The sequence below is a fragment of the Spinacia oleracea genome, chromosome 3, assembly GCF_020520425.1.
Source record: "Spinacia oleracea cultivar Varoflay chromosome 3, BTI_SOV_V1, whole genome shotgun sequence".
In the NCBI taxonomy this organism is placed as follows: Eukaryota; Viridiplantae; Streptophyta; class Magnoliopsida; order Caryophyllales; family Amaranthaceae; genus Spinacia; species Spinacia oleracea.
In genome coordinates this window covers 61,648,958-61,721,046 of record NC_079489.1, presented here as the reverse complement: position 1 = coordinate 61,721,046, position 72,089 = coordinate 61,648,958, and the positions used below count along the sequence as shown (strand labels likewise).

Below are 72,089 nucleotides of genomic sequence, written 5' to 3'. Positions count from 1 at the left end.
TTGGGAAATCGGATTATCATGCTAGGTCCCTTAATGCTATTTAAATCAGATAATCATGATCGAATTAGTATTATATGTTGCATATTGCTAAAATCGATTCAGATTAGTTTAATAGTTAACGCATGTCCCTTCAATTATTTATGCTGAGCTAGTAAGGATATCCTGCCTCTGGAGTTATCGACGAGCGAAGTACTCCTCTCGGTAGTTACAGTCCCCCGAACCCTCAATCTCTACCTTGCGGGTGTATGTTGAGAGATTCCCACACCAGGGATCACAAGGGAACCTACGGCCGTCGTGGTCAAACATAATTGCACTCCCTTTATGTCACGATAACCGGGTTTTGTCATTTTTTCTCATTGTCGTTAAAAACTGAATGGCGACTCCTATATTACTAGTCAATTGGGTGTAAACTCACAGGAAATCCAATTACACTTGATTGAATAAAAAGAATCGTCACACCCACGAGGGACGAGGTCACGCATTAGCCTCGCGCTTTTTCGACCCCCTCACACTTACAGTATTCCACGGTGGGTTTGCTGTTGAACTGCCTTCCATTGTCAGATATCAAGGCCCTAGGAACACCAAAGCGAGTGATTATGTTTCTCCAAATGAACTTCTGAATTTGCTTGTCTGTGATTGAGGCGAGGGGCTCGGCTTCGATCCATTTGGTGAAGTAGTTGATGGCAACCAACAAAAACCTTCTCTGTCCCGTTGCGGTGGGAAAAGGGCCTAGGAGGTCCATGCCCCACTGATCGAAGGGTAATGTGGCAATGATGGCTGTTAGTTTGTTGGAAGGTAGATGTTGGACTTGAGCGTATTTTTGGCACTTTTCACAACGACGTACTAACTTCTCCGCATCTGCTTGGAGAGTGGGCCAATAGAATCCGGCTCTGAGTGCCTTGCCAGCGGTGGTTCGAGACCCTTGATGACTTCCGCATGCCCCTTGGTGTATTTCTCTTAGCACATAATCACCATCCTCGGGGGTAATGCACTTGAGGAGTGGGTGTGTGTAGGACTTCTTATACAAGTTATCTTCATACCATACGAACCATTCATCACGTTTCTTTACTTGGGCTGCTTCTTTTTCATCCTCGGGCAGCTCTTGGCTTTTCTTGTAGGCTATTATATGATCCATCCAAGTGTTGGATCGGTCGAGGTAGTTGACCGCTGGCTTGTTGATGCTTGGCTCCTTTAGCACTTCCCACATGATGGTTCTAGGAGTAAGCCCTTCAGCTGCGCTGGCCATCCTTGCCAAGGCATCTGCCTGTGTGTTCTCTCCCCTTGGGACATGTTGAATTTTGAATTCGGCAAGTGTGGTGCTCATGTTCTTGGCTTTGTTTAGATACATCCGCATGCTATCCTCTTTGGCCTCATACTCCCCCGTCATCTGTTCTACAATGAGTTGTGAGTCTGAGAAAAAATGTATGGCGCTTGCTCCAGCCACTTGACATAGCTCTAGGCCAAGGATGAGGGCTTCATACTCAGCCTTATTGTTTGAGGTGTTGAAATCGAACTTCACAACATATTCGAACCTTTCTCCCGAGGGAGACACAATGAGGATACCTGCTCCACTACCAGACTTGGAGGAGGACCCGTCCACGTTCAGGATCCAAGGTGTGGAGTCGAGGTTTTGCTCAGGGCGGTTGGTACATTCAGCAATGAAGTCTGCCAGGGCTTAAGCTTTGATTGCCCTTATCTCGACTCATATTCTAATCCGAAGTCGGCGAGTTGATCAGCCCAGTCAGTCATTCTACTTGAGTGATTCCTCCCCTCAATGATCTTCCGAATCGGCTGACTTGTGAGAACCTTGATGGGGTGTGCTTGGAAGTAGGGTTTGAGCTTTCTGCTGGCCATTACGAGGGCGAACACAAGTTTCTCTATGTCAGAATACCTGGACTCGGCCCCTCTGTAGGCATGGCTGACAAAGTACACTGGGTGTTGGGCCTTTTCTCGCTCAGCCACCAAGACAGCACTTAGTGAATACTCGGACATGGCCAAGTATAAGTATAAGGGTTCTCCTGGTAGGGGAGATACAAGCTTTGGTAGGCTGGACAGATGATCCTTGAGTTTTTGGAAGGCTACCTCGGCTTCTGCATCCCAATGAAATAAACTCCCCTTGAGAGTTTTGAAAAATGACAAGCTCTTGTCTGCTGACCTTGAGAGAAAACGCCCCATGGCTGCTATGCATCCAGTTAGCCTTTGGACTTGTTTGACGGTTTGAGGGGATTTCATGTCCAGTATGGCTTGGATTTTATCAGGGTTGGCTTCGATGCCCCTCTCATCCACCAAGAAGCCTAGGCATTTCCCCCCTTTGACTCCAAAAACACACTTTTGCGGGTTGAGTTTCATGCCATATTTTCTAAGTGTTGAAAGGGTTTCTCTCAAATCTGTGACATGATCAGCCTTGGCTTTTGATTTCACGATCATATCATCTACATAGGCTTCGACGTTTCTACCTAACTGCCCCACGAAGATTTTGTTGATGAATCTTTGATATGTGGCTCCGGCGTTTTTCAAACCGAAGGGCATGACTTTGTAGCAATAGACGCCCTGGCTAGTGATGAAGGCCGTGTGGGGCTGATCCTCTTCAGCCATAGGGATCTGGTGGTATCCTGCATTGGCGTCCATGAAACTGAATAAGGCGTGGCCGGCTGTTGAATCGACCAACCTATCAATCTTGGGGAGGGGATGGCCATCCTTCGGGCAGGCTTTGTTAAGGTCGGTGAAGTCGACGCACATCCTCCAAGCGCCTGTCGGCTTCTTGATTAACACCACATTTTCCAGCCACTCTGAGTATTGGCATTCTTTGATGAACCCGGCTTCTAGGAGCTTCTTTATCTCAGCTGCGGCTGCGGCATTGCGTTCCACCCCTTGGTGCCTTAGTTTCTGTTTGATGGGTCTATATTCTGGTTTGATGTGAAGGTGATGGATCGTGATGGATGGGTCTATTCCCGGCATCTCCTCCACTATGTAAGCAAAAATATCTTGAAATTCTCGCAGGACCGACAAGATTTCATTGCGTAGTGCTTCCTCAATGCCTGTGCCTACTCGGACCATCCGATTTGTACCTTCTTGTAGCACCTCTTCCTTATCTGCCTCTGCTGGCTTAGGGCGATCAAATCCCGAGGGACAATCGGTGAATAGGACTAGTGGGGTCTCTTCCTGCTTGACTTTCTTGACCGGGGTTGGGGGGTATCTGGTACCCTTTTGAGGCTATTGACATAACATCTTCTACCCACTTGCTGATCTCCAAAGATCTTTCCCACAGTGCCATCTTCCAACTCGAACTTCATGAGAAGTTGGTACACAGAGATCGCGTCTTTTACTTTGTTTAGTAGAGGTCGGCCCAAGATGATGTTGTATGGTAGTGAGATGCCCACGACAAGAAAGTCCACTAGTAGTCGTCTTCCTTTGTTCTTAGGACCCAACCTGACAGGTAGCTTGATGGTACCTTGGGGATGGACGGCTTGTCCTCCAAACCCAATGAGCGGCTGGGAGATGGTTTTCAGATCATCCTTGGTATACTTGAGCCCTTCTAGGCATTTCAGAGCGATAATGTCAGCAGACGACCCACTGTCTACCAGCACTCGCCCAACTGTTGAGTTGGCAACTTTCATTTCGATGACTAGGGGATCGTCATGGGACTCTTGGAGTGGGCGGCCAGTGTTCCCGCCGAAGGTCATTGCCGGTGTTGTTTGAGAAGCCGATGATACTTTCAAGACTTGGTGTTCAAGTGTCCATAAGCTATCCTTTGCCTTGCTAACAGACCCACCTGTGGCTAGGCCTCCAGCTATCACCCCAATGTAATCCCCTGTGTCCTCACTAGCGGATTCCTTTTCCTTGGCTTTTCCTTTCGGGGTAGGATTCTTCCTTAAGTAATCATTCAGCTTGCCCTCGTCGGCCAAGTGGTCTAGCGCCCTTTTCAGCTCTCTACAGTTCTTCGTGGTGTGCCCGCATTCATGGTGGAACTCACACCACAGTGACTTGTCTCGCTTTGCCTCGGGCGTTCGGATTGCCGGGGGTTTGGGAAGGATGTCTTTTCCTTTCAGATCAAGGTAAATCTCTCGCCTGTTGCGGTTGTACCTCGGATCCTCACCATGGTCTTCGGCTATTACTGACCTTTTGAGGGAGGGTTGAGCTCGATCGGGGCTGCCGTTCTCTTTTTTCTTCTTATCCGGTTTTGAGGTCTCTCCCCAACTTGGCTTTTGTTTTTGCCTTGTGCTACGCTCACCTCCCCAACTGATTTTACAGACATCTGTGGCTTGGATGTGCTTTTGGGCTTTTTCCATGGCTTCTTCGAAGTTGGATACCCCAGACTTGATCAACTCAAACTTGAAATCATCGGACTGAAGACCTGCCAAGAGGGCTGCAAACTTGGTTTCGTCCTTAAGATTGTGTATCTTTAGGACTTCTTCATTGAATCTCTTAACATAATTGTGAAGGGTCTCCGTGTCTCCTTGTCTGACTGCCATTAAGTTGACACTTGTCTTTTGGTGCCTCCGACCTACCGCGAATTGGCTGATGAAAACTCTTTCAAGCTCATTGTAGCTCGTGATACTTCCTTTTGCCACGTGCTTGTTGAACCAGATAAGGGCTAGACCCTTCAAAGTGGTAGGAAAGTATCTGCACCAAGTGGCTCCACATCCGATCTGGACGCTCATTTGGGCTGCATAGGCAGCCATGTGCTCTTCTGGGTCAGTAGTTCCATCAAAAGCTTCGATGGTAGGGACCTTCACTTTATCCCGGCGAGGGGTGTTCATTATCTCTTGGGAGAATGGGGTGAGAGCCTCTTGCAATGATGATGTGTGTCTGTGCTTATCGGTTCTTGGTGGGGGGGGGGGGGAGTCCCACCTTCCTCTTGGAGAGCTGCGCCTACCTCTACCCTCTGGAAGAGGCGAGTATGTTCGCTCACGGCGTGGAGGGCTCCTCTCTATTCTCGAGGGTGAACGATGCCTAGGGCGATAAGAGGATGAATGGGCCCTTCCCTGTTTATCAGGGAGTGAAGTCCTTGTCCTGGGGGAATGACCTCTAGTCCGGTTAGGCGGTGAGTGACGCCTCCTTGTGAGAGAAGGTGATTGCCTCCTGGGAGATGTCCTTCGAGAGCTAACCTCGATCGACTCGGCTTGCTTTGAAGGAGTGGGGTGATCTCGTGCAGAGACCGTAGTCTTGGCACTAGAGGGGGTAGACCTCGGGTGACCCTATCATTCCTGATGGCTTCTCTGGCTTGTTCGAGGCGCCTCCTGTGCAAGAGGTCTCGAGCATCGAGGTCTCCTCTGTGTAACTGTCGCTCTTCAATTATCCGGCGTGCATCTTGATTGGCCTTTGATTGGCTTGGGCGAGGTTGTGCCCCACCCATGTTACCTAGTCTGTCCATCACACTTCGAGGCTGTGCCTTGTGGATGGTATGAGATGTTGTGCTCACCCTTGAGCTGGTGGGGTGGTTTGGGTGTTTCCTTGAAGGTCCTTCTCCTCTCCCTTGGAGGTTGTGGATAGCCTCATTGACTTGAGCAGCCAAGTGCTCCAGATCCCTTTGGGTGACCTTCGACATGGGGTTGTTGGTTCTCATGGTCCTGTTCACCATCGTGATCATCTCCGTTCCTGGGAGTAGGCATCAACACGTAATTGGGATGGGACTCTGATCGATGAGAGGATGAGTGTTGTCTGGTTCGTCGAGTGTTAACCATGGCTTGTAGTTGACTTCCCCACAGACGGCGCCAACTGTTTCTGCGAAGAAAATGCTTAAGTATGAAAATAGGGGAAGCCTCGTCAACCGGGCTGTTGTTTTCCTCTGATCGGTCGTGATTTGTCCTACAAAAACGGCAAACGTAAACTGGCTCGGGGGGGTTCCCGAGAAAACCCTCTCCGACGCTCAAGTCAGCCCTCGTAGAGAGAGAAAGTAGTGAGAGAGTCAGTCTGAGAATAATTGCATACCTGAGTAATGATTAGGTGAGACATATTTATAGTAATGCAGGATTGCATTATTATTAAATATAGGCAAGTGTAGGGGCATGGAATCTTGGGCCTATAGGGGGCTGAGATATGGGCCCCTAACTTCTGATCTGAGCCCATCAAGAGGTTTGTGTTTGATGGCATTTTCAGTAATTTCCCCTAAAAGGGTATTTTCGTAATTTGTGCAGAAAGTGGGTCCCACAGGGGGGCCCGAACAGAAACTAATAAATACCAGTATCCAACACATTAAATTCTCCAAATTTCCAAATAAAATATGGTCTTAATGATAAATTTATATGTAAAGAAATTGATTGTGAATTGACAAATTGAAGAAGCTAGTGCCTAAGAAAATAGAAAGAGAATTACTGAAATCCAAGTCATTATACATTGCTAAAGGAAAAATAAACAAGTAAAAGTGACATACAGGTGGACATTCATAGAAATTGCTGCAACATGGTCATACACACACAAAATACTCAAATCACAGCATCAACAATGGCTTAGAGCCTTAGATTGTTCCACTATCATCTTTTCCTAGCACACTACCAGTAGAACCACAATCAAAGCACTATGCCCCCGTGTAGAAGGGAACATAAAACAGATATCTAAAAGAACCTAAGCAACATAACACCAACTCCATAGTTGATCCCTCAAAACGTAAGCAACAATGCCAAACTCCCAAGTATACTACAGAAAACTCAAAAGTCGTGAATGGTTATCATGAATAATATTTGTAGCAACAACAGATATCTTTCAAGATTCCAAGAAAGAAGAAACCAAATATATTTTGAATAACTCATTAGGGGGCTGGTTTATCCAACACTTAAAAATGAATGTTAGCTGAAGAGTTAAACAACATAGAATATTGATTCTAAACTTCAATAGAGAATACGATTAACATAACCATATAAATAAAGATTGATTTATTAATATTTAATTAGTTGTTTCAGATGAAGTAGACTATAAGTTATAACTTATAAGATTTGGATCACACGCTTGCCCGAGATTGGAACATAAATAAAATATTATATGAATACTTATAAGAAAAATAGGCATTGTAAAAATATGCATCAAAACAGACTTAGCTTGTGATTTCTTTTAGCTTCAACAAATCCCTCTTGCGTCATTATAAAATAAGATGGAAAATGGGGGAAATATTGTCGGAATATTAAAGGAAAGTTTAAGGAAAATGGGGAAAAAAGTACATGCTTGGGGAAGGTGGATCTTCAACCACCTATTTTGGCCTTAAACAATGCTGCAAAATATAATTTGGGCAATGCTTAATGCAAAAAGAACACAAATTTTGCATTGGAAATTCAAACTTCATAATAAAATTTTCAAAAGAAGTAAGAAGAATCAAAAGGATTAAATACCTTACGACTGGGACAAATGAGTAAAATCTTGAACTCTTAGCCAGGCATAAATAATTTGGATCCAAGAAGAGAGGCACAGAGATCTAAGCACTATTCTTACTCAAAGTACCATGAAATTTTCTGCAGGAAGAAAGTTCAATGATCAACTAAGAGTATATAAAGCATCGAGACCTTACAACAAGATAAATTCTCAGAATAATAACAACAAGAGTCGTTACAAGAAAAAAAAGACTTGCATAAGCTCTATTCTACAATAACTACAACAGATTTGGACACTCAATTTATAACTGTTGGAAGTTACATGGTTATCCAACAGAGATTAAGAGCAATGTGTGGACGTACTAAAGGCAAAGGTCTAGCAACAATTACACAAATTGACTTAGAAAATCGTGGTGATGTTCAAGAAGAGATTGCGACGTACTACACCATTGATATGATATATGTGGATCAATACAACCATTTACTTGAGATTCTAGGAAAACACAAAGGAGAACCATCAAACTCTCAGCCTCAAAACCACGAGACCGACCCCCACAACTCCTAGTGGGAATCAACTCTGTCAACTATCAGTCAAAAGGCAAAGCTCTTACCACAAGACCAAGGAGTATTTTGTGATAACAAAACATAGATTGGCAAAATAAGATGCATGATATGTGTAATCCCCCGTAAATTTATAAATTTTATTAATATATTTTAACGTATATTATTTATATTTAAATAGAATTTATGAATTTTAGTAATGAATATATAATTAACGTATATTTATTTTATTTCAAGTACGTTCTAAATATTTAACGATTTTTGAACTTTATTTATATATTAATATATATTTAATTCTATTTAAATATATTCTAAATATTTTAACGGTTTGTGCAATCAAAAATAATTTTAGAATTTTATGTTGAAAAGAATTTGAATTAGGAAAACACGTTGAATTCGGAAAAACAATCCTATTCGGTTTGACTCAAACACTAAAACCCAAATCCTAATTCTAGGCCCAATTGGGTAAAGCCCAAATCAATAAACCCAAAATAATCCTCCTTCCTCTTTTCTTTTTCACGTGAAACCAAGAAACCCTCCTTCTTTCTTTAGACTTCACGTGAAAACACAACTCAAAACCTTGCAATCTCCTTGCTTCAGGCCGCCGTCAACCACCTTGCCTGACCGCCGCCTGTTCCTCCGTCGTAGTCCCTCTCCGTCGCCGCATGGTAACATCTCATTCTCTCACTCGTTCGTTCTCCTTCCCCTTCGTTTTCTTGCCCTTACTTGTTTCGGTTTCTCACAGCAACCATAGCAACCACCACAGCCCGCCACTGTACCCACCACCAGTCGCACAACCACCTTCGTCGTTCCCTCCACGTTGCGCCGCCACCTGCAGCGCCGCTGCTGCACTGCACCCACCAATTCTCTCCTTCCTCTTTCGTTGCTTGCAACCACCCGCAACCACCAACACCAGTCGCGCCGCCCAGTCACGTCGCCACCAGCCGCGCCTCCGTCGTCGTCGTGCCTGCACCAGCCGCTGGCAGTCCCTCTCTCTTTCTCCTTTTGGTTATTTCTTGAATCCTAAGTTATTTAAATGTTTTAATTAATTTAATTAATTTGAATTTATGTTTCTTGAATTAAATTTATGATTTTTATGATTAAGTTATGAAATTTCAGATTATATGTTGTTGAAATTAATTTAATTATTTTCAGATTTATTAACTACGTTTAAGTTAGGGTTTTAATGAAGTTTTATTAATTTAATTCATGTTTATTGAATGTAAATTATAAGTTATTATGATCAAGTTATATTTTCAGATTATATACTATGTTTAAATGATAAATTTAATTTTCAGATTATGTAATTGAATTGAAATAAGGAATTTAATTATTAAAGCATGGATTTTTAAGGTTTTAATATTCTAAAATCATAATAGAATGACTATATATTATTAAAGATATTATTTTTATGATTTTAAGAACGTTGATTATGTGTTGTGGACGTTTGAAATTATTTTATATTGCTGGAAATTTTAAAAGGATGTTTTATTGGAGTTTAGAACGATTTGGGATCATTAGTTTAATAGTTATTATGCTTGGAGGATACTTAGTTAAGTTTCGATATCGAGGATGGTTCAAAATATGTTTAGGATGTATTTAGAGTACTTTAGTATTGCTGTAAATTGTTGGATATTGATTGGGGAATTTTATTGGTTGTTTTTAGGCGGAGAATTCTTTGTAGGCGACTTTTGAATTCGTTAAAGTGGCCTATCATTTTTTTTACACAAGGTACGTACATACGTGTGTGCTTGAAATGTGTGTGATTTGTTGAAAACCATGTTGAAATTGTTGATGAACTTAGTTATGTTGAAAGTGCATGTTTAATATTGTTGGATGGACATGTTGATCATATATATTTCGTTATGAGAATTATAACATGTTAGTATGGATTATTGATGCAAGCATGTCAGTTGGGAACTTTATTTTATATACATTGATTCAGATCGATTGATCGTTGTTCCCTTTTAGTTTTTCACTACTTTATGAGGGCCGAGGACCTTGTTTAGTAAGTTGAAACCTTATGCCCATATAGAGGGTTGATCAGTATTGAAGGAAAGGTTGAATTAATTGGAATAAGTCTTGATTGACATCTCTGTGATCACTTACTTAATTCCAAGATAAAAACAGTCGTGAATAAATGTTGTTTGTATGCCTTATGTGATTGTTGAGTCACAACATAGTTTAGTTTATAAATCATGTAAAGTGAAACTGAGTAGCAATAGCTTTAGACTGTGCACGTCTAAAGTGACGGACAATCAGGAGTTGGGGTCATGGGTAGCCTATGGCTTTTTCTGGGGCCGGATTGATCACCGGTTCTATTTTATTCAAAAGTCCCTCGATATCGCAGGTCATTGGGGTTTACGGAGTCGCGCCCGTACCTCGTCTTCCTTAGTGAAGAAGAAGAAGTTTCTAGTAGCAACTCGGTCCATTGACTATTTCAATTAAAATAATGTTATTGTTATAAAAGTCTAGTCCAGTCTAGCCTAGTCTAGTCAAGTGTGGTATTCAAATTAATATGTGTTGTTTGCCCTTACTTATCGTTTATTAGTATCATGTTAAGATTGTTTTTGTTTTAGTATGTAGTACTCAGCTTTGCTGATTACGTGCTTTTGCTTGTGCATGTTGATCATGGCTATGCCTTATTGATCATGTGATGACCCAATCTTTGGTGAGCAGTCTCTAAGGATCAATAAGCGTTGTCCATCTACAGGTTTGAAGATGATGCATCATGGGGATCGGGATTAGAGAGCTTGTATTTAGTTTTGTTTTGCTAAGTGACTTGGTTTGTTAATTTGGACTTTAAACTTGTCGTACTATTTACATTTCCTTATTTTCGTTGATTGATTTTTGGGATTAAACCTGTAATCGATTTTTTATAAACCTAAAGTTAGTTTTATGTTTTCCGCTGCAAAATTCTGAATAAGCCGTTACGTTTTCACACGGGCGATAATGCCTTGATAATTCTCTTCGTTTTATATTAAAATATTATTTTAGAAAAGAGAGAATTGTCGGGGTGTTACAAAGTGGTATCTAGAAGCTAAGGTTTTACTTTAATAAATTTTTAGGCGCCTAACTATCTAGTTATTTAAAATAAATTTCTTAAAAATCGAGATTCTACGTATTATAGTGTTCAAAAATTGGTACTTTTTTTGGGGGGCCGATTTCCTTTTATCTTGTTTGAAAGTATATACTATTTCTTATTTAAGTTCGAAATCAAATTAATTTTTTTCAAGTTAAAGTGATACTTTCGACATTTTTATTTTTCTTATTATTTATTATTCCAAAATAATAATAATAATATGAATACACTTTTTTTAAAGGAGTTCAAATTTTTTCAAGTTGTTTCAAGAGTTAGAATTCGTTATTTAGGAAATATAAATCTTTTTCGAATTAATAACTTTATTTTCGAATTTATTCGCTACCCATTTCCTTAATTTATTTTACTTTATTTATTTTATATTTTTACTTATGTTATTATTCTATGTTATAATTTTATTATATTATCGTCCTTTTACTTTGTTATTTAAATGATTCCAATGCTTTAGTTTATGAGAGATGGGTAGTATAAGAAGGGCATATAAGATAGAATTATATGTGCATTAGTAGCTAGTCAATGCTAGCATAAGAAATTGATTATTATTTACGTGCATGTGCTAATTGTTTAAGTGTTGCATTTAAATGTGCATAAAGAATTGTTTGCTTCCACCAAACTTATTGCGTTATTGAACCTCGTTTGTAATATTGGTTGGAAAATCGTTAGTGAGACCCGGAATTGTTTATTTCAGGAATAAAATGTTTCTTTCCAAGTACACCAACATAGGATCTTTCGAGAAACTTGATATAGAAACCCCTAATATTTACGTGAAGAAAATTGTGTTTGGGTGTGAATATCATGCTAAAGTTCAAGGACAACCTATCTTAATGAGAAAGGATACCATAGCAGCCACTATCATTAATTGCTTACCTAACAAATTTCCATACCTAGAACTCAAGGAAAAGTTTAAAGACATGCATTCTGGTAATTGAACTTCAAACTTGGCTAAGTATGGGACTTGGTATGGTAGATGGAAATATGACTCAGAAATTCTGACCACCATTATTGAGGCGGCAGAAAGTGGGTTTAGAGACGGTAAAATCGTAGGGAGTCATGTTGGGGATTCAGTTACAAAAGAACCTATGGGAGTAAGTGTAAATAATGACCTAGAGGAAAATGATGTAGCTGTGGAGAATGAGAATGTAGGTGTTGAGGCAGAGAATCCTAACCCAGCGGCCCATGAGCCAACCATTGAGATTCCTAGTGATTCAGATGCAGAGCTCGAAAGTGAACAGGAGATGGCAAGTGAGCCTAATCAAGTTGAAGACATGGGAGAAAATGCAAACCATGAGGAAGACCCCAATGAAGACCCTGAAGAAGAGTTCAATGATCTTGAGATCTAAAGTTCACTCCGAAAGCTTTCAGGAGCAATGGATAGGCAAGAGGCCACAAATATTTTGAAGTCATAAATAGTTTATTAGCTCTTTTATGTTTTAAAGAATAAGTAGCAAAGCTACAACAGTTTAAGGTTAAAGTTTATTGAAGTTTGAAATGTTCTTTATTATTTTGAAGGATGAAATAAACCTTTATGGGGTTAGCAATAAAAGTTAAAGTTTTCAAGGAATTGTTCTTTATTCTATTTTGAGGATTCCATAATACCCTAACCTTTAGGTAACACGTCATGGATTAAATTTTCTATCGGTTGCATACTCAGTGTGAATTGTGGATCAATTTAATTGCCACAAAAATATTAAATGATTTGAGTACATAAAGGAAGTGAGGGCCAATCTAGACCCTCATGACCAATATGATTCAAAATGTTATGCCTTATGTGCAGTGTGTGAATGTCTTTCGTGAATTATTGAGGATGATTATTTTTCAATGATTATTGCATCTTGTAGACGATCGTTGCACCTTCGTAAACGATTGTCGTGCCTTCGTAAATGATGTGTATTAATGTGAACATTGTTGGTTGAGGCGATCTTTATGGTCAATAATTCAAATATTAAATTGTATGGGATAACGTATAAGTGGTGTTTCAAACCTAAAGTAGAGTATACTAATTGCAGGTCGCGTTCTAGAATGGCCAACAACAATGATCTAGCTGCTGCGATTCGCCTCTTGGCGGAAAAGCTAACCCAGGAAAGAACCGAGCGCCCCGATTCTGCAGGGGAAATGTTTGAAAGACTTTCTAAGGTTAAGCCGTCGTATTTCAAGGGGGAAGCAGATCCAACCTTCCTGGAAAACTGGATTAGGGAATTTGAGAAACTATTTGAGGCTGTGAGTTGCCCTGGGAGTATGATAGTAAGTCAAGCTGTCCTTTACCTGAAAGATGAGGCCGACCTTTGGTGGAGGGAAAATGGAAATAGACTAAGTGCTGCTGAGGGATTCAATTGGGATTCATTTATTGATGCATTGAGGGGGAAGTTTTATCCTCCTTTTATGAGAAAGCAGAAAGCGCAGGAGTTCATCAACCTTAGGATGGGGAATATGACTATTGTTGAATACTATAGCAAGTTTATAGCTTTATCGAGGTTTGCACCTGAGGTGGTAGCTACTAAGGAGCTGAAAGCTCAAAGGTTCGAGCAAGGGCTAACTGATGAAATTCAACTGGGATTAGGTGGAGAAACCTTTACATCCTTGGACATAGTGTATGGGAGAGCTGCTCATATTTATGGCCTGCAGTCTAGAAGGGACAAGAAAACTGTGGTAATTGGGGAAAAGAGAAAAGATTCTGATGCTGGGGGTAACCAAGAAAACTTTAAAAGGAATAGAAACGGAAATGGGAATGGAAATGGGAATTTCTAAGGAGGAAACAATCAGGGGCACCACAACAACTCGAACCAATCTAAGAGAGTGCATCATTGCAAAATGTGCAGTAACAATCACCCTGGTAAGAACTGCAAAGGAGAATTAGTGACCTGCAACTATTGTCAGAAAAGGGGGCATAGGGAGTATGAGTGCTTCACTAAGCACAGAAAGGAACAAAATAGTAATGGAGGTGGAAACCAAGTGAAGTTTAACCATTCTGGAGGTCAAAATTCAAAGCTTGGAGGGGCACAAAACAATCAAGGGAACCATAATAAGCCTGCAAATGATAACAACAACCCGAATAAGGCTCCAGGAAAGTTGTACATGATGAATCAGAATGAGGATGAACGATCTGCCGATATAGATTCTGGTACTTTCCTATTAACTTCGCGCAAGTTAAGCATTATTTAATTCGTGGTGACTTGTTCTTTTGTTTCGTCATCTGTTGTGAAAAGTCTAAAGTGAGTAGTTTTAGTGAAATAGGAATTTTGAGGATACAATTCGTCGAAAGTGAATTTTGGTTAGCTATTCCCTGAGGTGAGTTACGAGGGCGTAACTCGTTTTCTTTAAGGGGGGTAGAATGCGATAGAAATTCGCGCTTTTTACCTATTTTATGGCATTTTTATGCATTTTATTGCTTATTTTAGCAAATTTTACAAGTTGATGCAAAGCAAATAGATTCTCCGCATAAGAAAAGGTGTTCATGAGTAACACAAACAACTTTGAGTTGGCAAAAGAATGCACATAGGTGGCACAAGTACTTCTCTAATAAGAATAAGTTAAAAGCTTTTGGGGAAAATGTGGGAAATTTCGTGTCAAGTTTCGGGACGAAACTTCTTTTAAGAGGGGTAGATTGTAATCCCCCGTAAATTTATAAATTTTATTAATATATTTTAACGTATATTATTTATATTTAAATAGAATTTATGAATTTTAGTAATGAATATATAATTAACGTATATTTATTTTATTTTAAGTACGTTCTAAATATTTAACGATTTTTGAACTTTATTTATATATTTATATATATTTAATTCTATTTAAATATATTCTAAATATTTTAACGGTTTGTGCAATCAAAAATAATTTTAGAATTTTATGTTGAAAAGAATTTGAATTAGGAAAACACGTTGAATTCGGAAAAACAATCCTATTCGGTTTGACTCAAACACTAAAACCCAAATCCTAATTCTAGGCCCAATTGGGTAAAGCCCAAATCAATAAACCCAAAATAATCCTCCTTCCTCTTTTCTTTTTCACGTGAAACCAAGAAACCCTCCTTCTTGCTTTAGACTTCACGTGAAAACACAACTCAAAACCTTGCAATCTCCTTGCTTCAGGTCGCCGTCAACCACCTTGCCTGACCGCCGCCTGTTCCTCCGTCGTAGTCCCTCTCCGTCGCCGCACGGTAACATCTCATTCTCTCACTCGTTCGTTCTCCTTCCCCTTTGTTTTCTTGCCCTTACTTGTTTCGGTTTCTCGCAGCAACCATAACAACCACCGCAGCCCGCCACTGTACCCACCACCAATCGCACAACCACCTTCGTCGTTCCCTCCACGTTGCGCCGCCACCTGCAGCGCCGCTGCTACACTGCACCCACCAATTCTCTCCTTCCTCTTTCGTTGCTTGCAACCACCCGCAACCACCAACATCAGTCGCGCCGCCCAGTCACGTCGCCACCAGCCGCGCCTCCGTCGTCGTCGTGCCTGCACCAGCCGCCGGCAGTCCCTCTCTCTTTCTCCTTTTGGTTATTTCTTGAATCCTAAGTTATTTAAATGTTTTAATTAATTTAATTAATTTGAATTTATGTTTCTTGAATTAAATTTATGATTTTTATGATTAAGTTATGAAATTTCAGATTATATGTTGTTGAAATTAATTTAATTATTTTCAGATTTATTAACTACGTTTAAGTTAGGGTTTTAATGAAGTTTTATTAATTTAATTCATGTTTATTGAATGTAAATTATAAGTTATTATGATCAAGTTATATTTTCAGATTATATACTATGTTTAAATGATAAATTTAATTTTCAGATTATGTAATTGAATTGAAATAAGGAATTTAATTATTAAAGCATGGATTTTTAAGGTTTTAATATTCTAAAATCATAATAGAATGACTATATATTATTAAAGCTATTATTTTTATGATTTTAAGAACGTTGATTATGTTTTGTGGACGTTTGAAATTATTTTATATTGCTGATTTTAAAAGGATGTTTTATTGGAGTTTAGAACGATTTGGGATCATTAGTTTAATAGTTATTATGCTTGGAGGATACTTAGTTAAGTTTCGATATCGAGGATGGTTCAAAATATGTTTAGGATGTATTTAGAGTACTTTAGTATTGCTGTAAATTGTTGGATATTGATTGGGGAATTTTATTGGTTGTTTTTGGGCGGAGAATTCTTTGTGGGCGACTTTTGAATTCGTTAAAGTGGCCTATCAGTTTGTTTACACAAGGTACGTACATACCTGTGTGCTTGAAATGTGTGTGATTTGTTGAAACCATGTTGAAATTGTTGATGAACTTAGTTATGTTGAAAGTGCATGTTTAATATTGTTGGATGGACATGTTGATCATATATATTTCGTTATGAGAATTATAACATGTTAGTATGGATTATTGATGCAAGCATGTCAGTTGGGAACTTTATTTTATATACATTGATTCAGATCGATTGATCGTTGTTCCCTTTTAGTTTTTCACTACTTTATGAGGGCCGAGGACCTTGTTTAGTAAGTTGAAACCTTATGCCCATATAGAGGGTTGATCAGTATTAAAGGAAAGGTTGAATTAATTGGAATAAGTCTTGATTGACATCTCTGTGATCACTTACTTAATTCCAAGATAAAAACAGTCGTGAATAAATGTTGTTTGTATGCCATATGTGATTGTTGAGTCACAACATAGTTTAGTTTATAAATCATGTAAAGTGAAACTGAGTAGCAATAGCTTTAGACTGTGCACGTCTAAAGTGACGGACAATCAGGAGTTGGGGTCATGGGTAGCCTATGGCTTTTTCTGGGGCCGGATTGATCACCGGTTCTATTTTATTCAAAAGTCCCTCGATATCGCAGGTCATTGGGGTTTACGGAGTCGCGCCCGTACCTCGTCTTCCTTAGTGAAGAAGAAGAAGTTTCTAGTAGCAACTCGGTCCATTGACTATTTCAATTAAAATAATGTTATTGTTATAAAAGTCTAGTCCAGTCTAGCCTAGTCTAGTCAAGTGTGGTATTCAAATTAATATGTGTTGTTTTCCCTTACTTATCGTTTATTAGTATCATGTTAAGATTGTTTTTGTTTTAGTATGTAGTACTCAGCTTTGCTGATTACGTGCTTTTGCTTGTGCATGTTGATCATGGCTATGCCTTATTGATCCTGTGATGACCCAATCTTTGGTGAGCAGTCTCTAAGATCAATAAGCGTTGTCCATCTACAGGTTTGAAGATGATGCATCATGGGGATCGGGATTAGAGAGCTTGTATTTAGTTTTGTTTTGCTAAGTGACTTGGTTTGTTAATTTGGACTTTAAACTTGTCGTACTATTTACATTTCCTTATTTTCGTTGATTGGTTTTTGGGATTAAACCTGTAATCGATTATTTATAAACCTAAAGTTAGTTTTATGTTTTCCGCTGCAAAATTCTGAATAAGCCGTTACGTTTTCACACGGGCGATAATACCTTGATAATTCTCTACGTTTTATATTAAAATATAATTTTAGAAAAGAGAGAATTGTCGGGGTGTTACATATGCATATTCAATTGCTACCACAAGGGGGGGGGGGTGCAGATTAGGTCTTTGATCAAATCTTCGGTTCTCGGGTTGAGTTTTAACATTCAGAAGTAGCAGCACCTGAAAGGTCCCAGATTTCTTTAAACAAGTAGAGATTGTTTCCCTGCGATATAAATCTCCCGAGGTTGGTCTCCACCAAATAAGAAGGAACTCCAATGCCACTGAGCATCCATTCAGTGCTCCATCACCAACAACTTTGTTGTGCTTTCCCATCCAGTCAGATTACCGGTAAGAAACTAAAATAAAAGGTAGCTCATTAGTCTAGATAATGAATATTGACGAGGGGATTCCCCGGCGATTCTTCGAGATCGAAGCTCACAACATTTACCACAGATATATTAATCAATCTAGCTACATTTCATGTTCTAACGTAAATTAGTCAGTCACTGTTTCTGAATTATTTCTAACAAAATATTCACGTGATTTACACAAAACATGACCATATTTTTAGTGTTTCAACCATATCATAGAAACAAATCAATTTCAGTTATAAGATAAACCATCAATTACTAAATATTTGCTAAGTACCCCTAATTCCACTGTTTTTTTAAAAAAAACGAAGAAGTGCCCCAAAATCCATGCACTACGCATTGGTGTACAACTCTCATAATAAAAGTTTGTAATCTATAAAGATATATCCCAGATGTGCCATAACTTACTGTGAATTATATGATTCAAATCATCAGACATTAGAGAAAAAGGCTTCAACTTGTGTCTCACATTGTACATTCTAATCGAACATTGCATATTATCGAGGGACAAATTTATCAATATTACTAAAAATATGCGATTTGACTCCATAAGAAATACCAATAAATCATGAAAAAATCACCAGAACCCTAAAATTCACTAAATAGAGCACAATTTTTTCCTAGAAAATGGAAATAACCTCTAAATTCGAAACATTTCATACCATCTCGCGTTCGTCAGACGTTCCAAGCTTTAGTGGTAAACAAAAAAAACACTGAAACCCTAGATTTCACGCACGCACACAAAATTGAGGAGAGTATAGTAAAATGGTTAGGAATTCAGAAATTTACCTCGGAACTTGAACATCGCCATAGCTAGAGCCTAAAGGGATTCAAAATTTGAAATCACCATAGCTATTAGCTAGCGCCTAAATTTGCTAGAGAATTACCACAACCAGCAATGCATCAACATTATGAGGAAGAAAGTCGTCGCTCGAATTTGTAGAATTGATATGTAAGGATTGTAATAGATCTCACCGTTCTTGTCCCGATGAAACCCTAAACAGGAGAGCAGTAGCATAGAAGAGATGGGAAGCATCCCAAAAGCAGTAGAGAAGGAGTGAGAAGGTGAGAGAAAGAAGACTTGTGAAGAGAGAGAAAATGGGGGCGGAAGAGATGGGAGGCGGATGAGCAGAGGTAGGTTTGTTGAAACACAGTCAGGGCCGGAGAAGGGCCTGTGCATTCTGGGCTATTGCACAGGGCCTCCAAAAATACAAGGGCCCAAATTTTAGGAGATCAGGTATTATGAAAAAATACACCGCATTAATTCTTCTTCTCCGAAAAACCTACGTTCTTCAACTCAAGTCCCAACCTTTAATTAATCACTCTAGATTCATCCCCTTAATTACTCATGTCTCTCGCTCAATTACCGTAATTTTTTTTGTTTTGACCAAAATTTCATTTATTACTTTCATCAACCGTCTCACTGATTCAGTTTTTAGAAGAAAAAAAATCAGATTACAGATTTATATTTCTCAATATTCAATTTTTCATAATATCAGATTGATATTGACCACATTGTCATTCAAGATTTTACTCTCCAAATCAATATTTCAAGTAAATTTTTTTTTTGGTTGCTGGTAATTGGGAATTTGGGAAAGAACAAAGGACTCACAAAACTGAAGAAGGAGAAGAAGATCAGATCACCGGGTAATTGTTTTTTTTTTTAGAATTTTTTTACTGAGTATCTATTTAAAGGATGAGATTATAGTCTCAATTTTGTAGATTGTGTTATTATTATTTTTAATTGATTCCTATAATAGTTGATGAGATTCTAAATAATAATAAAAAATTGTTTTGGGTAAGCTAATTACAGAGTATTGTTTTTTTTAGTTTAAAATCGGGGAGGGCTGCAATATTTGGGCCGGAGATTTAAAGCAATTTCAGTTTTTTTCTACACTTTGCACCAAACACAACATCCACACAACTTTGAAATAATTTAATTGGAGTACTCGGTATTAAAATTGCACATTAGTTTTTGGTAGGGGCCTTTTTTAAGGTTAGAACAGGGCCTCCGGAATGTATAAGACGGCCCTGAACACAGTCAGCTGGCCGATCATGCGTGCAAGGAAAAGGAAATGACAGGACAGGTAAATAATGAATGAATTTAAGGGTGTGGAGGTAATTTCACTATTCTTAAGGGAAGTTTAGAAGGCACTCCTTACTTTACATATATAAAAAAAAACCACCATCTTTCTTACTAACGAAACAATTATGCCGCGTGGAAAACGAATTCAAGAACGTGTCATGCATCCCCTCAAGAGACGTTCCTATTAATGTGTGGTCTCCACCTATCTTCCTCTCTCCTCCACTCTTGATCCCTTCCTTACACAACTCCACAACTCCAGATCTAGGGTTCATCGTCCTACAACAAAATCCCCAACTCCGCCCCATTTCCAGAAATTAAACTCAACAATGGCGTTAGAATGGGTAGTACTCGGCTACGCAGCAGCTGCAGAAGCTATCATGGTGATCCTCCTAACACTACCAGGCCTCGACGGTCTTCGCAAGGGTTTGATCGCCGTTACTCGCAACCTTCTCAAGCCATTTCTCTCAATCGTCCCTTTCTGCTTCTTTCTTCTTATGGATATCTACTGGAAATACGAGACTCGTCCGAGTTGCGAAGCCGATTCGTGTACTCCTTCCGAGTTTCTCCGTCACCAGAAATCGATCATGAAATCCCAGCGTAATGCTCTTCTTATTGCTGCTGCTCTCATATTTTACTGGATCTTGTACTCTGTTACTGCCTTGGTTGTTAAGGTTGAGCACTTGAATCAGCGCGTTGAGAGGATGAAGACACGAACTGATTGATGGGTTTGTCAATTTGTTACCTTTTAGGAAAAAACACCACAACATTTTCTTTTGCGAGATAAGTGGAATTATGTTCCTTAGTGTTTGTGTAATGTGCACAATTTCAATCATACATTCACGGCTTTTATTATTTACAACGTTAGGTTTCTGTTTGTTTGATGCACTATCTTATGGGATTAATATACATTTTAATGGGAAATGCTTATATTTTCCTCTTTAGTACTCCAATATAATCCAATTAAGTTCATGTGTATCGTGTTGATGAAAATGCTTAAATTTTACTGTTTAGTATTCCAATTTTAAGTCAGTTAAGTTCATATTAATCGTGTTGATTATCTATGTATTGTAATGCAGGATATTTAACAGTATAAGTAAGTGTTTTCAGAAATTTATGTTTGTATACTTTTGGAATGTCGAATGTAATCTTATTATAACTAATATGTGATGCATTTTAAGTGTTTGCTGTGATTGTATAAGCTTACGTTGTTGATTTCCTGTTTGTGATAATTTATTGCACAGATTGTTCCCTTATTGATGTTGATTTTATACGTAGTATATTTGAATCCTCTAGAATAATAAAATTGTTTGGAGTTAATTGTCACATTGTCCGAACCCTTTATGATTTAGGATTTGCTTCAATTTCACTAGAATACCTTTTTGACATCCCAAATAGTACTCCGTATATGTGAGCACTAAGTATTATTTATGGACGGGGGGAATATTTTTTTTAGTAGTTAGATATTCTTGTTGAGTATGTGCTTAAAAGATTAGGCTCCATTCTCTTATTTTGATTGAATTTATATTATCTGGATTTTTTTTATTTTGTCTAAAATAAATTATTTGTTTGTGGAAATGTTTGAAAAGAAGTTATTTTTGCTTAACTGAACTTATCTGAACATAACTGAAATTATCTGAATTTATATGAACTTATATGAACCTAAGTACAGTACTACACTTATTTGAACTTATTTTGTCTGAAATAAGTCGAACAAAATACCGTGAAACGGAACAGCTAGGTGAAATAATATAAGTGTTGTCACCAACTATGATAGGACTTATATCCAACTGTTGAGAGGGTTTTCTATGTTTTCAATAGGTATCCTGTTCTGTTTGCTTAGTAGATGCTCATTTATACGCTTCTTCAGTTCCGCACTTGCTAGCTTGCTGAACTTATGGTTTCAGTTTCAAACTGCATACTCGATTTACACTCTAAAATAAGTCTCTATGTCCGATCTTTGGTTCATGCGTCAGCCTGCAGGACACTATTATTGAACAACATTATGCTGCAAAAAGGTGCCTTGTTATTCTTAAGACCTCTTTCATTCATTATGCTGCCTAAGTTGTGCATGTTTCTCCGTAATAATGTTCAATTTTTTTTGGTTTTAGTGGGTAGAGCTATAGTATAACACTATACCAATAACATGCTTACGGATTTTACAGCACCGTGAGTGCGGGAGTGGGAAAAAAAGACCACCACAAAATCTTTCTGTATTAAATGGCAATATTTGGAAGCAAGATTGATTATTTTGTGCCATCAGGGTGAGGTGGAGCTTTGATGGTTTTGATTCAACCTTGGCTTAGTTACATAGGCACAAATAGGCATTTGAATTTTGAGGTCTTTTTTCGGATGAGCATCATAGTAGGGGGTTTATTTGTGATTCGTAGGAGTATATTGCTATACTGATTAGTGATTACTGCATCCTTGTTGATGTTTTTCTGAATTTCTTATCCCTAGTTTTGCTAACAGTTCACTAATATTCCTTTTCAATACCTTGTTCTATATCATATATCAAGGTTAAATGTTGGATATGTCTGCATTCCACCATCTACTGTAGACTCGTTGTGTCTAGCTGTCATATCTTGCAGATTTTCATTTCTGCTGCTCCTCTGCTTCTGTGCTCTGTATGTTTATCCGATACCCCGTTAAATTTGTGAGGAACTAGCTTAGAATTGCAACATCATTTTCTCTTCATTGAGTTTTAAGGGAACAAGAGATCCTATGCTCTGTCCGCTTTCTTTGGTGCGTGTAATCTTGTTTATAAATAATTGTTTCTTACTTTGGAATCACTGAACGAGAGATCCTATGTGGTCAGATACTTTGAGTTTCGCCAGTTCCTAGTTTATTCGAAAAATCTTGTTTTAATCTGTTTGTAGAATGAGTTGTGCAAAGGGTTTTGTGTGCATTGTGTATACAATGAATTTATGGGGTTTTCATGAGTTAACTCCGAGTTTTGAAGAAAGGAAAATTTGGTAATATTAATCCAACTTTTGGCCGATTTTCTTTTATTAATCCCACCTACGACATATTTTTTAATAATCCCACCTTTACTACCCGACGACTTTTATTGGGCTTAAGTGGCCGGTAATCGGTGAAAAAGTCAACGAGATGGTGATGAATTGATGATGATGACTGAATATATCGAGAGAGAGTACTGCCATGTAGAGAAATAATGCCGCTTACAACAGTTTTATGACTTGTTGGGCCCAATAAAAGTTGTTGGATAATAAAGGTGGGATTATTAAAAAATATGTCGTAGGTGGGCTTAATAAAAGAAAATCGGTCAAAGGTTGGATTAATATTACCAAATTTTCCTTGAAGAAATAATCAAATACTCCCAACTTTCCATAATACATAAATTACCCCAATTTCAATGTTTGATAGCCAATTAGTCTTAATGACGTCATCAACTCAACTAACACCTAACAGTCCCACTAACCTCTTATTATTCCACCCATTTACCGTGATTTTCCTTTTTGTCCCTCTAAAAAAATATAAATATATCCCTCCTGTCTCCTCACGTGACCGATTCACCACCACCGTCGCCCAACCACGTATCACCAGGCCATCATCCAGACACCTCCAACCACCTCTAGGCCGTTGCCACAACCATCGCTCATCCAACTTCAACCCTAACCTCTCCCATCCTCGTATTACCCTTAGTTGTCTACCTCATCGCGGCGTATCGATGGTGGCGGTGGGGATTGAACCCAAAAATGGCGTGCTAAAGAAAATAGAGAAAATTGAGATGGATGTATGTCATTTAGCGGAGTAAGTTAGGGCTGCTAAATTCCGAGAAATTTTAAAATAATTCCCTTGATCGGCATATCAAGTGGCATTCTCGTAATTATAATAAACAAATATACAATCTAAAAATTGCAATGCACGATATATTTGATATTTTAAAAAAATATAAATAAAAAGATATTGTATATTTTGACAATTTATTTACGAAAATACCTTTTATGTTTTACACGCCAATCATGGAGATTGACTGAGCGGAGCTCCTAAATTCCAGTTAAACTTCTTTTGAATTTCATTGGGCCAAATCGTTTGGTCGGTTTCAACTTGCAATTTAGGGCTCTTCTATATTTGGAATCGCTTTATACTTTCTCCGTTCTTATATACATGACATAATTAGGTTTTTAACATTATTCACACAAGCCTCTTTAACTTCCTTTCGTAATTTATACATAAGAAAAAACATAGTCGTGCGAGGTCTTAATAGACTCGTCTCAATAAAAAAAAATTTTTTTTTTTTTTTTCTATCTACAAGTGCATCACTAAAGTTCTTTGTGGTAGATTGAGGCAAATTCTTCCTGATCTTATTCTGGGGAATCAAGGGGGTTTTGTTCATGGCAGATACATTGTTCATAACATTATGGTGGTGCATGAAGGAAATAATGCCCTTGGTCCAAGTATGCATTCAATGTTAAGTCTAATAAATGCGGTTCAGTATTAATTAACAAGTTAATAATTCAGTGAGATCAAGTGAGCTGAATGCCTAGCTAGAGGCCGCTTGATATTAATCCACAGCTTACTCTTGACTGAACCCGTAGGGTCACACAAATAGTACGTAAACGGATCAAGTATTTAATGGCATTAAATACTCTATCTATGGATATTCGGAATCGACGGATCTTGGTTTCAGTGGGAGCTGAGATCGTCACAAGCAAGAAATGAATACTCCGGAAACGATGATATTGCCGGAAACGGAAATATGGATCGTATCGGAAATATAAATATTATCCAAGTCGTAGATGTTGCCGGAAACGGAAACATGGTACGTATCGGAAAATATTATCGGAAATGGAAATATTGCCGGAATCGGAAATATTGTCGGAAACGGAAATATTGTCAGAATCGGAAATATTATCGGAATTGGAAAATAGTTCCGGAAACGGAAATATTAAATATTTGTTCGAAACGGAAATTAATTGCGGAATCGGAAATATTAAATATTGTTCTTATCGGAAATGAATTCCGGAACCGGGAATTTAATCGGAAGCGTATCGTACGAATAAACATCGGACGAGGCATGCCGGACGAAGGCCCAGCACGAAGCCAGGCCATCGCCCAGCAAGCAAGGACGCGCGCCAACGCCCAGCCCAAGGCACCGCCAGGCCCACCGCAAGGCAGGCCCAGCGCGCCAAGGCAAGGCTGCCCAGCGTGGGCTGCGTGGGCCGAGCGCACGCGTGCGGGCGCCCTCGTGGCTCCATGCGTGTGTGTTTGTGTCCATGCACAATTCCTAAATCTATTAGGATTTGGTGTATGATTAAACTCCTATTCCTATTAGGATTATTTAATTAATTAGAATCCTTGTAGGATTCTAAATTTAATTAAATCGTATCCTACTAGGATTCCAATTCCCTTTCCAAACCTCTATAAATAAGGGCCTAGGGTCATAATTTATAAGTACGATTGAAGTATTCAAAGGGTAAGTTTTTGAAAGAAAATTCAGCCACACTCTTGCACAACAATAGCCGAAAATTCCTAAGCACCTTAAGGGCGATTCTAGTTGGTCAATCTTGAGGCGGATCCGGACGTACTGTGGACTATCTACGGAGGGACGACACTTGGAGTCCTAAAGACTTGTTCTTGTTCGGTTCGGGCGCAGCTAGGGAAGGCACGCTACAAAGTGTATGCATCTATACTATGCTAAATGATTATGTGTAAATAATATGCTTTCCTGGCTTTATGGTTTTTCCGCATGATTTATGTATTGTCATATGTATCATAACCTAACAGTGCAGGACCTGGTGAGACACTATGGAAGAAAATGTGTGAAACCTAGTTGCTTAATGAAGATTGATTTGCAAAAAGCTTATGACACAGTGGATTGGTCTTTCCTAAAAGAAATGTTGGTTGCACTGGAATTCCCTGAGCATTTTGTGAATTTAGTAATGGAGTGTGTCACCACACCAATGTTTTCTCTCATGATCAATGGGTCCATGCATGGGTTTTTCAAATCTCAGAGGGGTTTGAGGCAAGGGGGTCCTTTTTCTCCCTTACTTTTTGTTATCTGCATGGAGTATCTATCAAGAATTTTGCATAAAATGAGTAGTTTGACTCAGTTCCAGTATCATCCAAGATGTAAAGATACAAAGCTCACTCATTTGTGTTTTGCTGATGACCTGATTTTGTGCTGTAAAGATGAATTCCCATCTATCTATCTTATCTTACAAGCCTTCAAATTGTTCTCTGACTCCTCTGGTTTGAAAGCTAATATTCAGAAATATTCCATCTTTTGTCATGGCATGGTGGAAAGTGAAGTACAAAGAGTAGTTGAGACTTCTGGTTTCACTAGAAGTAGCTTGCCTTTTAAATATCTTGGTGTTCCCATTTGTTCAAAAAGAATTTATACTGCAGTGTGGGGTGTTGGTTGACAAGATGACCAGCAGAATTAAGCTATGGAGTTCCAGAAATCTATCCTATACAGCTAGAATGCAGCTGGTCAATTCTGTGCTTCTTAGTCTTCACATGTATTGGGCTCAGATCTTTGTTCTTCCTAAGAGTGTGATGCAGAGTATTGTTAAAATTTGCAGAGCATTCCTTTGGAGTGGTCAAGCTTTTAGCCATAAGCCTTGCAATATCTCTTGGGATAGTATCTGTTGTGACAAGAAAGTAGGTGGATTAGGCTTCAGAGATGTGTTTCTGTGGAATGTTGCCAATTTAGGCAAGTATGTTTGGGCTTTGGTTACTAAGCAGGATAATGTGTGGATTAAATGGGTCACTTCAATGTATTTAATGAATGGGGAATGGTGGGATTACCAACCTAGCAGCTCTGCTAGTTCGTATTGGAAGCAGATTTGCAATACAAAGGAAAAATTGAAGTCAGTGTATTCTAAAGCTGATTTGGAAGCAATGCCTCATTATTCAGTGAAACAAGTGTATCAAAAGCTAGTTGGAGATAGACCTAAGGTGCATTGGGATAAACTTGTGTGGAATAGGCTCAGTACTCCCAAACACAGATTTATTGCTTGGTTGGCAATCCAATCCAGACTGCAAACTACAGCTAAGTTAGCTAGTATTGGCATCAGCAATTCCTCTAGCTGTCTCATTTGTGGCCAAGGTGATGAAACTCATCAACATCTGTTTTTTGAGTGTTCTTATAGCAGGCAATGCCTGACAGAGTTGAAAACACGGCTGGGTATTAGAATTGCAGCAACTGATCTCCACCTTCTATACAGATCCATCAGACATGGGAGAAGCTCTAAGTTTAGAAAGCAAGTATATCTTGCTGCTATTGTAGCAGTGGTTTATATCATCTGGAAATGCAGGAATTCAGTGTTTTGGGATTGTTGTATCCCTACTGTTAAGAGTACTATAGGTGCTTTGAAGCAAGCAGTGAGAAGTAGAATTCAGGTTGTTATGCCTAAGTATGTGAATAGGAAAGACTGTAATTGGTTTGTGAACTTGTAATCTGTGTAAGCCTAGTTGTTTTGGTTGCTTCTTGGTGAGATGGTCCAACCTAGTTGGTTTGTCTCTCTTGAAGTGATCTTAGGTTGTACTTGACTATTTTTGAGCTATAATATTATTCTCACTTGCTTAGCAAAAAAAATAAACATTTTTTAAACATCCACTTTTTATAAGTTGTTCTTATCCATAGTGAAAGATATTAATGTTTGAAATCTTGCATTGGCAAAGATGCCTAAGTAATTGAATATTTAAATTAGAACAGAGGAAGTATATGTTGAATTTATTGTACAGAGAGGTTTCTTGCACGAATTGCGATTTTCTTATTTCTACTAGCTATTTGTCCATTTGTCTATTATAAGCTTGTTGGATCCACTCTGGGTGGTTTGGTTGTATTTGGTTGATTTCAAAAGTAGGGAGATAATGGGAGAAGGAAGTGGCAGGGGGCTGATGTGTTGGTCATAGTCGGACTGTAGTTGGAAGTGGCTTCCATGGTACCAGGAGTGGTGGTAGAGGTTGCTGGTTGTGAGAGAGGAGAGAACAAAGGCAACAACAAGGTGGGCAACAATGGAGGGAAGGCTAGGGGAGAAGTAAGGGGGACACAGAAAAGAAAAAGGGAAAAAAATGGTTTGATGGGTGGGTTAATTAGGTATTAATCGAGTTGATTAGGGGTTGATGGCGTCATTAAGGTTGCTTGGTTGATTTAGTATTGAAATAGAGATATTTTATGTATTATGGAAAACTGAGGGGTATTTGTTGAATTTCTTTAAAATTTGGGGATTAACTATTCAAATTCAAAACAAGAAATAACACCCGAAATCAATGAAGAGAAATTTTTTTTTTTTTTTAAAAGAAGGTGGGTCTTACACGTCTGCCATCAATGGTGTGTTTCTTAAAGAACACGACTAATAACAAAAGAATTTGAAAATATAACAAACCAGAAACCTCTAAGTCTACCAGTAGCCTCACCTCTCATAATAGTTGCCTAAAAAATATCACCATATTGTTTGCATTTATGTTAATCTAATAAACAAAGCGGAATACAATCGCGAAACCAAGATCCATGTGAAAGCATGAATTAAACGATATATCATTATATGCGTGTGCTCCAAGTAGCCTCACGAATACGAACAAGAACTCCATCTGTAGTTCCTCTCAATAGTCCACCGACACTTTCAGATCCGCCTTGATTCCATTAACTTACAAATTCCTCAAAGCTTTATGGCTATGGAGATTTTAGATATTTTTGAAGTTTTTCTTACTTGGAGGCAATCTAAATATCTTATTTGTTTTATTAGAATAATAACACTATGTATTATAATAATGAAACCTTAATCCAAGTAGAGATATCGGCAAGGGGCTTGAAGCCCTTTTGCTTGGCCTGCACGCGCACAGCCGCACGGCCCAACAGGCCTTGGGCCTTGCTGCTCAGCGTTGTTGTTGATGCCTATACACAACGCGCGTGCCCAAGGCGTAGCCTTACTGGGCCGCTGCTATTGTATATGCACGCTAGCAGCACTATTGGCCAAGCCTTGCGCGCTTGGCTCGTGGGCTAGCAGCGTTGCTGCGTATCCGCGCCCATGGCCTTACGAACAATATTCGTCGTTACACGACGATTCAATGTCTTACAATAAGACAATTCATGTGGCCAAGGCCAGGACAAACACGATACGACACACGATTCCGATCCAACGAATTATCGTATATTATTTTTCTGATCTAAATTTTCGATTAGCAATTAAATAAATTTCCGATTTATTTAATCAGGAAATCTGTTATTTTCTATTGGTGTGACCTTGTAGGTTTAGTCAATAGTAAGCTGTGAGCCTAATAAGGATTAGAACCCAGTGATCGGAAGCATTGCTGCATCTAACTTTTCTGTTCACTTCATCTCACTGAATGAATTGTTCCTGTAATTTATCTAAACCTTAGTATTAGACCAATGCACCTTGGGTGATGGACACATTTCCTTCAGTGTCCCACTTGTCAAAAGGACAAGTGTGCATTCCAATTCCCTTTTCTATACTTATTAAAATAGCGTAAGATCCAAGAAATTCTTTTTAGGTCCAGAAGTTTTTCATGAATTTTTGAGTTCAACTGTTAAACTTTTGCCGATTATTAAGCCTTAATCAATTTGAGCACGACTATGCATTTTCACAGTATCTAACTCCCCGAGAGGCCTTGTACAATTCTCCGAGAGCCCTTGTACAACAACAATCCCTTCTTGTACTTCCTCTGTCTCTTATTGTTTGCTCTATGAAACAAGTGTGCTTTATTAAAAATTGGGTGAGTAGAATTGAGAAAAGACAAAAATGGTGGGCCAAATATATTTTATGTGAGAGTATATTTTTGGTCCCATGAGAGTATATGGTAAAGGGTCAATGTTTTTGGACAGGCTAAAATAGCAAATGGGGCAAACAAATAGGGATCGAGGGAGTATACTTTCCTGTTAAACTTCTTTTGAATTTCATTGGGCCAAATCGTTTGGTCGGTTTCAACTTGCAATTTAGGGCTCTTCTTGTAACTTATGAGGAAAATTCCTTCTTGTAACTTATTAAAGACTTACTTTGATTCATAGATAGCCTAAATACTACTTTTATAGTCTACTTTTACGGTGCGACGTTTAGCGGGAATCAAAGCGAACTAATTAAACAAGTAATTATAAGTACTTATATTTTGAGGAATAGGTTTCAATCACCATTAACGAGAACGACTTATGCCATGACTTTAAAATCTTAAAGTGTTCTCATGGTCAATACGATACGAATTCCATAAGTATCTATGCTAAAGATTTATGGCATCCAAGTCCCATCTATTTCAAGAAACTAAACTATAAATCAAGTTGCAATCTAATCTTCATTACTCATGCGTCCAACCGTTTAATGACCTAGATTAGGGATGCTTTTACGATTCAATATTCAAGTTCACTCATGGGTGTTTCTTTATCAAAGACTCTAGTCTTGATATCCTATTTGAATGATTTTGAATCGATTGGACTTATTATTTAATACAAAACCGTGATTAAATGAATTATGAGAATTAATTTCATAAATGATGAACATTTAAGACAAATGTTTTCCAATTTATGGGCCTCTATCCCAAAATTAAAACATTCAATGATTTACACATATGGGCTTTTCACCCAACACTTAAAATTTTTATGGAACTCAAAACTTGATTCTAGTTTTGCATGTGAGTGTTGTATCTCATTTGATGTAGAGGTTTAGTTATCATACTTTGCTACCCTTGACATCTTTAGGACATGTCTCTATCTTAGAGGTCTCTTTGATAAAGATACCCCCTCCAACGAGGGGGTCTATTATACTAGTGATTCAAAAAATAATTTAATAAAGGAAGAGACCCATCTTTGCAGAAATCATATACATTATCAGGCGAAGAAAGTTTGAAAATTTTAAACCAATTCATTGCCTCCTGTTGATACTGAACTCATCTGCATTGTTCTACCATTGCCACCATTACCAGGTGCAAGAAAAAAAGGCGCCAAGTAGAGAGAGAGAGAGAGAGAGAGAGAGAGAGAGAGAGAGAGAGAGAGCGAGAGAGAGAGAGAGAGAGAGAGAGAGAGAGAGAGAGAGAGAGAGAGCATTGTTAAGATAAGTAGAACACAAATCAAGATATTTAATTTGAATCTTCTGAAGTTTGAATGTTAAGAGAGTTATTTGTATATAAATCAATCATATTACTCAACCCATAAATGACCATTTCATTCCAATACACACTCAATGATTGTTTATGTTTACTTTGAATGTCAGTCTTTCTGTGTCCAAACAGAGAATTATGTTGATTAATGGAACAAAGTACCATTGAGTTCCAACCTTTTGAAGGACTTTTAATAAAAATAAGATGACCCTACATCTTTGTAGCACAACTTTGCTTCCTTTCCCACTTGTAGGTCAATAACCAGGCTTAGCTTCCAAAATTTGACTTCATAACAAAAGTCAGAATCTCAAGCAGTAATCCAATATCATAGGAGAAAATTTCCTAAGCCATTTCTCTATCACATGTTCACCTAGGTAAAAATAGAATTTCGAATTCACTTTTATTGTTCTTGTTTCCTATCCTTTGTAGCACATTTTCTTATAGTACAAAAGATTTTACTGTTTGCTTGATCTTCTTACTTTGTTATGCTTACAAAGTCCCTTTTTCTTTTATTCATTTCACATCCAATGAGTCTAGTTCATTATTGAATCAAAAGGAAATTGATAATACATAAGCCTTTAACTCAATACTTCATTGTTCCAAAGGGTACCCAATATTTTGAATGAAGTCATATTGGTCTACAATTTAATTTTTAGCTGAAAATAACCATGAAGGCCATTGTAAGAAAATGTGGCATCCAAGATATGCTATCATTCTCCTTTATTTTTAGAATTTCTCTTTAAATAAGTTACCAATCGACCGAGGAAATTTTGCAGTTTCATTATCCGAACGCAATAAAATTTAAGATGTACAATTATATTCACTATGATTTATATTCTATAAAATGAAATAGCAAAGAATAAATATTTATCATACTTTAATAACTTTGAAAATAAGCAATCCATGCAATTTCTAAGTTATTAAACGTTTTATCCGAGTCAATTTGAGTCCTATTAGAACATAATGAATCCAAGACCCTCAAAATCTCTAGGTCTTAAGCATGATTTGGCTTGTCTTAATTATTTAAGATGTCAAGTAAGAAAAAACCATTTCCCAACAGTTCCAAACTAATCTTGGCCAATAAGCTAATGCTATAACTTATTCCTTTGTGACAACATATACCAATATTGCTTGAGTTATAACCACAATCAATGTGTTCATTTAGGATGCCTTACTATATAGGAATGCTTTAGTGTAAAACTACTACTTAGGTTCGAAGATTTATGTAAATGCTTGATTTGGAAGGCAAATTTAACTCAATATTTCTTTAGGATTTAGGTGTTTCTATGTTGGTTTGATAATTAAGTGAACTAAAACTTAATTAAAAACACAAAACAACAATATCATGCAAAATTATATTTAAGCAATATATAAAAACATAAGAAATGTGATCTAGTATGGCCCCCTTGACTTGGTCTTGAAGTCTCCGATCTTCAAACTTCATCTTGTTAGCTTGACATCGTCTTGAATTACATTCAAAAAACTAACTGCAAACTACAATTTTTAAATACATACTTGAAGTAATTGAAATAACTAACCTAATTATTATTACAAAAATATTCCATAGTAAACAGACCATATTTGAAAATTACATTCAAAGATAGAACCAGTGGCGGAGGCAAGATATTCTTTTCGGGGTGTCGGCGGTGGCGTTCCCAGGATTCTTAGAGTGTTTTTGTAATACCTCGTATTTTTCTATAATTATAAATATATTTTATTATAATTACAAAGCATTTCGTTGTATTTATAAAGTATTTTTATAAATTAATTCCATTTAATGAGAATTAAATGCATTTTTATTTTTAATTAATTTAAATATTAATTATTTCAAAAACCGTATTTTTATTAAATAAATTCAATGAACTTATTTAATCGGGATTTTTTGGGTCGTATTTCGAAAACGAATTTAATTTAATTAAAGCCCGGTCGTTTTGTCTTAAGCAAACCCAACAAAGCTTGCAAAGAGTAAACTTAAATAAGCCCGGTAATAAGCCCAACTCAAAATTTCCCTAACCTAGCCCACATGGGAGAGAAATCCTATAAATAGACCTCATATCAAACCCTCACAAGAAAAATTCAGAATTCTCTCTCTCTCCTCTCTTTCCTATCCTTGCGGCACACTCCACGCCCCACATCCCCTTTCTCTTCGTCCGTCTTTGCTTGCGGCGCAAGGCAGCCGTGCGCGCCCAGCCGTGCTCTCCCATCTCGCCCGCCCCCCGCAGCCGCAGCGTAGCACATCGTGCCTGCGTGCTGTGTGGTCGTGCTAGCCCAGCTCGCTGCCCTCTCCGTGCATTGCCCCGCGTCGCGTCGCAGCACAACAGCATTGTTGTGTGCGTGTGTGCCTCGCCTGTTCCCAGCGCCCAGCCTCGTCGCCTTGTCCCTTCGTGCGCGCGCGCGCCCTTGCTTGTGGTGCGTTGCGTGCGTTGCTGTGTTGTTGCTCGTTGTGTTGCGTTGGTCGGCGCGCACACACACACGAGCAATTAATCGTTATGTGTGTGTGTGTTGATCAATTGTTCAGCCAAATTTTATTTTCAAAAACATTAATTTTCAGTTTTAAATTGTTTTAGTTGTTGTGGTTATTTTAAATATTGGGATTGTTTAAATTGATTAGAACGGTTATGAACACCGTATTGGGTTAGAGTTGTGTTTTAATTAAAGAGATTAGTTTTGATGATTGAAATTATTATTTTCAGATTTAATAAGTTTATAAAGTGTTGACTTTTGAAGTAAAAATATGCTTTTATGATAAACTATTATTAGGGTTTTGATTTCAATTAATTAAGCGATTGATTCACATAATTTAATGACAATTTAAATTATGGGAATCAACTTAAATTTTCCGATTGGTTATAAGCTTTAAAAAGTTGGATTTTAATGGTTTTAAAGCTAAAAAGTCAATGTTTTTATGTTAGGGCTTGAGTTGACTATTTGAGACTATTAAATTAATTATAATGAATGATTTCTAATTAAACTAAGAGTTTTAGAATCTTAAATAGTTGCTGGAAATTTAGTAAACATGTATAATAATTTAGTTCTCCTTTTGTGTTTATAGGAGTTGATTTCTAGTGAGTCGTGATTCGCACTGTGGCCCCCGTAATTAGGTATTCCAGGTACGTACAAGACTAGGGTGACCACCCATCCTTGAGGACTTTGTGAAGTGTATTGAATGCGAATCATGTGAACTTATATGTTGTTGTGAATTCATGTTTGATATTGAGAACAAGCATGCTATTATTATGGTTGAATCTATGTGAACGAGCATGTTATGAATTGAATTATGCTTTATAGATTCTATTGAACTATCATGTTATGGACTTTTATAATCGTTGAATTATGTCAAGCATGTTGTTCAAGTTAGTTTGCATGTATGAGTATTGTGCATGCAAGTTGTTGTTATTATTATGCTATAGTACAGGGATGTCTAGCATATAAATATTGAGCCAGTCGAATATTGCCAGTGAGCAATATATATTCTACCAAGGAGTAGAATATGTTAGAGATTCTATGTGAATTGAATTAAGGACAATTCGTGCTAAGGGCACACCCCGCTTGTTAATAGGAAATGTCGGGTTATCTCAAACAGTGTTTTTGAGAAGGAACAATGGGAGTAATTTCACTTGAGTCTATGTTGATTACAAGTCCTAACGTAGTAAAATAATGAAGTGTCATTGTTGAATTGTTTAGTTGTTTAAATTGTTTGTATGTTGTGTCTTGAGTAGAGTCTTGAGTCGCCTTGAACATAATATACTAATTAACTTAAAGTATAACCCAAAGAGCTTCAAAACTCTTGAACATATATACCTTGAGTATGAACAATGGGGGGAGTCTTGCCGGAAAACTTGTACTCCTAGAATGATACAAGACGTTGTTTCATTCTCTTTTATGCCGTTGTGCATTGGAATTCCTGTCGGTATGGCCCGACTGTCGGTAGTAGCCCGACTTATTTTGGTGTATGGTTGGCTCCCATCACCCTTTCTTTCCTTTTGAGGATACTTTACCCGTTCGAAGCTACTTTTTATTAAACTGTGAGTCAAGAGTCGTGTCAGGTGTCGAGTCTTGTCTCCATGTTTATCTGTTTATTATATGGCTCCCATCAACTTGTTTTAATAACCATTAACTATTTATTTAATGTGTTTGAAAGTTAGTTAATTCCGCTGCGTAATTCTGGTAAATAGCCTTAGCCGTTATCACGGTGGCATTAATATCTTGGTAATTCCTGTGATTTAAGTCGGAAAATGTTTTATAAAAAGCAAGGAATTATTAGGGTGTTACAAAGTGGTATTCTAAGAGCTTAGTTCAGTCCTTCTTTGTAGTAAGTAATACTACAAAGTGGTATTTGCAGAGCTCTAGTTTGAGAGCTGCTTTGCATTAATTAATAGTGCAAAGTGGTAAATCCTTAAACTACAATTGCGGAACTTTAGGATTTTTCGAAAATTATTTTCCTTAAGTCAAAATGTCGTTTCTGAGTACTCAAAAATTTGAAAAGCCAAATACCAATTATTTCAAGTATTTGAAAGTCATTTTAATCATTCGAGTTTTATTAAATTCGAATTTTTTTTTTTATTTCCGAAATATTTTCGGATTTTTCAAAAATAAATAAATAAATAAATTTTAATTTCGGATTTTTCCGATTTTTTTTTATTTTTTTAAAAAAAAAGTTCGGAATAATTAATTATTTATTTACTTATTTATTTATTTCTTTAATTATTTTGAAAATAATCGAATTAATTAATTAAATTATACGATTACTTATTTTAATTTTCGATTTTAATTTTAATAATTTCGTGTATATTTGAAGTTATTTATTCAAATTAATTTCAAAATTTTTTATTTACTCTAAGTGAGGAAAGGGTAGATTAAGAAGGGCATAGTTAGACTAAGTATGCATTTAAGTTAAGTATGCATTGTTAATCAAGTGTTTATGTGATTATGCCTTGACTATGTGATCTTTTATTTAAAGTTTGATCATGTCTTGTTTTGCTTTATGTGATTAATTGCATCACGATTCATGATTAAGCATGTACTTGTGCATTGAAATTGTATGGCTCAACGAACTTACTTTGTTTTTGGAACACTTTAGTAAGACTTTGTAGTTGTTAATTTTCAGGATTTAAGATGTTGATTTCAAAGTACGCAAACCTAGGAAACCTAGAGAAGCTAGACTGTGAAACCCCACACATTTATGTGAAGAAGATCGAATTTGCTTGCAATTATTTTGCTACGGTGAAGAACCTACCCAAACTAAGGAAGAAAGATGTTATGGCAGAGATGGTTATTCAGTGCTTACCTTCCACGAACCCATACATAGAGCTTAAGAATCGATTTCGTGATATGCATATGGAAAATGGTATTCCTAATTACTACAAGTATGGCACTCCAGATGGTAGATGGAGATATGATTTGGAGATTATGACCACAATTATAGAGCTTGCGGAGGAATGTTTTGATGATGGTAAAACAGTGGAAAACATCAACCTTACAGGATTAGATAATGAGACAGAAACTCAGATGGATGAGGATAGTGATGATGATGTTGTTGAGATTGAGAACCCTAATCCTATCATTCCTAAGCCTACTATTGAGATCTCCAGTGATCCAGAAATTGAGCCTGAGACTAACAATGACGAAGTGAACAGTGAGCTACAACAGAATAATGAGGATATGGAGTATGAGTCTGATCCAGAGTAAGATTTTGATGACTTTGAAGGCTATGAGAACTCTTCACCAATTTGTGAACGAGGTTGGATAGTAGAGTAGCAATTTAGAGACTTTACTAATGTCATAGCTAGTGCTTAAATTTTAGTGAAGTAATAAACTACTATTTATGGTTTTTGTAGTTCAGTTTTGTGGTTTTTTTCGAATAAAGTATGATCCAAATGATGTATTATTTTCCCACTGAAGTAATAAAGTTTAGAATTCTTTCTTTTGCCTCCAATCTTAAGTTTACGTTCTCCTTGAGCGATTACCGCAAAAGAATTTTATGTATTTCTTCAATGAAATTATACTTGCAAGGTGGTTCAATTTTTACCACTTGAACTTTGTGATGCGGACTAAGGGAGAAAGCGGCCACAATAGGCGCCTATCTTGCTTAGGGTCCAAAAATTTCATGTATGTGTACTAATTGTATGGCTAGCTTGTAATCCCCCGTAAATTTATGAATTTTATTAAATATATTTTAACGTATATTACTTATATTTAAATAGAATTTATGAATTTTAGTAATAAAAATATAATTAACGTATATTTATTTTATTTTATTTACGTTTTAAATATTTTAACGATTTATGAAATTAAAAGTAATTTTAGAATTTTACGTTGAAAAGAATTCGAATTACGAAAACGCGTTCGATTGAATTTGGATAAACAATCCTAACTATTTTTGGATTCGAACAACCTCAATTTTAGTCCTAGCCCAAGTTGGCAAAGCCCAAAGAAGTAAACCCATATCCCAACCCATGTTCCAATTTCACGTAAACAACCCTCCTCTCCTCTCATTCAACTTCACGTGAAAAACCCAAACAGCAAAACCTCCTTCTCTCCTGCCGCCCTGCCGCCGCCCAGCCGCCGGACCTCTACCGTGTTCTCGCCGCCGGTAACCTTGTTCTCTCCTCTCCTTGTTCCCTCCTTCTCCTTCGTCCTTTCGTTTCCCTTTTCTCCTTTGTTCTTCCTTAACCGTGTTCGGTTTTCACGCAGCAACCACAGAAGCTCCGTGAGCTTTCCTCGTCGTCGGCGCAACCACCTGCGCAGCCGCCGCGCAGATCCCGACCACCGGCCCGTGCACGGTAGTCTCCCTTTGTTTCTCTTCCGTTTTCTATTTTCTTTCTCATTCGTTTTTCTTTTTTTCTCATGTTATTCATTTCTTGCCCTCCTCCTCTTTCTTGTTTGCACAGCCGCACAACCTCGCTGCCACCACGCACCGCCGTGTGCCGACCACCCTCGTCGTTGCGGCGCTGCCATTGCCGCCGGCCAGCAGTACCTTCTTCTTCTTTTGGTTATTTCATCCCCCTTCATTTTATTTAAATTATAATAAATTAATCAATGTTAATTTTCATGATTTAAATTATTAAGTTTTGATGATGTATTTAGAATTCAGATTATATGTTGATATTATAAATTAGTTTATTTCAGATTTGTTAATCATGTTTAAATTTGGATTTTAATTATGTTTTGTCAATTTAAATAATGTTTTCTTGGATTAGATTTATAGTTTTATGGTCTAATTATAATTTTCAGATTATATGTTTTATATAATTAAGTTGTTAATTTTCAGATTATATAATTTGATTAAAATAGGAGTTTTAATTATTAAAGTATGAATTTTTAAGGTTTTTAATGATTTTAAATCATGGTAGGATGTTTATGAATTATTAAAGTTATTATTTTTATGATTTCAAAGTTTTGGGAGTAGTTTGAAATTAGTTATATTGCTGAAAATTTAAAGTACGATGTTTGCAAAGAGTTTTCAACGAATTTCAATCACTAATTCAGTAATTGTTATGCTAGGAAATCAAATATTCAAGTTTTGTTATTGGAGAAAAGTTCTAAAAATGTTTAGGATGTAGTTAGAATGTGTTATTATAGCTGTGAACGATTAGAAGTTGATTGGGAATCCTTGTTGGTTGTTTTTAGGCGGAGAATTCTCTATAGGTGACTTTTGAATTATTAAAGTGGTCTTGCAGTTTGTTTACACAAGGTACGTACATACATGTGTGCTTGGAATGTGTGTTATTTGTTGAAACCATGTTGAAATTGTTGATGAATTTGGGTATGTTGGAATTACATGTTTAATATTGTTGGATGGACATGTTGAACATATATATTTCGTTGTGAGTATTATAACATGTTAGTATGGATGATTGATGCAAACATGTTGGTTGGGAACACTAGATTATTTTATTCATATATTGATTCAGGTCGATTGATCGTTGTTTCCTTTTAGCTTTTCACTACTTTATGAGGGCCGAGGACCTTGTTCAGTAAGTTGAAACCTTATACCCATATAGAGGGGTTGATCAGTATTAAAGGAAATGTTGAATTTAATTGGAATGAGTCTTGATTGATACCCTTGTGATCACTTACTTAATTCCAAGATAAAAACAGTTGTGAATAAATGTGGATTGTATGCCTTATGTGATTGTTGAGTCATAACAGGGTTTCAATTTGTAAATCATGTAAAGTGAAACTGAGTAGCAATAGCTTTAGACTGTGCACGTCTAAAGTGACGGACAAACAGGAGTTGGGGTTCATGGTGGTAGCCCATGGCCTTTATCTCGGACCGGATTGATCACCGTGTCTTATTTTTATTCAAACGTTCCTCGATATCGCAGGTCACTGAGGTTACGGAGTCGCGCCCGTACCTCGTCTTCCTTAGTGAAGCCTCTAGCTAGAAAACTCGGTCCATTGCCTATTTCAATTAAAATAATATTATTGTTATAAAAGTCTAGTCCAGTCTACCCTAGTCTAGTTAAGTATGGTCGTCAAATTATCATGTTTTGTCTGCCCTTATTTATGTTTATTAGTATCATGATAGGATGGTTCGTTTAATAGTATCATGTTAGGATCGTTATTGCTTTTAGTATGTAGTACTCAGCTTTGCTGATTACGTGCTTTGTTTGTGTGTGTTGATCATGGCTATGCCTTATTGATCCTGTGATGACCCATCTTTGGTGAGCAGTCTCTAAGGATCAATAAGCGTTGCCCATCTACAGGTTTGAAGATATATGATGCATCATTGGGATCGGGATTAGAGAGTTTGTAGTTATATTTGTTTTGTTAAGTGATTTGGTTCGTTAACTTAGACTTGAAATTTGTCGTACTATTCGTATTTCCTTATTTTCGTTAATTGGTTTTTGGACTTAATATGTAATCGATTATTATGAACCTAAAAGTTAGTTTTATGTTTTCCGCTGCAAAATTCTGAATAAGCCGTTACGTTTTCACACGGGCGATAATACTTTGATAATTCTCTATAGGTATATTTATAAAAGGGTTATTTTAGAAAAAGGGAATTGTCGGGGTGTTACAAAGTGGTATCTAGAAGCTTATGGTTTTATTTCAATAATTTTTAGGCGCCTAAACTAACTAGTTTTCTAAAACGAATTTTCTAGAATCGAGCTCCTACGTATTATAGTGTTCAAAAATTGGTACTTTTTTTTTGGGGGGCGATTTCCTTTTATCTTGTTTGAAAGCATATTAATATTTCTTATGTAAGTTCGAACTTGACTTATGTATTTGAAACTTTTCGTTTATTCGAATTAAGTACTTTCTTTTTATTTTCGAATTTAACTAAATATATTCGAAAAAAAAAGAAAAAAAGAAAAAAATATATATATATTCTTTTATTTTATTTATTCGTTTAATAAAATTATTTCTTACTAATCGTTCTTTTTATTCTTTGAATTCTTCAATGTTTGACATATTATGATTTATTATGAGAGATGGGTAATATAGGAAAGGGCATATAGGATAGAATTATATGTGCATTAGTAGCTAGTTAATTCTAGCATAAGAAGTTAATTTTTATGTGCATGTGTTAAATGTTTGAGTGTTGCATTTCAATGTGCATAAAAGAAATTGTTTGATTCCACCAAACTTATTGTTTTTATTGAACTTTGATTATGGTTTGGTTATTATTAGTGAGACCTTAAGCTGTTTGTTCATGAATAAAATGTTTTTTCCAAGTGCACCAACATAGTATCCCTTGAGAAGATCGATGAATACTGAGGATCTAGATTTCACTCCACAAGTTTCCAAGGAAAGAACAGCTAGGAAAGATGCCTTAAACAGTTGAAGTTGTAATAGTTAGTTAGTTCTTAAATGTTTTGGAGAATAAGTAGCAAAGCTACAACAGTTTAAAGTTAAAGCAATAGGAGTTTGAGTTATTATTTATTCTTTTCAAGGATGTAATAAACCTTTATAGAATTAGCAATAAAAGTTAAAGTATTATTTTCATTTTGAGAATTCCATAATACACTAAGCTTTAAGTAGCACGCAAGGGATTAATTCTTTTTATTGTTTGCATACTCGATGTGAATTGTGGATCAATTTAATTGCCACAAAAATAGTAGATGATTTGAGTGCATAAGGGAAATGAGGGGTAATCTAGACCCTTATGACTAATATGATTCAAAATATTATGCCTTATGTGCGGAATGTGAATATTCTTTATGGATGAGTGACGATGGTTACTCTAATATTGTTGTACTTTCTTGAATAAGTGTTTGTTGATGTGATCCCTTGATCAAATCTTTTCCTTTAATGAATACATATGAGTTATATTTCGAACCTAAAGTAGAATATATATTAATTTCAGCGTGTTATAGAATGACCAACCATAATGACTTAGTTGTTGCTATTTGCCTCTTGGCGGAAAAGCTGGCCCAAGAGAGAACTGAGCGTTCCGATTCTGCTGGGGACATGTTTGAGAGACTAGCCAAAGTTAAGTCACCATACTTTAAGGGGCAAACTGATCTTACCTTTATAGAGAACTAGGTTAGAGAGTTTGAGAAATTGTTTGGGGCTGTGAACTGTCCTGAGAATATGAGAGTGGGTCAAGTTGTCATGTATTTGAAAGATGAAGCTGGTTTATGGTGGAGAGATAATAGAGTTAGGCTTAGCACTGCTGAGAGATTCAATTAGGATTCGTTTTTTACTGCCTTAAGGAAAAAGTTTTATCATCCTTTTTGAGAAAGCAAAAGGCACAAGAATTCATAAACCTTAGGATGGGAAGTATGACCATTTCCGATTACTATAGCAAATTTATAGCACTGTCGAGGTTTGCACCTGAGGTTGTAGCCACAGAGGAGCTAAAGGCTCGGAGGTTTGAGCAAGGTTTGATTAATGAGATCCAATTAGGATTAGGTGGGGAAACCTTTACATCTTTGGATATTGTGTATGGGAAAGCTGCTCATATTTATGGTTTGCAGTTTAGAAGGGACAAGAAAAATATTGTTGTTGGGGAGAAAAGAAAAAAGTTTAATGCTGGGGAAAACCAAGGGAATTTCAAGGGGAATATCAATGAAAATGGGAATGGATATGGAAACTTTCAAGGAAGGAACAAACAGGGGCACAACAATAGGAACCAATCTGAGAGAGTGTATCAATGTAAGATGTGAAATAACAACCATCCTGGTAGGAATTGTAAGGGAGAATTAGTGAACTGTAACTATTGTCAGAAAACGGGGCATAGGAAGTATGAGTGCTTTACTAAGCAGAAAAAGGAACAAAATGGTAATGAGAGTGGTAACCAGGTGAAGTCGGGATTTAACCAGTCAAGAAATTAGAGTTCGAAGCCTATAGGGTACAGCCAAGGAAACCTCCATAAGTCTGCTAATTAGAATAACAACCATAACAAGGCCCCGGGTAAACTGTCTGTGATAAGTCAAAATGAAGCTGAACGACCTGTTGACTTAGTTTCTGTTACTTTTCTATTAACTCTGTGCTAGTTAGAAAGTTATTTGATTCAGGGAAAGATTATTCTTTTATTTCGTCATCTCTTATTAAGAGTCCGAAGTTAGTAGATTTTGAGGTGATTGATTTACCCGTTAGTATTCCTACTATTGTAACCATAAGGTGTACCAAATTGTTTAAGAACTTGCCTTGTGAACTATTTTTCGGTTGTGTGAGCTAGATGTGAGTTAAGAAGTCGGAATGAAGATCGAGGATGTTCCAATTGTGAATGAATTCATGGATGTGTTTCCTAGTGAGATTGCAGGTATGCCACTTGCTAAGAGCCGTTGAGTCCCCTATAGACTTAGTTCCTAGAATGACGCATATATCTAGAGCACCATATAGAATGACACCTCCTGAAATGAGCTAATTAAGACAAAGTTGCAAGATTTGTTTGGTCAAGGAATATACTAGGCCTAGTACATCACCGTGGGGAGCTCCTGTTTTGTTTGTTAAGGAGAAAGATAAGTGTATGGAATTATGCATCGATTTTAGGAAGCTAAACACCATCAAGAACAATTATCCCTTACCTAGGAGAGATGACATATTGGATCAATTGAATTGGGCGAGTGTGTTCTCGAAGACTGAATCGTGTTTGAAGTACCACCAATTGAGGATAGCTGATAAGGGCCTAAGACCTCATTAGGACTCGTTATTGTCATTAAGGGTTTAGAGTAACGTCTTTTGGGTTAACCAATGCACCTGCCATAATTATGGATTTGATGAATAAGATTTTCCACGATTTCCGAATTAAGTTCGTTATTATGTTATTGATGATATCCTGATTTATTCAAGGAATGAGAAAGAGCATGACAAACACTTGAGGATTATTTTGGAGACGCTTACAAAGAATCTAGTTTTTTTTTTAAATGAAGTATGCAAATCGTGAAGTCATGTGTGTATAAGTGACACCAACGTAAAAGTGAAGGACTAAATTGATTGAGAACTATGTTACGTACGGGAATAAATTTAAGAGAAAATTTGAGTGGTCAAGGATCGTTAGAAATCATTTGTTGTCTGGAAAAGATGAAAGGAAATACATGAATTGGTGCAAGAGCTAAGGGTTAATCTCAAAAGTTATACACCCCTGAAAAGCGTAATGAGGTTCGGTAAAAAGGAAAAGTTGAATAGAAAGAGTTTATGTAGATCCTGCTAAGATTCAAGCTGTGAGTGAGTGACCTACTCCAAAGAACGTGTCCGATATTTGAAGTTTTCTAAGCCTAGATGGCTATTATAGGAGGTTGTGAAAGACTTTTCGAAGAAAGAAAAACCAGCGACCAACTTGTTGAAAAAGGAATCGAAATTCAAGTGGAGTGAGAAATGTGAAGAAGCTTCCCAGATTTTAAAGGAATGTTTGACCTCTGAACCTGTTGTCGTGTCAATTGAAACCTTATGAGGCTAATTACCCTATGAATGACCTAGAGCTAGCTGCTATTGTGTTATCTGTGAATATTTGAAGACATTACCTTTATATGAAAACATGTTAGATCCTTATCGATCATAAAAGTTTGAAATTTTATCAAAAAGGGTCCAGTTGAATCTTGTGGACAACATTGAAAATGATACTGCTTTCCACTCTGCAACTGATGGTCAGCCTGAGAGCACTAACCAAACCATGGGAGATATGTTGAGAGCATGTACTATTGAACTTGAAGAGAATTTGGGAGATCATTTAGATTTGATTGAATTTTCGTTCATCAATAGTTACCATGCGAGCATTACGATGTCACATTTTGAGGAATTGCATGGAAAGAAGTGTAGAAGTCCACTTGCTGGAATGATTTTTGTGAAAATGTTGTATTGGGAACAGAATTAGTTGAAGGAAAACTATCCAAAGTTATTCCCTGAGATGAGTTACGAGGGCGTAACTCGTTTTCTTTAAGAGGGGTAGAATGCGATAGAAATTCGCACTTTTTTACCTGTTTTATGGTGATTTTATGCATTTTATGCCCATTTTTATAACTTATACATGTTGATGTAAAGCAAATAGATTCTCCACATAAGAAAAGGATGTTCATGAGTAACACAAACAGCTTTAATTGAGTTGGCAAAAGAGTGCACATAGGTGGCACAAGTACTCCTCTAGTGAGAATAAGTTAAAATCTTTTGGGGAAATGTGGGAATTTCCGTGTCAAGTTTCGGGACGAAACTTCTTTTAAGAGGGGTAGATTGTAATCCCCCGTAAATTTATGAATTTTATTAAATATATTTTAACGTATATTACTTATATTTAAATAGAATTTATGAATTTTAGTAATAAAAATATAATTAACGTATATTTATTTTATTTTATTTACGTTTTAAATATTTTAACGATTTATGAAATTAAAAGTAATTTTAGAATTTTACGTTGAAAAGAATTCGAATTACGAAAACGCGTTCGATTGAATTTGGATAAACAATCCTAACTATTTTTGGATTCGAACAACCTCAATTTTAGTCCTAGCCCAAGTTGGCAAATCCCAAAGAAGTAAACCCATATCCCAACCCATGTTCCAATTTCACGTAAACAACCCTCCTCTCCTCTCATTCAACTTCACGTGAAAAACCCAAACAACAAAACCTCCTTCTCTCCTGCCGCCCTGCCGCCGCCCAGCCGTCGGACCTCTACCGTGTTCTCGCCGCCGGTAACCTTGTTCTCTCCTTTCCTTGTTCCCTCCTTCTCCTTCGTCCTTTCGTTTCCCTTTTCTCCTTTGTTCTTCCTTAACCGTGTTCGGTTTTCACGCAGCAACCACAGAAGCTCCGTGAGCTTTCCTCGTCGTCGGCGCAACCACCAGCGCAGCCGCCGCGCAGATCCCGACCACCGGCCCGTGCATGGTAGTCTCCCTTTGTTTCTCTTCCGTTTTCTATTTTCTTTCTCATTCGTTTTTCTTTTTTTCCCATGTTATTCATTTCTTGCCCTCCTCCTCTTTCTTGTTTGCACAGCTGCACAACCTCGCTGCCACCACGCACCGCCGTGTGCCGACCACCCTCGTCGTTGCGGCGCTGCCATTGCCGCCGGCCAGCAGTACCTTCTTCTTCTTTTGGTTATTTCATCCCCCTTCATTTTATTTAAATTATTATTTATCTTTTAATAAATTAATCAATGTTAATTTTCATGATTTAAATTATTAAGTTTTGATGATGTATTTAGAATTCAGATTATATGTTGATATTATAAATTAGTTTATTTCAGATTTGTTAATCATGTTTAAATTTGGATTTTAATTATGTTTTGTCAATTTAAATAATGTTTTCTTGGATTAGATTTATAGTTTTATGGTCTAATTATAATTTTCAGATTATATGTTTTATATAATTAAGTTGTTAATTTTCAGATTATATAATTTGATTAAAATAGGAGTTTTAATTATTAAAGTATGAATTTTTAAGGTTTTTAATGATTTTAAATCATGGTAGGATGTTTATGAATTATTAAAGTTATTATTTTTATGATTTCAAAGTTTTGGGAGTAGTTTGAAATTAGTTATATTGCTGAAAATTTAAAGTACGATGTTTGCAAAGAGTTTTCAACGAATTTCAATCACTAATTCAGTAATTGTTATGCTAGGAAATCAAATATTCAAGTTTTGTTATTGGAGAAAAGTTCTAAAAATGTTTAGGATGTAGTTAGAATGTGTTATTATAGCTGTGAACGATTAGAAGTTGATTGGGAATCCTTGTTGGTTGTTTTTAGGCGGAGAATTCTCTATAGGTGACTTTTGAATTATTAAAGTGGTCTTGCAGTTTGTTTACACAAGGTACGTACATACATGTGTGCTTGGAATGTGTGTTATTTGTTGAAACCATGTTGAAATTGTTGATGAATTTGGGTATGTTGGAATTACATGTTTAATATTGTTGGATGGACATGTTGAACATATATATTTCGTTGTGAGTATTATAACATGTTAGTATGGATGATTTATGCAAACATGTTGGTTGGGAACACTAGATTATTTTATTCATATATTGATTCAGGTCGATTGATCGTTGTTTCCTTTTAGCTTTTCACTACTTTATGAGGGCCGAGGACCTTGTTCAGTAAGTTGAAACCTTATACCCATATAGAGGGGTTGATCAGTATTAAAGGAAGGGTTGAATTTAATTGGAATGAGTCTTGATTGATACCCTTGTGATCACTTTCTTAATTCCAAGATAAAAACAGTTGTGAATAAATGTGGATTGTATGCCTTATGTGATTGTTGAGTCATAACAGGGTTTCAATTTGTAAATCATGTAAAGTGAAACTGAGTAGCAATAGCTTTAAACTGTGCACGTCTAAAGTGACGGACAAACAGGAGTTGAGGTTCATGGTGGTAGCCCATGGCTTTTATCTCGGACCGGATTGATCACCGTGTCCTACTTTTATTCAAACGTTCCTCGATATCGCAGGTCACTGAGGTTACGGAGTCGCGCCCGTACCTCGTCTTCCTTAGTGAAGCCTCTAGCTAGAAAACTCGGTCCATTGCCTATTTCAATTAAAATAATATTATTGTTATAAAAGTCTAGTCCAGCCTACCCTAGTCTAGTTAAGTATGGTCGTCAAATTATCATGTTTTGTCTGCCCTTATTTATGTTTATTAGTATCATGATAGGATGGTTCGTTTAATGGTATCATGTTAGGATCATTATTGCTTTTAGTATGTAGTACTCAGCTTTGCTGATTACGTGCTTTGTTTGTGTGTGTTGATCATGGCTATGCCTTATTGATCCTGTGATGACCCATCTTTGGTGAGCAGTCTCTAAGGATCAATAAGCGTTGCCCATCTACAGGTTTGAAGATGATGCATCATTGGGATCGGGATTAGAGAGCTTGTAGTTATATTTGTTTTGTTAAGTGATTTGGTTCGTTAACTTAGACTTGAAATTTGTCGTACTATTCGTATTTCCTTATTTCCGTTAATTGGTTTTTGGACTTAATATGTAATCGATTATTTATGAACCTAAAAGTTAGTTTTATGTTTTCCGCTGCAAAATTCTGAATAAGCCGTTATGTTTTCACACGGGCGATAATACTTTGATAATTCTCTATAGTTATATTTATAAAAGGGTTATTTTAGAAAAAGGGAATTGTCGGGGTGTTACATAGCTAGTGCAATGTTTTAGCAAGGCAGTGTCCAAACTCAGTTGTTAAAGTCACTCTTTTGTTTTATTCAGGAGAAGGGAAATGACTACCCAAGGGATTGCCGATGTGGTTAGGCAACTAGCTGAAGTAGTGCAGAACTTAGCACAGAATAGGAATAACCAGGGAGTTGATCCAGCTGGTGAGATGTTTAAGAAGGTGGCCCAAAGTAAGCCTCCTTTGTATCAAGGGGAGATAGACCCAACTATACTTGAGAACTGACTAAGGCAGTTCGATAAGCTTATCGTAGCTATCAATTGCCTAGAAAACCTTAGGGTTAATAGCGATGTGTATTACCTTAGGGAAGAAGCTGATTTGTGGTGGCAGAGGTGTGAGAATGCTTTGAGAGCTACACCTGGATTTGGATGGGAATCATTCAAGGTAGCCTTAAGGAACAAGTTTTACCCACCATATCCGAAGAAGCAGAAAGCCCAAGAGTTCATCGAGTTGAAAATGGAAGGGATGTCTGTAACAAAGTACTATTCCAAGTTTATAGAGGTGTCTAGATTTGCACCGGAAGTGGTGGCAACGGAGGAGCTTAGAGCTCAGAGATTTGAGAGTGGATTAACTATGGATTTGCAATTGATGCTTGCGGGAGAGACTTTTACATCTCTTGACACCCTGTGTGGAAAAGCTGCCCATTTGTATGGCCTGCAGCAAAGGAATTAGAATGGAATTGGTGAGAAGAGGAAGGATGTTGGTAACCAAAACCAAGGTGGTGGCCAGCAGAATCAGGGGAACTTTAAGAAAAACAAAGGAAACAACCATTTCCAGTTCAGGGGGGACCAGGGTGGAAACAGAAACAACTTCCAAAATAACAATGGAGATAAGAATCAGTCTACAGGGAATGGAACGAGAGTTTATGAGTGTAGACGTTGCCAAACTAATCACCCAGGTCGAGACTGTAATGGAAATCAAGTTGTATGTAGGTTTTGTGAGAATCTAGACCATAGAGAATTTGAGTGTTGGGCCAAGAATGGGAAACCCAACCAAGTCAACCAAGGCGACCGCCAGAACAACAATCAGAATAACCAAAATCGAAATGGAGGGAACAATGGTGGAAACCAAAAGGGTTACCAGAATGGTAACAATGGCAATATGGTCAGGGTAATGGAAAGCCCAGAGGGAACTATCAGCAGAATGGGAACCGTAATTCCAATGGAAATGCAAATGGAGGTGGCTATAACAAGGGAGTTGCCCAAGGAAAGCTGAATGTGATCACTAGGAAGGAAGCCGAAAACCCGTCTGACGTCATGACTGGTACTTTTTCTGTTAACTCCATTTTAGTTAAAGTACTATTTGATTCTGGTGCGACTTATTCATTTATATCAAAGGGTATCTTAGAGAAGTTAGGATTGAAAGAACCTGAAGAGATTGAAGTACCCATAGTGATACCAACCGGTGAGATTGTGAAATGCACTAAGATCCATAGGGATGTACCTTTAACCATAGCTAAGACCATATTCTTGTCTAGCCTAATTGAGTTTGAGTTAGGATATTTAGATGTGATTTTGGGAATGGACTGGTTGGCAATGTTCAAAGCTAAGATTGACTGTGAGAAGCAGAAGATTCACTTGAAGTCTAGTCTAGGAAAGGTTGTATCGTATCGCCGTTTTGGGAAACCTATGAGTGTAGGAATCGTCACGGCAATGGAGCTCATGAAGTTAATACACAAAGGGAACCCTATTTTCTTATGCAACGTAAGAGACCTAGACCATGTGATGAAAGAGCAACCAGGAGATATTGCAGTGGTGAGTGAATTCTTGGACGTGTTTCCGGAAGAGATCCCGGGAATGCCGCCCAATCGACCAATTGATTTTACCATAGACCTAACACCCGGAACTACACCTATCTCGAAATCCCCATACCGGATGGCTCCAGCAGAAATGAGTGAGTTAAAAGGTCAACTTGAGGAATTACTAGGGAAAGGTTATATCAGACCAAGTGCATAGCCTTGGGGAGCGCCAGTCTTGTTTGTGAAGAAGAAGGACGGAAGTATGAGACTCTGTATAGACTACAGGGAGCTCAATAAGGTCACAATCAAGAATAAGTATCCTTTGCCTAGGATAGATGATCTATTTGACCAGTTGAAAGGAGCGGGAATGTTTTCAAATATTGACTTGAGGTCAGGTTATCATCAGTTGAGAATCGCAGAGCACGATACACCAAAGACTGCATTTAGGCTAGATACAGTCATTATGAGTTCACAGTTATGCCTTTTGGGTTAACAAATGCACCTGCAATCGTTATGGACTTAATGAACCGAGTATTCCATGCATTCTTGGACAAGTTTGTAGTGATTTTCATAGATGATATTCTGGTCTACTCTAAGAATGAGGAGGATCATGCGGAACACTTAAGGTCAGTGTTGAGTACCCTGAGAGACAACCAGTTGTATGCCAAATTCTTGAAGTGTGAATTCTGGCTGGAGAGAGTTGCGTTCTTAGGACATTTTGTATCCAAGGAAGGAGTTGCAGTGGATCCTGCAAAGATAAAAGCTGTTAGTGAGTGGCCTACACCTAAGAGTGTAACCGATATTCGGAGTTTTCTTAGTTTAGCGGGTTATTATAGACGCTTTGTGCAAGACTTTTCTAGAATCGCCAAACCAATGACAACCTTGATGAAGAAAGAAGCGAAGTTTGAGTGGAATGACCAGTGTGAAGAGGCGTTCCAAGCTTTAAAGACGCGATTGACAACCGCGCCGGTGTTAACTTTGCCAGATGAGAGCGGTACTTATGATGTATATAGTGATGCCTCTAAGAATGGTTTAGGGTGTGTGTTGATGCAAAACGGGAAAGTGATTGTGTATGCATCGAGGAAGTTGAAGCCATATGAATCCAATTACCCTACCCATGATTTAGAGTTAGCCGCCATAGTGTTTGCATTAAAGATATGGAGACACTATCTGTATGGTGTGCAATGTAGGATATTCACGGATCATAAGAGTTTGAAGTACATTTTCACACAGAAGGATTTAAATATGCGCCAACGAAGGTGGTTGGAGTTAATCAAGGACTATGATCTGGACATTCAATACCATGAGGGAAAAGCCAATGTAGTCGCAAATGCCTTGAGTAGGAAATCAAGCCATAGTGTGAATGCGTTAGTAGTGGCTAACAAGCCGTGTAAGGACATGCAGCGATTGAATTTAGAGATAGTGAGTGGAGAATGCCTTGAGGGTATGATGAATGCCTTAACCATCCAGTCGTTGGTGTTTGATGAAATCAGGGAGAATCAGGCTGGTGATGTTAAGTTAGAGCGGATCATGGAAAAGATTTCGCAAGGAAAGGAGATTGATTTTAAGATCCACGAAGATGGAAGCTTGAGGTATAAGGACGGTGGTGTGTACCTCAAAAGTGTAGTGAACTAAAGGAAAAGTTAATGAGAGAAGGTCACAATACACCATATTCTGTTCACCCGGGGGGTGACAAGCTGTATAAGGATCTGAAGAAGGTCTATTGGTGGCCAAGGATGAAGAATGAAGTGGCTGAATTCGTGGCAAGATGTTTGACCTGTCAGAAGGTTAAGATTGAGCATAGGAGACCTCAGGGAAAGGTCCAACCTTTAGAGATTCCGAGTTGGAAGTGGGACTGTATCTCAATGGACTTTGTCACTTGTTTTCCTAAGTCGAAAAGTTGAAATGACACCATTTGGGTAGTGGTGGATAAGTTGACTAAGTCAGCAGTGTTCATACCAATGAAAGAAACCTGGAAGATGGAACAACTTGCCAAAGCTTACATCAAACATGTAGTGAGATTACATGGAGTTCCTAAGGACACCGTATCAGATAGAGATTCTAGGTTCCTTTCGAATTTCTGGAAAAGTGTGCAGAAGAACTTTGGTACCACATTGAAAATGAGTACAGCATTCCACCCAGCCACAAATGGACAAACCGAGAGAACTATTCAAACCTTAGAGGATATTCTAAGAGCTTGTGTGATTGATTTTCAAGGTGGATGGGAAGATAGCCTAGATCTAATTGAGTTTTCATACAACAATAGCTATCATGCCATTATTGGAATGGCATCATTCAAAGCCCTATATGGACGAAAATGTAGAAGTCCACTATGTTGGAGTGACATTAGTGAAACCGTCGTACTAGGTCCCAAATGATAGAGGACACTATGAATCAGGTTAGGACTATTCAATCCAAAATCCAAGCAGCGCAAGATCGCCAAAAGAGCTACGCAGACTAAAAGCGTAGGGATGAAGAGTTCCAAATAGGTGACAAAGTGTTGCTTAAGGTTTCACCAATGAGAGGTGTGATGAGATTTGGGAAGAAAGGAAAGCTTAGCCCAAAGTATATAGACCCATATGAGATCCTAGAACGGATAGGGAAGGTAGCGTATAGGTTAGCCTTGCCCATGGACTTGCATAGAGTGCACAATGTGTTTCATGTATCTCAGTTGAGAAAGTATGTCCCGGATAAGTCTCATGTACTGCAACCAGAGACCATAGAATTAGACCAAAGTTTGACATTTGAGGAAAGACCTGTCAAAATCCTTCATAGTAAAGTGCGTAGTACACGGACTAAGGATGTTAATATTGTTAAAGTGTTGTGGTCTAACCAAGAATATGAGGAAGCTACCTGGGAAGCCGAGGAAGAAATGAGAAAGAAATATCCCGAGCTTTTTCCCGAGGTTAGTTGAGTTACGGGGCCGTAACTCGTTTTCTTTAAGGGGGGTAGAGTGCGGTAGAATTTCGCACTTTTTACCTTATTTACCTAATTTATCCTTTAAGTTATGCTTAAATCGTTGTTTCCAGTGAAGTTTCACTGTTTATTGTCATGTTGAATTACTTAAAGAGTACAACAACTAAAACTTTTTACAAAGAAAACGCACTAAAGTCTCATAATAGTCTCAAGTCTAGTTTTAAAGTTGTGATTTCCGTGCCCAAGTTTCGGGACGAAACTTCTTTTAAGGAGGGTAGACTGTAATACCTCGTGTTTTTCTATAATTATAAATATATTTTATTATAATTATAAAGCATTTCGTTGTATTTATAAAGTATTTTTATGAATTAAATGCATTTTTATTTTTAATTAATTTAAATATTAATTATTTCGAAAACCGTATTTTTATTAAATAAATTCAATGAATATATTTAATCGGGATTTATTGGGTCGTATTTCGAAAACGAATTTAATTTAATTAAATCCCGGTCGTTTTGTCTTAAGCAAACCCAACAAAGCTTGCAAAGAGTAAACTTAAATAAGCCCGGTAATAAGCCCAACTCAAAATTTCCCTAACCTAGCCCACATGGGAGAGAAAACCTATAAATAGACCTCATATCAAACCCTTACAAGAAAAATTCCGAATTCTCTCTCTCTCCTCTCTTTCCTCTCCTTGCGGCACACTCCACGCCCCACACCCCCTTTCTCTTCGTTCGTCTTTGCTTGCGGCGCAAGGCAGCCGTGCGCGCCCAGCCGTGCTCGTCCATCTCGCCCGTCCCGCAACCGCAGCGTAGCACATCGTGCCCGCGTGCTGTGTGGTCGTGCTAGCCCAACTCGCTGCCCTCTCCGTGCATTGCCCCGCGTCGCGTCGCAGCACAACAGCATTGCTGTGTGTGTTTGTGCCTCGCCTGTGCCCAGCGCCCAGCCTCATCGCCTTGTCCCTTCGTGTGCGCGCGCGCCCTTGCTTGCGGTGCGTTGCGTGCGCTGCTGTGTTGTTGCTCGTTGTTTTGCTTTGGTCGGCGCACACACACACGAGCAATTAATCGTTGTGTGTGTGTGTGTTGATCAATTGTTCAACCAAATTTTATTTTCAAAAACATTAATCTTTAGTTTTAAATTGTTTTAATTGTTGTGGTTATTGTAAATATTGGGATTGTTTAAATTGATTAGAACGGTTATGAACACCGTATTGGGTTAGAGTTGTGTTTTAATTAAAGAGATTAGTTTTGATAATTGAAATTATTATTTTCAGATTTAATAAGTTTATAAAGTGTCGATTTTTGAAGTCAAAACATGCTTTTATGATAAACTATTATTAGGGTTTTGATTTCAATTAATTAAGCGATTGATTCACATAATTTAATGACAATTTAAGTTATGGGAATCAACTTAAATTTTCAGATTGGTTATAAGCTTTAAAAAGTTGGTTTTTAATGGTTTTAAAGCTAAAAAGTCAATGTTTTTATGTTAGGGCTTGAGTTGACTATTTGAGACTATTAAATTAATGATTAATGAATGATTTCTAAGTAAAGTAAGTGTTTTAGAATCTTAAATAGTTGCTGGAAATTTAGTAAACATGGATAATAATTTAGTTCTCCTTTTGTGTTTATAGGAGCTGATTTCTAGTGAGTCGTGATTCGCACAGTGGCCCCTGTACTTAGGTAATCCAGGTACGTACAAGACTAGGGTGACCACCCATCCCTTGAGGACTTTGTGAAGTGTATTGAATGTGAATCATGTGAACTTATATGTTGTTGTGAATTCATGTTTGATATTGAGAACGAGCATGTTATTATTATGGTTGAATCTATGTGAACGAGCATGTTATGAATTGAATTATGCTTTATAGATTCTATTGAACTATCATGTTATGGACTTTTATAATCGTTGAATTATGTCAAGCATGTTATTCAAGTTGGTTTGCATGTATGAGTATTACGCATGCAAGTTGTTGTTATTATTATGCTATAGTACAGGATGTCTAGCATATAAATATTGAGCCAGTCGAATATTTCCAGTGAGCAATATATATACCAAGGGGTAGAATATTTTAGAGAGTCTATGTGAATTGAATTAAGGACAATTCGTGCTAAGGGCACACCCCGCTTGTTAATAGGCAATGTTGGGTTATCTCAAACAGTGTTTTTGAGAAGGAACAATGGGAGTAATTTCACTTGAGTCTATGTTGATCACAAGTCCTAACGAAGTAAAATAATGAAGAGTCATTGTTGAATTGTTTAGTTGTTTACACTAGTAGAAAAAACCTTTATTGCAGCCCCCTTGTTGAAGGGGGCATAGAGAAATACGCTTCAACAACCAATCGGTCAACGCGGGTCAAACATTATAAAGAGTTGTTGAAGCGAATATTTTTGTTGTTCGCTTCAATAGCAATTGTTGAAGGGGGCATTAAATGTTCACTGTAACAAATAATACTCGCATATACTCCAACTTTTAATTCTCTCTCCTCCTCATTTCTTCTATTAGCGTGAAAGAATCATTTCTCTCTCCTCTCCCCTCTCCTCGCCCCCGGTTCAAAACTCCTCAAACCATTCTCCCCTTTCCATGGAAGGTATATCTTCTCTCCCTCTCCCTCATTCTCTACAATTTCAAAGAAGGTGTCTTCATAAACGCCCTCGATTTCGTTCTCTTTCTCTCTCCTCTTTCAAAATTTTATCTTCGTGTTACATCTAAAAATTTCAAGCGAAAATGAAGGAATTTCAATCCACATCGGTCAAGCTGATATCCAGGTCGAAAATTCTTGCTGGTAGCTTTACTGTCACGAGCATGGTATTCAGGTATAACCTCTCTTCTTCTCTCTAGATCTATCGTTTCTGCTTTCTTTTTTTCTTAATTTTATGTTGTTATTGCGAAAAATTGATGTTATGAGTGTTGAAATCGTTCAATTTGAACTTTTGATGCCGCATTTCGGTATATAGTGTAGATCTATGATGTTATGTTGTTTTTAATTGGTTAAATCTAATTTTTGATGCCTCGATGCATAATGTGAAGATCTGTATTTAAAATTTATTAAGTTAGGGGTTCGATATTTGCAATAATCGCAATTAAGGTTTATTTCAATAATTTTCCTCTTTTACGCTTCTAATTTGCATACTGAATTTCTTCGTTATTCATATTAATATAATAAGTCGACATCTTAGTATCTGAAATTGAATTGGGTACTTTCAGGCTTAGGACTGTAAGGAGAAGTAGGGACTCAGTAACTCACGCTTGCTATTAAGATTTTAGAGTAATCTTCAGTTCTTTGCGTGTTATTTTGCATTCCTTGACTATCTTTAACAGAAGCAAGCACCCAAAAGCTGTAAACATATGCTGCCTCTGTTAGCTATCTGTGTGATAGATACTCTCTGGGAATCTGGGGCAATATACCCCCCAATAGATTGTGATGCAATATCTACTTTTTCAAATACGAGCTTTAAGCATAGACATGAAAGAACTACTCCTCTTCCCGGAACTAGCAGTCATTTCTCCCTAACCCCTCGTAATTAAGGATATCCTATTTTACAAAACCACTATTGTTAGTTGGTTGCGTTATCCTCTTCTTGTCACTTAACTTTGAATTACTTATAGTGTGCCTGCAATGGAAGTACTGACGTGGCTTTTATCTTCTTCAGAATTCATGGCCAACCCAAAATAAGCAATTTTTGCTGTAACTTATGCTTTTATGTCTCTGTGGATAATTCTTGTAGTTGCGCTTTAGTGAAGATATGCCAAACCTTCAGCAGTGGCAATACTAGTTCAGTGTTTTACCTAATAAGGGTTCTGGTGATGTACATTCAATAATTTAAACATGAGGGGAAAAGAGAAAGACAAGTCTAAGTTCATGTAAGTTGAAAAAATCATAGTGATGACAGAAGATGAAGTGACCAGGACTCTTGTTGCATCCAGTATAACCGACTCCAGAGTGATTAATTTCAATACAGGTTATGACTCGGTTCCTTTATCTAGAAACTTTGTTAGATGATATTGTAAGTCAGAAATTAAATTGGAGATAGAAAGAGGTGGCACTCCAATCATGGATGCAATCTGAGAAATTTCTTTGAATCAGTCATTGTATTGTTTTCGTCTCGCTGTTTTAGTAAGATTTTTTCTGGTTATTTTACTATTATTTCAACTGCTACTTCGTGACCATTCTATTATGATTTTAACTTCTCCTCTTTATATTTATCGCTTTCTCTCACTGAATGTAAAACTATTGTAATTGCTTGGATGGCATTTTGTTCTGACTTAGTTGAGTAGTTATGCAATGCAATTTAGTTTAGGTCGAGCTCTTATGTTCTCACATTTCCTATTTAGTCTTTACTACCCTATACCTTAATTTGACCCCCTTTGCAACAATATCTAGATGATAGCTAACTGTTGTCAAATTATTAATAACTGAGGAGGTAATTTGGGTATTCAAAACCAAACTGACCGAAGGACTATTCTCTTGCATAACTTGTATAGAGGTTGATTTGATTGTTGGTTCGACAACGTAGACCGTGCTTGATCTTTTGTAGAGTGGGAGTTTAGTTGTCTTTGGAATTGGCAAATTCGCAAATGGGAACCGCCTTATACATTATTATTATCAGTATGTTAGATGAGGGGAGGGGGAACTTCATATATGATCATTTTTATTGCTTCTGTTGTTGTTTCTGCCTTGCATTCGTTGCATATGTACTCTAAATATTTCATTGCGAACTTTTGTTTGGAGATTGTTGTGTTACAAAATTATTCAATATTTGGAACTCTACGGTCTTATGAGCTTCAAGCTGTAATTTTGGTGAATTTATTAAGAAACCTAACCAGTAGCATTATTTTTTACTTAACTGTCATTTTCAAAAAAGGAAATGGTAGCTAATGAACTTGCTTGATTTTATTTCTCTCTCAGAACTTTTAGAAGTCAAAGTAGGCATATATTATGGAATTGTGCCTCAAATTAGGGGAGCTAAGCAATCCTGTACTTGGGTGCTGCCTTTTTTTATAGAAAAGATTTAAAATGGGCACTACTTATTATTTAAGACTTCTAATCAATCCTGATTCATTTTTTCCTTTGTTTTTCCAGTTTTCCTTCTTCTACAAGTATCATCTTCTTCGTGTATACTGATCTTATGAAATTGCCATGTTTTTGTCCTTGAATTGACTTGTTAAATCAGTCCAAGACATGAAAATGTTTAAGTATTATATGTTTCCACATTTTCCAGATGTCAGGGCTTAAAAGTGGTCTTGTGGGATTTCTCTCCTCCTCAATCCTTCCTCCTTAACTAGCAATGCTGATTTGTTGTTTGCTTGTAATGCATACAAATGGATTGTCTGTGAATTTGAGCTGACTTAATTGGTAAATTCTTTGAGGGGGTGCACCAAAACTTTCTAGGGATCCCATAGTATCTATCAACAATGGGGCTTATGCAGCAAAAAAACCAAGCTACCTTGCTTTTGTTTCTCTTTTTCTTGGAAACTGAAAGACAATTTCTGTTTATAGGAAATGGATTATGTGTGTTAGAAATCATTGCATTGATGGTTTAATGTGTATCCATGTTAAGCTTTCAGATTCCTATCTAGTGACAAGTTGACAGCTTTTTAACTGCTTTTGTAACCAATCCTGACCGAATGACAATGGAGAAATTTATGCTTTTTGTAAACTGATGCTGAAACCCAAAGGCCACCATTGAGATAAACTATTTATTCCACTATTTATTTCCTTTCTTTGATTATTTGAAGTTGTTGCGATGTATCTGCTCTATCTTCTCAATTGATGACTTATCATGAGATTATTTCCTTTAGCATCTAAAATTGTTATAGATGTAGTACTATTTGTTACAGAGTATATAGACTACATTTTGTTTTACAACTAACCAAAAACAATCACTCCTCACTGAGTACGAGGTCTTGGTGAAGTCAAGTTATCATTTTCTAAATACATGCACTCCTAGCTTTCTGTTTCGAGTTCAATAGTTTGTTTTCTTACAGAAGCTTCTACGTGGCAGGTAATAATTCTTGCAAGAGAATGTGGATTAAAACTTTAACTTTCAGATATTCCTCCGGAAAGCCTTGTACCAGAACCATTAAGAGCAAGTATCACATGTTTATTAAGGCTATTTTTGGGCTTTTGACTGGGGAAAATCCTTCTCTGTGAAAACTGAATGAACTTTTTTCTGTTCGTTTGTAAAGGAGAGACTGTAATTTTCCGAGGTACCTTTTATTGTTTACCCAGTATTTACTCAGTTCTTTTGTTCTTGCATCTGTTGAGTGTAACATGAGCTTATGAAGTTCAATTTGGAAATGGACTCGGACCTTCAACGAGGCTCTGGAATCAACTCCAAACCACCACCTTTTTGCTAAATGTCTAAATAGAATGTTGTTAGAGTAATTTTGCATATGATTCAATGTCCTGTTTTTGTTGCCTTAACAGGGAGGAATTCCGCCGCCTTCTGCTTTTGGTCGCAACAAGGCATTCCCGCATACAATATTTCCTCCCAATAGTCTGATAGTATTAGACACAAAATGTTGCAGCTGAAGTATTGTCACTCCATTAGCAGCTAGTTTTGTAGATTCAAAAATTATTTTTGTGTGAATTTATATTGTAAAATTACATTAAACAATATTATTTCAATATTAATGTGAATGAAGTATTTATTGTTTACAATTGTCTATTTTATGAGTATTATAGCTCTTCTTTACCTAACAAAGAAAATTAAAGCAGAATATTAGTGGTTGATTAAGACTGCTAGTTGGGGCGGGGAACACAATGTTTGCCTCAACAGGCTTGTCTGTTGAGAGGGGCTATTTAATGTTCGCCTCAACAGGCTTGTCTGTTGAGGGGGGCAATTTAATGTTCTCCTCAACAGGCTTGTCTGTTGAGGGGGGCTTTATAAATGTGAGCCTCAACAGGCTTGTCAGTTGAGGAGGGCTTTCAAATGCCCGCCTCAACAGATATCTTTTTGAGGCGGGCCAAGCCCGCCTCAACAGATCTCTGGCCTGTTGAAGCCCCCTCTGTCGAAGCAGGCCATGTTCGCCTCAACAAGCCCGAAATGCCCCCCTCAGCAGGGGTTTTTTCCACTAGTATTAAATTGTTTGTATGTTGTGTCTTGAGTAGAGTCTTGAGTCGCCTTGAACATAATATACTAATTAACGTAAAGTGTAACCCAAAGAGCTTCAAAACTCTTGGAACGTATATACCTTGAGTATGAACAATGGGGGGAGTCTTGCCGGAAAACTTGTACTCCTAGAATGATACAAGACGTTGTTTCATTCTCTTTTATGCCGTTGTGCATTGGAATTCCTGTCGGTATGGCCCGACTGTCGGTAGTAGCCCGACTTATCTTGGTGTATGGTTGGCTCCCATCACCCTTTCTTTCCTTTTGAGGATACTTTACTTTACCCGTTCGAAGCTACTTTTTATTAAACTGTGAGTCAAGAGTCGTGTCAGGTGTCGAGTCTTGTCTCCATGTTTATCTGTTTATTATATGGCTTTTGCATGTGGATTATTTAATTTGTCGAGTGAAGCATGTTAGGATAGAATGTTATTCTAGCTTGTTCGTACTCAGCTTTTGCTGACCTCGTGCTTCATGTCTTCTGGTCATGGCCTTTGCCTTAATGACCCTCTGATGATCCATCAATTGCAATTGCGTTGTTGGGGAGTAGATTTTTTAATAAAGCAGGTTTGTAGAGATAACTTGCGGGAGAAGTTATCATGGGATTCGAGTTGAGAGTTTTATTCTTCCGTATTTTATAAACTCTATTTTTAATTACAGTTATGACTAATACTATTTATAGTTAATGGATTTTCAAATAGTTTAATACTTTGGATTTGGGCCTCAACGGTTCCAACTTGTTTTAATAACCATTAACTATTTATTTAATGTGTTTGAAAGTTAGTTAATTCCGCTGCGTAATTCTGGTACATAGCCTTAGCCGTTATCACGGTGGCGGTAATATCTTGGTAATTCCTGTGTTTTAAGTCGGAAAATATTTTATAAAAAGCAAGGAATTATTAGGATATTACAGTTTTGTTTGGTGATCTTCCACAACATACAATATATTACTAAAAAAATGTATCGTCCTAAAATTAATAAATATTCATATTACACTCAAATACGTAAAAAATATTATTACAATTAATTTCTTCGGGTTTCATATGCGTGGTGAAAAGAATAAAATTCAAACTCTAAGAGACCAGTTGTTTCTAAAGACTGGTCTCTAAGGATTATCCCCAATAGTTATTCAAAACACTAAGAGATCAATTGTATCTAACGGCTGGTCTCTTAGGATTATCCCAATAATGTGTGCGTGGGTGTTTTTAGTATAACCTAAGAGATCGGGTTTATATAATAACACGTCTGTTAGCTCTCAGCTATAAGTTTTTTTTTCCAATTTTTTCTTTAGGGGGTCAGTGGACCCTCCTTGCACCTACGTGGCTCCGCCACTGGATAGAATGGTTCACAGACCGGAATTTCTATCCTAGTCGTGCCGTACTAGTCACCTATAAACCTGCAATGAAACAAATCCATAATATACATTCACCCATTCGTACTCTAAGACGAATGGCCCAATCAAGCTTACACGAAATTAACATGATTAATTAAAATCACGTTCAAGTACACACTCTCTAAAACTTAATCAATTCCAAATTGTTAACCTTAATTTTATTCGAATCAAATATTTATTTAATTAAAAGTGATCGTCTTACGCAAAAATATTGAAAATAATTAATTTTCCAATTTTCATTAAAATAACTTCCACTTTAACCAATATAATCTTGAACTTTCAATTTTAAATGTTAAACTTAAAACGCCAACCCAAGTTAATACGAAAATAAAATATGAAAAAGTCCAAGTCGTTAGCCCCTACGTGCAACCGCAAGCCCAAAAGACGAGCATGGGCCTTGGCTCGAATCGCAAAACAAAAACAACACAAAAAGATGCAACGAATTGAAGGCCTTGTGCTTGCGCCCAGCCTGTCGCTGCGCGCCATCACATGAGAAGTAGGCCGCAAGGCCTACCACTCGTCGCTGCACCGTGGGGCGTAGTAAAGGGCGCAGGCCAAACGCCTTGCCCATCGTTGCGCTTCGCCCAGCGCATGCGCGTGCGCAACTTCAACAACAACAACATCGTTGCTTTCTTATCTTGCCGGCGCACAAAGCATGCAGGCTCGCGCGCCCAGGCTCTGACCCACACCGCCCCTTCTTCTGCCCTTCCCTTCCACTCGCAAAACGCGCATGGGCACATCACCCAGCTCATGCATCAACGCCTGTGTGGACAGCAACCATGTCTTAGGGCGTTGGCTCACTCCTTCGTTTAACACAAAAATCCAATTTTATTTTCGAGTCGAAAAATAATTACTATATTTAATTTCATAATATTAACAAATCCAATCGTCAAAATTACGAAAAATAAATTAAATTAGTGCGATTTATTTAATTTTCACAAAGTACAATTCATTTAAATAATTAATTTAGGCTAACTGAATTTGATAAAGTTGAACGAACCCAATCAACAATTTTTCCGAATACATAGATAAATTAATCCAACAATTTAATCCATTTCAAATAATTAAATTTCATATTTTTATTAAATTATGGTTTAGGTGAACGATAAAAATTAACGAATCCAATCAAAATTTTGATCTTTGAATTTTTAAATGAGTCATTTACAAATTAATACAAATACTCTTACTCACCTAAGCATAATTGTATATCTAACCAACTAATCCAATTACTTTTAGATTAAAAAAAATTATTAAATCTTAGGTTTTCCGGAATTAGGGTTTATAACAAATAATAAGCAACCAAATTAATTAATTAACCTCATAAAAATTATTAAAAATCAATAGAAAAATCCACAATTAATTATTTTATTGATGGCAATCATAATTAAATTTTAAATCTTGAATTATTCAAGAATTAATAATCCCGAAACATAAAACCCTCCAAAAAACTACTTTCTCAGCGAATTTGGGATTTTTTGGGATCTATTTAGAACGTCGTTTCAACCCAAAATACACTAAGGAATCGATTAAACAGGACGATTTTTAAATCCTGCAGTTTTTTTACGAATTCATCCCAAAATGCGATTTTAATTTTTAATTAGCGAGAAACTCCAAAATTAAAACCATTAATTCCAGCCATATTAGTTGAAGAAAAATCATTGAAACATACTTTAAATATGTATCTCATGATACCACTGTTGGGATTTATGCTAATATAATTAACAAAATGGAAACCAATCACGAAACCAAGATCCATGTAAAAGCATGAATGAAAAGATACATACATTGGATGCGTATACTCCCCACTAGCCTCACGGACACGAATAAGATTTCTATGTGTAGTTCCTCTACAATAGTCCACCGGCAGGTTCAGATCCGCCTTGATTCCGTTAGCTTAGAACTTTCTCAAGGTTTTGTGGCTATGGAGATTTTGAATCTTTTTAAGGTTTTTCTTACTTATAGGAAATCTGAAAATCCGACTTGTTTTATTAAAATAATAACTACAAGTATTATAATAATGAAATCCTAATCCAAGTAAAGAAACCGGCCAAGGGTTTGAAGCCCTTTTGCTTGGCCTGCACACACACAACCGCATGGGCCAGCAGGCCTTGGGCCTTCATGCCCAGCGTTGTTGTTGCTGCTACTACTACACAACGTGCACGCCCAAGGCATAAACTTGTTGTACGTAGTTGTCTATATGCGCTAACATCGCTCATGGCATATGGGCCTTGGCCGCTTATGGCTTGACTCGTGGGCTAGCATCGTTGCTGTGTGTGATTCTTTATCCGCGCCCATGGCCTTACGACCAGTATTTGTCGTATAGTACGGGAAGATCCAGTTTCTTATGATGAACTAATTCGTGTGGCCAAGCCCACGACTTACGTATACGATTCCGATCCAACGACTAATTGTACATCATTTTTCCGATCTAAATTTCAGATTAGCCATTAAATGAAGTTCTGATTCATTTAATTCGACGATCATTGGTGTGACCTTGTAGGTCTAGTCAAGAGTAATTTGTGAGCCTAATAAGGATTAGAACTCACTAATCGCTCCAACAAGCTGTTCCGGTCACTTTATCTCACTGAATTAACTATTCTTGTAATTAATTGGACCAATGTTGTTGGGAATTAGTGCTTATCTAATTAACAATGCAAAACATTTAACAAAACCAAGATCACGTGTAAAAGTATGGATTAAACGTAACATAAATTCGTAGCGTGTACTCCCACTTTCCTCACGAACATGATTTAACAAAACCAATTCCTATATAATGTTCCACCGGCACGTTCAGATACACCTTGATTATGTTAGCTTAGAACTTTCGCAAGGTATTTTGGCTATGGAATATCTCAGTTGGAGACACACTCACAATTACGGTTTCTTGTGTGTTGTGTGCATCATAGTAGTATGGAAAACAACTTAGGGTTAAACTAATAAACCCTTGGAGAACAAGCAAGGTGACCGACCAAGGCTCAAAGGCCTTTAGCCAGCTAACACATGCAGTGCTTCCCAACAACATGCAAGGGCTCTTTGCACACTGGGTTTCAAAGCCCTTGGGCCTCACTTGGCCATCGTTGTGGCTGATGCACCCCTCGCGCGCGCGTGCACTGTATCAGGGCCATGGGTTACGTGCTGTTGTGCGCGGATGTGCAAGCTGTGATGTGTTCATTTTATATTAATATTGAGTTTTTATCTCCGTCCCGTGTGCACTTTTGATCTCAATTAAGCTCTTCAGAGCCAATTTTAGTGCTAATATAAGTTAATTGTGTAGTATGCATAGGAGGAACGCTATTTGGTGGGAATTGGTCTTCCAAGACAAATTTCATACATTCCTGGACGACTAAACAGATCCCGGGCATGTTCAGGATATCTCAGTCAACTTCAAGGGGCTACATATGCTTATTTAGGCCCAAATGAGTTAGACTCGGGCCTTAAAAATGAAAGCCCATGGAATTATGATGTAGAACACGCTCGTCTGGTGTCATCTAGCTGTACCGCCCGAATTTCCAAGTTGCAGTTATGCCCCATGGGGTGGAGCTGCCCGGTGGCATCGGGTAGTGTAGGGGTTTTTTTTTTTAATACTTGAATTGCATTTTCTCTTGGAGTGGTATTTTTCTTATTTCGCATTATTTTTACATTGAATTTTGTATATAAGTTATGAGAGCTTGATGAGTCTTGTTTAAGACTCATCAAAGTCTTTAACTTGTCCAATTTATCAAGAGTGTGATCAACTAGGTTTGACTTGATCTTCTCAATCCCACCCAAAAAGGGGAGCCAAATCCTAGGTTCACACAAATGACGTAATTGGATTTGAACATAGAAAAATAAAAGCTCAAAATATAAGAAAGTGCGCGAAATACCCCTACGGCTTTAAAATATTGAACTTCGACGGAGTCGCCACCAAACATTTTAAGGGTCCGGTTTGGAAGGACCAAAGTTGACCCTTTTTGGACAAGGCATTGAATCTTGAAACCGAATGTGTGAGATTCGGGTAAGGGAACGAACCGCTTATTTTGGTAAGCTTTAGAAATACATTCAAACCCAAGATAAGGATTGTTGTTGCAAAATCCTAATCATGGCACTAGGTTTGTTGAATCATGCATTTAGAACATTGAAATTGCTACTTGTACGTTTGCTTTAAAGTTAATTCAAGGAACCTAAGGACGGTTTGTTCAAAAATTATCTTTGTTAAGCGTGATATAACCTTTTGTATATTTTTGTATTTAGCATGTTAAGAGATGAAAGCAATAAACATGTAAAGCATCATCACAAATAGAAGAGGAATTATTGAAATGCATACAAAACCACATCACCTTGAAAAGACGAGTAAAGATTGCGATATTGAAATTGCGATATTGAAAGCGCGATATTGATTGAAAGTGCGATATTGAAAGTGCGTTATTGAAAATGCAATATTGAAAGTGCGATATTGAAATGACGATATTGAAATTGTACTATTGTATTTGAAATCCGAACGCCAAGCAACTTCTAAATAATAAGTGTGCCCGACAGGGATCTAATTATCTAGAAAATCTTAACTTTAGATGAGTTGCTCATCTTGAAGCATCATTGATTTTGAATATAGAATTTGAAATGAAACTTGAACTTGAATATAGAACTTGAATATTGAAATTAGGAGATTTGACTTTTAAATATTATACCTTTCCATGTTAAAAGGCCTCACCTTTAATATGCTCCATGGATTCTAGTTTAAAGAGAAGTTGATCTCATTTAAACATCATTGAATATTGAATGTAGAACTTAAATATTGAATATAGAAATTGAAATGTTCACTTGTTCTAGTTTAAAAAAGGGTTTTCACTTTCCCAAACATCCTTGAACTTGTATAAAGTTGAGGTTTTTTGAAGGTTTGATGATGATTGTTGTAAGGAATACTTCCAAGAATGAAAGCTTCAACTTACTAATCATGTTTTTTTGAAATCAAAGCATAAAGATTGAAACTTGAAACTTGTAGAAGGAGTTTGGAAGATCATTTTGAGGGGGGTTTCAAGTATGAAATCCCCTCAAAGATTACTCCATTGTTGACATTTCCTACTTCAAGTGTGTATGAACATCACAAGAACATCATAGGATTAGTAAACTTGAAATAAGAAAGGTAGAAACTTGGATTAAATCATGGTAATTTGTATTAGGGATTCGGTTTACCTTTCTAGGTTTAAGCTAGTTTTCCAATTTGTACTTCCAATTGCTTTGATATTTTAGAAAATTGTAGGAATATTAAAAGTTTGAAGATTGAATTTTGTGTTTGAATTTTGAGAGGAAAAATGCGTATTACGACGTTGTATTGAATTGTTCCCCCCCCCCCCCCCCCCCCCCTCATTTGGGTGAAAATGAAGGGCCTAAATAGTTGATTAGCCGGCTAAAAGCCAAGCCACATCAGCGCCTAGCGCAAGAGCAGCCCCTGACGCAACTGACGTGTCCCAGGTGCCGCCAAACAAGGACGATGACGCCGTCCTTTTTTTTTGTATTGTGGCTTTGTACTTTTGTACGAGGTTTGGAGCGTAGCATTGCTTGGGGGTTAAGGCATTTTTGCGACTAAAAACACACCTTTTCGTATCCGAGTTTTTTTATTTTGGACTCAGTTTTACGAGACGAGGCCCGACATGCTCGATTTTATGGGTCCGCGCCCGATTCTGGATTCTTAATGACATTTTGACTAGAAATGGCCTTGTAAAACCAATGGATATGTCCATCGGGTGAGATTGTGTTTGAATTTTGAATTTGAATTATGGAAATAGAATTTTGTACCGAGTTCCGGAATGGGAACGGGCTCGGAAATTGGACTTTGGATTTTGGATTTTAGAATACATCTTAGCAATTGGGACTTCCGCACGGAGTTGAAGCTCCTAGAAAGGGTAATGGTTTCGTCATTATCCCATTAGGGGAGACACAAATTAGGTGTCTACAGAAGCCCCCACTTTGACTAAGCGTTCGGTTAGGAAAGCAAAAGTCAAAGTTTTCGAATAGGGACGGAGAATAGTCAAGATGTTCTGCAATCAAGACCATTCTTTGTACACCGGTACCTGCACAAGACAAGTGTTAGAAAAAAGGATAGAGTCTACCTCCGTGCGGCTTGACGACTCTGATCTTTGTATGGATTGCAATTTTTTTCGTCTTTTGACTTAAAACGGAGCTTGTGTAACACCCCCAATTTACTAACTATAAATAAATAAGAATATAAAAGACTTTATAATAACATTGCAGAAGCTTACACCTAAATCGGAGGTATCACCGCCACACTTGACCACATTGTCAAGTGCTAAGGCTTACAAAACTCAAACTATTACAACTCAATTACTAGGTGATCTATTTACAACTGTACAACTGTCATAAAAGACTAAACGGTAACACTTGAGCTCATTTAACTTCTAACTGCAATCCTTCACGATCAATCTGCTCCAGTCATCTTGACTGCTCACCATAGAGGACAAATTCCAAAAGGATCGTCGCAGGGCCACCATAAGAAAAAGACATGACCGCAAACACACATAGCAAATAAACACACACACGTCAGCAAAAGCTGGGTAATCACCTGTTACAAACAGAAACATGCTAAAATAGAATAATAAAGTCTCATGTAAATAATGTAGTATGAAACTACATTTCAAGTACGATCCCAAAGATAAAACTAACTCCATGCTCTATGGAAACTATAAATTTCTCTTCATATGAACCTTGATTATAATGATATGATCTTTTCCTCTACTAAACGTACTCAACCCAATAGGTGTCATATTTGCTCTTTGTTCTATACCTAGCCTTGGACATGGGTAATTCGAATAATAAACCAACAAGTATAAAAACTTGAAACTCTCAATAGCTGCTAGAAAGACTCTCTGAGTCAAGACCACTTTTGGACCAAATCCCACTTTTGGGATACTAAGAAAATAAAGATTGTATCTTGCTCCTCTACTAGTGGTTATCATCACCTTACCAAACATGCCAAGGACTAAGGTCTATAACATTGAGCCTCAAACCAAAAATAACCGCAACCTTTTCTCATTATATATATGAACAATAAACCCATCATGGGTTAAATTTATACACTTCTCAATTACGGCACAAGATCCCAAATTTAAACAATATATAACTCTAATGGGTAACTAATAACACTTATCAAGATCAACAGTCTAATATTTCCCAAACTAATTGAGTAAAACTCACGCAGGTCTAATATTCTCCAAAAGACCATATACGTCTAGCATCATCAGTAACTCATATTACCTATCTAAAGAATCTAAACCAAAACTTAATGATATGGTATTATAAAAAAATAAACTAAACATAATTCCTAAAGAGTAATCGAAACATGGATTACACTCATGTATACTCAATCAATGAAGCAGCACACTTTGAATCATATATCATAACAATATCGAATGAGACCAAACACATAAAACTAATTAACAGATTCCAATGCCGCATAAACGAGACCCTAATTCAGTAAAACTCCAAGAGATGCATGATTACTCATAATTAATACGAAGAATAACATATATACACAAACAACTCCAATGTACTAAGTGTGTGTGATTACAAATAATAATATACACGAACAATTAGAAGGGACTAAGTGTGATTATCTTTCAATAAAAACAACCATATAAACAATAGATCGCAACATACACGATAACACAAGCCGTTGGATCACGCGAGAGGCTTTCTACATGACTGTAAACGGAAGTACGCTACAAATGAGTGATTTGTGGCGCATGACATTATTAGTGGTGATGGAAATGTAGAGGTAAATGATAATGGAGGAATTGATGAAAAAAAGGTCAATTCTTTCCCACTCTAATTATAAGAAACTCACACACAAAACTCTACAAGTGCATATAGAAAACGGCAGAGGCAAAACATAACCTTCCTGTACAAAATAATTAGGGTTACGAAATATATATAGGTGCTTATATTTAGAGTCCTACTAATTTTAAAATAGTGTTTTTAAACTTCTGAAAATATTAAAAGAGACTAACTAAAAACGGAAATAATTATATTTTGACTATAAAATATATTTTATAAAATTATAAAATATTGGGGTATTACAGCTTGGCATCGAAAATTTTGAATCTTGAATCTTGAATTTTGAATTTTGAATTTTGAATTTGATACCCGGAGTGAATTCGCTGGGTTTTGTACTCGTTTCGAATGTCGTATGAGGCTTGAACCTCTGGGGAATATGCCCACTTGGGAAATGATTTTTTTATTGACTCTTTGGATTTGAATTTCTTTGACTTTCCCGGAGCTTGGGTTCGCTGGGAGTAAGAAGCTTAAATCCGCATATTTATCGGACTTCGTATGCTTGAGATATTTATCTGTTGATGCTGGCGGAACATATGTATACCCGTATTCATCGAAAAGTAGCATGATTCGACGTTTAATGCTTGGTGCAGAAAACCGTAGCAGCAAAATACGTACAATCAGCACAGATAATCGCGCCAAGATTCCGCGCATGGCTAATAGGGCATGCGTCTGGCGCAAGGCCAGCGCCTGGCGCAGGGCTTGAGTATATATACCCCCCGTTGTGCTCTTGCATGAGAACATTCACTTGTTTTGCTCTTTCTTTCTCAAAGTTCGATTGCTTTCTCCCTTTGATCTTGTTGCTCTTGCATTTCCTCTACACCTGTCCATGCAAGTATTTCAAGTTTTGTTTTTGAAATTACCTTAGGATTGCATTTAGGATAAATTTTTGTACTTGAAATATTTTTGTGTTTGTTGATGTTGTACTTGTATCCTGAGAATGTTTGAATGGTAGTAGGCTTCTTGTACTTTGTATGAAAAATTGTTTGGTAGCCACCTTGAACTTGAACTATTGGAACTTTGTAGGATTTGAACTTGAAATCTTGCACTCGGAATTTTGTATTTAGAATTTGTAGAGGAAGATTTCACTGGGGACTTTTGGGAGTCTTGTATAGAAATAGACACAGATAGCCTAGGCGTCGGTATAGACCTGAAATACCTGCTTCGGCATGGATAGCCTAGGAGTTGATGTAGACCTTAAATACCTGCTTCGGCATGGATAGCCTAGGCGTTGGTGTAGACCTTGAATAGTCCCTTGAAATAGGATTCCATGGCTAGAATTGTACGGCCACTGGGGATTTTTAGGCTCTTGAACTATTTGTACGGGCTAGTATAAGATAGACCCCAGGCTTGGATGTTAGATTTTTGTATTATGAATGCTTTAGTATGCCTCGTCACGCTCGGAGGAAGCTTGTTGAATGCTCGAGCAGTCGAGCGGCTATGGAGTATGCTTCCGACAACAAAGCTACTGAAATAGAGGCGCTCCCCTCAGGCATAACCCCTAGGGGAAGACCTACTTTCGACGATCATGGTTGGCAGCAAACGGACCTTGTATTCCACCCGAGACATTATTTGTCCCAGCTGCCACGTGCCGGCTTGGTATGCCTCGCACTCTACTTTTTAACTTGCTACTTGAATTGTATAGGTTTGTACTGACACACCCTTTTTGTAGACTGATAGGACAGGGATCCGAGTGTTCTGGTCTCTGGAGGAGCTCCTGAATGCCTCTCGAGCCATTTTTGTTGTCGAGGAGACCCGAGTGATATGGGCTCAGACTGGTTTTGCTGCCTTCTGGGAGGCAATTGGAGGTTTTTGGAGATGACGGGCGTCAAAGCCCGGACACAGGCTCTCTTAGAGTGGTGGTAGGACACCACTGACATGTTTCATATATATGAGGTGGGGGGAGATCACCATCACTCCCTTTGATTTTGCTATGATTACAGGCCTCCCATTTTCTGAGGTGGACGTCGTTTTCGACTTTGGCTTGACATGGAGATCCGCTGATGTCAGGGGCTTGATTGGCCCTATTGTAGACTTGATCACTGATAGCAACACCGTTGCTTTAATGGAGGTGATTTTGGGGGCATTGGCATGGTTGGTACTACAGCGGAGCAGAAGGTTCGGCTCTTTCTTCTGGCACTTGTAGGCCGAATGGTTGCCCCTAGCTAGAGTAGCTATGTGTTGGTGTGCTTCTTGAGGTCTTTGAGTGACTTGCGGGCTGTTTCGGGCCTCAGCTGGGGTAGCTTGGCATATAGCCACCTTTTGTACGAGATGAAGAGAGGACTTCCCCGGAGAGTTCGATTGGTATAGCTTCCCCGTGGAGAGGGCTGGAGGTTTTGGAACTCCTAGAATTTGTATTTTGTACTTGTATTTTGTGTGTTGTATTTCGTATGCATAAGACTGACGAATGTCTCGTTTGCTATTGAAAATTTGGGCGTATGAGCATTTTCCTGGCTTGGCACCTGCTCGCCCTGGAGTTGCGACTTATCCGTTTGCTGCCTCTTGCGAAGGAGCGGAGCGCAGTAGGATGACTATAGCATCTTTCCGCAGAGCTTTGCGAGTGACATCTTTTAAGGAGGTGCGTTTTCATTTTGTAGGGTCTTGTACCCGTTGTATTTTGTATATTGACTGAGCTGCCTGCTTTGTAGGTGTGTTGGCGCCCTTTTTCTGACGTGCCCATGCCCGCTTCAGCTGTCCGAGCCTATTTCTTGTCTGGGCGACGGGTGTTGATCCCGGGGATTTATCGCCCCATGTGGTATCTGGGTGAGCGAGTGACTCTCTAGCATAGTACTGCAGGTCGGCTTGTTCCTTTGGATCCTCCAGAGTCCATGATGTTGAAGGCTACCGAGGTCGCTCGGGTCTATGTGGAAGCCGTGGAGGAGGGTGGTGATTCCCTTTGTCTCCCATAGGAGAACTTTGTAAATAGGGGAGTTAGCTAAAGAGACTTCCTGCCGAGGCTTGCTCTAGAAGTTCACTTTGTGCCACTAGTAAGATTTTGGATTTGAATATTGTATTCTTGTATTCGTGCATTCTTGTATAATTTGAATCTTGTATGTGCGCTTGTAGGTCGAGGAGGTCGACCTGGAGGATGTCCCCTATGCTGACAGGGTCCTCCGTTATGTGGACTCGGATGGGGAGTAGGTAGAGCTCACTGTCCTGGTGGCCTCTCCCTCAGAACGGATGGCGACCAATGCTCTTCCTCAGCATTACGCGGCTTTGAGTGCTTTTGTATTTCTTGAAATGGTTGTAGTCTTGTATATAGAAATTGATATTGAATTTTGTATGTATGCAGGCGCCTCGAGTAAGAGTGCACCGCTGGATGCTCGTAATTGATTCCTTGAAGAAGCAGTGTGTCAAGCTGACTAGGAAGCTCGCGGGCAGAGACCGAGCTCTAGGTTTATCATTTCTGTGATGTTTGTATCTTGAAACTCGTATATAGATGCCTGATGCTTGAACTTTGAATTTTGTATAGGAGCGCCGTCGGGGCCGTAGAGAATCTGAGGATAGAGCTCCTCAGACTGGTTTTTCGATGGAGCAGACCGGGCGGAACTTGGGTCGGGGCCCTGGCTCTAGTGCTGAGACTCGTCGGAGGCGCTCAGATGCTGATCTGTGGGATGTTCCCTCCTCTGCAACC

General features: G+C 37.7%; 2 protein-coding genes and 2 long non-coding RNA genes across 4 annotated transcripts; 3 read left to right on the top strand and 1 right to left on the bottom strand.

Annotated features, from left to right (window-relative positions):
• Positions 1-3,146: 3,146 nt before the first annotated feature.
• Positions 3,147-4,760, bottom strand: LOC110777145 (uncharacterized). Its single transcript, XM_021981759.2, has one exon. The coding sequence runs from the start codon at positions 4,758-4,760 to the stop codon at positions 3,147-3,149; it is 1,614 nt and encodes a 537-aa protein (XP_021837451.2).
• A 15,232-nt stretch (positions 4,761-19,992) lies between these two features.
• On the top strand, positions 19,993-20,819 carry LOC110783198 (uncharacterized). Its single transcript, XM_021987509.2, has one exon. The coding sequence runs from the start codon at positions 20,177-20,179 to the stop codon at positions 20,570-20,572; it is 396 nt and encodes a 131-aa protein (XP_021843201.1). The 5' UTR covers positions 19,993-20,176; the 3' UTR covers positions 20,573-20,819.
• Positions 20,820-37,375: 16,556 nt separating this feature from the next.
• LOC110779608 (uncharacterized) lies at positions 37,376-47,329 on the top strand. The gene is made up of 9 exons (XR_008930562.1): positions 37,376-37,515; positions 37,617-37,705; positions 37,814-37,914; positions 38,553-38,616; positions 39,598-44,998; positions 45,100-45,188; positions 45,297-45,397; positions 46,048-46,111; positions 47,093-47,329. It is a non-coding gene; the product is annotated as an uncharacterized lncRNA (long non-coding RNA).
• A 6,516-nt stretch (positions 47,330-53,845) lies between these two features.
• Positions 53,846-58,713, top strand: LOC130470364 (uncharacterized). The gene is made up of 3 exons (XR_008930563.1): positions 53,846-56,088; positions 58,132-58,336; positions 58,557-58,713. It is a non-coding gene; the product is annotated as an uncharacterized lncRNA (long non-coding RNA).
• The last annotated feature ends 13,376 nt before the right edge of the window (positions 58,714-72,089 follow it).

Excerpts from the sequence above, each read along its gene's own strand:
- LOC110777145 (XM_021981759.2), bottom strand. The coding sequence starts at position 4,760 with ATGAACACCCCTCGCCGGGATAAAGTGAAGGTCCCTACCATCGAAGCT.
- LOC110783198 (XM_021987509.2), top strand. The coding sequence starts at position 20,177 with ATGGCGTTAGAATGGGTAGTACTCGGCTACGCAGCAGCTGCAGAAGCT.